At 40.4% G+C, this 68672-nt stretch overlaps 8 protein-coding genes and 1 long non-coding RNA gene across 9 annotated transcripts in view; 7 read left to right on the top strand and 2 right to left on the bottom strand.

Moving 5' to 3' along the window:
* The window catches only part of sowahab (sosondowah ankyrin repeat domain family member Ab), a 5273-nt gene extending 4976 nt beyond the window's left edge, over nt 1-297 (top strand). Inside the window, exon 1 of the mRNA XM_008420049.3 lies at nt 1-297. This exon is cut by the window's left edge and continues 4976 nt beyond it. The gene's annotated coding sequence lies outside the window, so the exon portion shown is untranslated.
* Nucleotides 298-887: 590 nt separating this feature from the next.
* On the top strand, nt 888-3912 carry gdf9 (growth differentiation factor 9). The gene is made up of 2 exons (XM_008420050.3): nt 888-1413; nt 2285-3912. Exons 1-2 carry the CDS (start codon nt 1047-1049, stop codon nt 3211-3213), a joined length of 1296 nt encoding a protein of 431 aa, XP_008418272.2. The 5' UTR covers nt 888-1046; the 3' UTR covers nt 3214-3912.
* Nucleotides 3913-5617: 1705 nt separating this feature from the next.
* On the top strand, nt 5618-7138 carry uqcrq (ubiquinol-cytochrome c reductase, complex III subunit VII). Its single transcript, XM_008420052.2, has 3 exons — nt 5618-5762; nt 6189-6360; nt 6973-7138. The coding sequence occupies exons 2-3, from the start codon at nt 6207-6209 to the stop codon at nt 7065-7067; spliced, it is 249 nt and encodes an 82-aa protein (XP_008418274.1). The 5' UTR covers nt 5618-5762; nt 6189-6206; the 3' UTR covers nt 7068-7138.
* A 1083-nt stretch (nt 7139-8221) lies between these two features.
* On the top strand, nt 8222-20053 carry hspa4b (heat shock protein 4b). Its single transcript, XM_008420053.3, has 19 exons — nt 8222-8542; nt 10513-10570; nt 10782-10922; nt 12180-12302; nt 12896-12995; nt 13116-13249; nt 14034-14278; nt 14367-14443; nt 14537-14688; nt 14790-14896; nt 14983-15116; nt 15454-15638; nt 17116-17211; nt 17476-17631; nt 17709-17834; nt 17950-18057; nt 18144-18263; nt 19255-19416; nt 19495-20053. Exons 1-19 carry the CDS (start codon nt 8436-8438, stop codon nt 19699-19701), a joined length of 2538 nt encoding a protein of 845 aa, XP_008418275.1. The 5' UTR covers nt 8222-8435; the 3' UTR covers nt 19702-20053.
* Nucleotides 20054-20989: 936 nt separating this feature from the next.
* gnpda1 (glucosamine-6-phosphate deaminase 1) lies at nt 20990-23857 on the top strand. Its single transcript, XM_008420054.3, has 7 exons — nt 20990-21131; nt 21408-21535; nt 22394-22495; nt 22583-22765; nt 22862-23046; nt 23172-23346; nt 23608-23857. The coding sequence occupies exons 2-7, from the start codon at nt 21412-21414 to the stop codon at nt 23664-23666; spliced, it is 828 nt and encodes a 275-aa protein (XP_008418276.1). The 5' UTR covers nt 20990-21131; nt 21408-21411; the 3' UTR covers nt 23667-23857.
* Nucleotides 23858-24141: 284 nt separating this feature from the next.
* ndfip1 (Nedd4 family interacting protein 1) lies at nt 24142-30675 on the top strand. Its single transcript, XM_008420055.3, has 8 exons — nt 24142-24346; nt 25764-25857; nt 27228-27367; nt 27454-27541; nt 28145-28269; nt 28361-28427; nt 28552-28660; nt 29382-30675. The coding sequence occupies exons 1-7, from the start codon at nt 24311-24313 to the stop codon at nt 28656-28658; spliced, it is 657 nt and encodes a 218-aa protein (XP_008418277.1). The 5' UTR covers nt 24142-24310; the 3' UTR covers nt 28659-28660; nt 29382-30675.
* Nucleotides 30676-31021: 346 nt separating this feature from the next.
* On the bottom strand, nt 31022-36058 carry fgf1a (fibroblast growth factor 1a). The gene is made up of 3 exons (XM_008420057.3): nt 35887-36058; nt 32347-32450; nt 31022-32263 (listed from the first exon to the last, which is right to left on the bottom strand). The coding sequence occupies exons 1-3, from the start codon at nt 36056-36058 to the stop codon at nt 32063-32065; spliced, it is 477 nt and encodes a 158-aa protein (XP_008418279.1). The 3' UTR covers nt 31022-32062.
* LOC103471209 (uncharacterized) lies at nt 35952-40313 on the top strand. The gene is made up of 2 exons (XR_534607.2): nt 35952-36084; nt 39975-40313. It is a non-coding gene; the product is annotated as an uncharacterized LOC103471209 (long non-coding RNA).
* Nucleotides 40314-40789: 476 nt separating this feature from the next.
* nr3c1 (nuclear receptor subfamily 3, group C, member 1 (glucocorticoid receptor)) lies at nt 40790-68400 on the bottom strand. Its single transcript, XM_008420058.3, has 9 exons — nt 67785-68400; nt 63777-64927; nt 49040-49200; nt 48806-48922; nt 48419-48700; nt 48151-48295; nt 46786-46916; nt 46277-46434; nt 40790-45494 (listed from the first exon to the last, which is right to left on the bottom strand). The coding sequence occupies exons 2-9, from the start codon at nt 64925-64927 to the stop codon at nt 45342-45344; spliced, it is 2298 nt and encodes a 765-aa protein (XP_008418280.2). The 5' UTR covers nt 67785-68400; the 3' UTR covers nt 40790-45341.
* Between the last annotated feature and the right edge of the window lie 272 nt (nt 68401-68672).

The following is a 68672-nucleotide window of genomic DNA, read 5'->3' as shown; positions in this document are numbered from 1 at the left end:
TCACAGTTTATCTTGACTGACAGTGACACAGCCTTTGGTCTCAGCAACAGAGTACACGTTTTAGACAACCAAAGTTTAGGAGACTATAAGGTTCTTAAATTATTTATTTTTAATGCTTTTGTGGAAAATACAATTCAATTTTGTTCAGTTTTGATTTGCATTCCGTGCTGCACAAGGAAACTACAACAAATTAGGAAAGGTATTCATGCCCTTTAAATTTTTCCATATTTTATTACAGTGATAAACTTTCTGTTTGGGTTTACTGTAATGTGATACATTAAAACTGTATATTTGTGATTATGGCTCTAAACTTATTTTACAGATTAAAATGCTGAAACTGTGCTGAAGCCCTTTTGATTACAGGAAAACATGGAAGCTAACCTAAAAGCTGATTCTATTTATACATTTTTTTTCCCCTTCAAAATAAAATGTGCAATCCAAACTGTATGAAAAGGCACTTCAATGAACTTTGATGTCACACTCAATGCACTGCCACCTGCTGGGAAGCTTGTGTAAATCTACCAAAGAAAGAATTGAACCCTATTGGCCAGGTAAATTAATAACATAAAAAAAACGGTGAAGTATTAATTTTATGTAATTGCGATTGTTCATCAGTCAAATAAAGTGGACGTATAGCTTTACTGGAAATATGTTTTCACTAGTGCTATAAATGTATATCCAGCATTGCTGGAAATAATGCCCATAATTTCCCTTTTTCTAGTAACAGTGAAAATTCCATTCATGTCTGTAACAATAATTCGTGCTAGAATAACCAGATCAACATGACGCGGTGGAAGGAGGAGTTTGCCATTCCAGAGAAAGGGCGTCTTTTTATGCTGAAGTTTTTAATTTGCTTGTACACGAATATGTCAAATCCCGCGGGCTCTCTTCTTCTTTTCCTTGAAAAAGGAAAAGCTTCTGATTGACGCAGGTGATGATTGGCAACACCTGCGCGCGCTGATCTGCGGCGACACCTGCTCCGCTTCCCTCGAGCTCTCTCCCCGCAGAGAGTCTCTCTTGCTTTCGTCTGACCGGTTTTCTTGTTTATGATGGGAAAACAAACGCTGATGTCAGCGGCTGTTGGTCGTCTCCGTGCTCTGTTGCTCCTGATTCTGGCGTCCTGCAGCCCCCCGCTGGTTAGCCCCTCCGATGCGCTGCACAACCTGAGCGCCCTGACCTACCCGTACAGCAGCATCCTCTCCCCGCTGCTCAAAGCCCTCTCGGAGCACGGAGGGACCAGGTGGAGCTTGGACGCGAGGACAAAGGTGAAACCCGAGCACAGATACGTGAAATATCTGACGGAGGTTTACAAGAAGTCAACCAGGATGCAGAGGAGCGTTGATGGAGATAAAGTTTACAACACCATCAGGCTGATCAAGCCCCAAGATGAATGTCCTGCACAAAGCAACAACGGTGAGCAGCGATGTCATGATTCTAGGTTTCAGGTTGGGGCATAAGATTTTTACAGTGATGGTTTGGGCCTGAAGACCTAAAGTGAAAACTCATTAGGATGATTGCTTAAAGAAAATGGTTTGAAATATTTGAGTAAATGTTCTCTAACATTTTTTATAATTAATACTATAGTATAAAATTATTTTCATATTTTGTCTTCCTCTCCAAACTTTTTCTCTTGTTCGTTCTTCTTTCCCTCCATGTGTTCTTACTGCTTTCTTTCATTGTCCTTCCTTTGTGCCCTTCATTGTTTAGTCCTTCATGTTAATTTCTTTCCTTGTCTCCTTTCTTCCCTCCCAAAATTTAATGTGACTGACTGAAAACTATGGAAAATTAAGCTTAAAAAGTATGAAAACAATCTGGAGGAACCATGTCGATATCTGCTGAGGCCTGGTGATGACTTATTCAAGTTTCTTGAACTGAGAAAGCGTCTAAAATGTCAGATACTGATCCCACACGGCTGTTTTTAGAGTTATCATTGCAGGGGTTCCATGCAAATACCAGTTCCACTTTGAAATGTACAGCTGTGGAAAAATTAAGGGACAACTTGAAATGATCTGATTTTACTTTTTATCGGTAAATGTTTGAGTAAAATGAACATTGCTCTATTATTCTATGAATTACTGACATGTCTCAGAAATTCCAAACAAAAATGTAGTATTTGTTTGTAGAAAATATATATATATAAAAAAAAAGATGCAGTGCTTTCAGACACACTACTATTTTGATCAAAGAAATCATAGTTTCTGGCTGTAATGTGATGAATACTTTTTCAAGACACTGTTGGTGAATCTAGTCTGGTGCAGTACCTGGATCTTGTCTTCTCTTTCAGAAACTTTTACACAGGATTTGTCCTACAGCCTTGATCAAGTAAGGAGAAAAGAGCAGCTCCTGAAGTCGTCCCTGCTGTACGGTTTCAACCTTAACAACCCGGCAGCTGTCAGCTCTGTGTGTTACCTGAGCATAAAGGAGCGTGAGCAGTCCAACCAGTGCCAGCTGTGTGCTGGGATCTCTCATACCCTGAACCTCACAGACGGCGCGCACAAGAGGCGGCGCAGGAACTGGGTGGAAGTGGATGTTACCTCGTTTCTTCAACCTGTGCAAAAGGGGAATGTCCACCTTCTTGTTAACATCTCCTGTTCTGAGGAGAAAAGAGCTGGGAGCAATGGTTTCAGATCTCCTTTTGGATTCACCCTGAGGTCTCCTTCTCTGATTCTATATCTCAATGACACAAGCAGAATCGCCCACCAGAGGTCGCTGGTGAGTTCCAGTGCAGATCTGTGGTCACCCACTGCGTTGGGCACGTTTCAGAAGCAAGTTTTCAAATCGGTACGAAGACACGGACAAAAGAGGAGGTGGAGGAGGTCGTCTCCGAAGAGCAAGCGTGGAGATAAAGGCTTAGACATGCAGCTGCCTGAGCTCAAATCCAGCTCTGAATTCCCAACCACAGACTGCGCCCTGTATGACTTCAGGGTGCGATTCAGTCAGCTCAAACTGGATCACTGGATTGTTTTCCCACCAAAGTACAACCCCAGGTACTGCAGAGGCATCTGCCCAAGAGCCATGGGCTTCTTCTACGGTTCCCCCGTCCACACCATGGTGCAAAACATCATCTACGAGAAGCTGGACTCCTCTGTCCCCAGACCATCGTGCGTTCCATCCCAGTACAGCCCCCTGAGCGTCATGATCTTTGAAGAAGACAGCTCTTACGCCTACAAGGAGTTTAAGGACATGATCGCTACCGGATGTACGTGTCGCTGAACCATCATGACTGCTCCGATGCTAGTTCTTCTGGACCATCTCCATTTATCTGCAACTGACCACTGTACATCGAAACTAACATAAAGCTGTAAAAAAAATAAAAAATTAAAATAAAAATAAAAATTTAACATTAAAATAAAATTTCAGAAGCAGGGGTGTTAAAGTAAAAGTGTTTTATCATCTGAGAGGGGACTGTGGTGTTTTGTTTTCCTTTTTGTAAAAATGTGGTGCAGATGCATCCTGCTCAAAATACAGTTAATATAGCTGAGTTGATCACTTGCAAAAAAGTGTCATTTTTTTTTATGTTTCTCTTTTGTTAATTTTGTGTGAGTTGTCTGTCTTTATTTAATTTAATACAGTGATTTTCTTTTAAGTAGTCCTCTTTTGAAAAAAAAAAAAAATCAACCACCCCCAGTAACTCTTTTTACATATACTTTTATTCCTGTGATTACTACAAGTCACTGTCCTCATAATTTGCAGAGTGAAAGTTGTCAGGGTTTCAGTGTATATTTATTGTCAAAAAGTGCCTTTGCAAACTGACTATGCTTGTATTTATACTGGTTAAATGTGACTAATATATCATGTCTATTTATGCAAACTAGATGAATTGACCGTCTGTGCTCGGTTTATGGAATATCCAAAAGGAGTGAAACGAGTTGATATACTCTGAAAAGTGGAAAATAAAAAAAAATGCATAGACCTCTCTGTCCGTGTCCATTAATCAAATGTTTTTATATCTGCTTGATTCTTGCTGGTACCTGCATCCAGAAAACTGGAAAATGAATTCATTTAGTCTGGCTAATGATGAAAGGATGTATGGAATTTCTTATGGAAACATTAGGAAATGTGATTATGGGTTACATTTTAAGCCTGAATGATGCCGTGTTTTGAGTAAATGTAGCTCTGTCTGCTACCGATGCTGGACACTGTACTCCTACCACCAAGTCTAAGGGTTCTGCAAGTGGCTCTTTGGACCCTGCATTATGGTTGATACCTTTGGCTTGAAAATTATAAAGAACAAATTGTCTTGCTTTTTGACACTTTCCATAAATGTTATTTTTTCTTAAAGTTAATGTAATACCTGTGGCTCTAAAGTTTTATTTAGTTGGGATGAGTGCAAAAGTTACTCTTTGGGTTGTAAAAGTTTGTAGATCCCCAAGCTAGGCATCTAGGTTACATCCCCCATGAAACTGTCAAATTCACTTGTACAGCTTTTGTGTTTTTCATGACCTTTTAGTCACCGTTTTTGACTGGTTGATGCTCTGATAATTGTATGATGTATCTATTTTCCTATTTGTGATGCCATCACTTATTCCTCTGCCAATCCTACATTTTCAAGCTTTTTGAAAGCCTTTAATTGTTGGTTTATAGAATGTATGTCTAGTAAATTGCATGCCTACCTGGTTAAGCATCCCCCTTGGTGCCTAATAGTTTTTAAGCTGTCAGTTTTTGCTTTTGTCAGTCTTTGCGTTGCATATTCTGCTATTCATCCATTGTCCTTGGCCAGTCTGAGATCCTGTTGTGGGTTCAGAGATCCAAGGGTTAAACTCTTGACGTTCATCTTCCCAACAACGGCCACCATCTCACACCAGTAAGGATTCAAAGACATTTGAAGGCTTTAAGAGGTATGTGGTTCATCTACCTTGTATTGAGTGAACCATAGGTCTGTCCATATAGGATTCACAAGTATAAATCTAAAATAATTTATTTATAAAATGTTTATTTTTTTTGCTGCTCGTTTTAGAAAGTGAAAGTCTCCTTTTATATTAATTATACATATTACTACTTGTAATATTTACTACTTGTCATTTGGATAATTGAGGCCCAGGCTCCACGTCTTGAAGTCGCCTCCAATATCGAGAACTGATTCAATGACTGTGGTGTTGCTACACTGGATTGGCCTGCAAACTGGCCTGAACTGCATCCTATAGAGAATCTACAGAGTACAGAAGGAAGAGGAGACGCCGGGGCCAATAATTTAGATGTCCTGAAGGGCAGTAAAAGAGCATCTTGGCTTACACTGCACCTCAGCAGAACCACAGTCCGATTTCCACCATGCCATGTGGCACTAATGTGATAATTACTGCAAACTGTTCCAATCAAGTGCATGCAACTTTCTGAAAATTTAACAAATATTTGGTTTTTCTCTACATTCTTTTTTTTTTCAGATGTAGCTATGTTTGTATCTTCTTATGCTCAATCAAAACTATTGCAACTAAAAGGTAAGGATTAAAAAAAATTTATGAAATCTATAACATTTCTGCCTGAACTGCAGAATATGGTCACATTCATGACTGAGATCCATGTCTGTTTACTTAAAAATACATTGAAAACCTTCATCTTAAGAAATTATAGTATATTTTCTTTTCTCCGCTCATGTTTTTAAGACTCCAGTAACTCAATTTGATCCATTGAGGTGAAGGAAACTCTTGCCTATGGAGACTCCAGTCCACTTGGTGGCGCCAATGCCCTCAGTGTTTTAAAGCGGTAGAAGAAGAAGACGTTGACCCGGAAAGTTTCTAGCTATCCGTCTGTGAGGAGGCCGAACGGTGCGTCTCAATGTCAACGTTTTAAAATCGTTTTTTTCTTAACTATGTTCTTTCCCTGTTAGGTTTTGAATATGAACGCTTTCATTAGACTAGGTCAATTTACTCTCCTATGATATGGCAGCTACATCCGCGTGAAGATTTCAAGTCTTCTAAAGATGTTTATACGTTAGCGGTTGGTGCTAATTGTTGTTGCTAACATTTAACTTGATATTCGTATTATACTTATTAAATAAGTGTTTAAGGATATATGTTCGTCAAGAATATTTACCTATTAAAGCTCTATTTATCACGTTTCAAAAAGAAAATGGCTTTAGTTTGCCACATTACCACGTAGTTTTCATGACACTGAGTTAGGTAATGGTCGGCCATCTGTAAAGTTTATAATGAGGTGTTTTTTAACCAACTAACAGCGCTTTGTGTTTTCAGATCAGCTCTCTGGTGAACATGGGCCGCCACTTTGGAGATTTGGCCAGGGTCAGACATGTGATCACGTACAGCCTGTCGCCCTTTGAGCAGAAGGCTTTCGCCAACTACTTCTCAAAGGGTATCCCCAACGTGTGGAGAAGATTCACAGCTTCTTTCTTTAAAGTTGCCCCCCGTGAGTTTACATGATTATGCCATATTTTGTTTTACTTTTTGCCACTGACTGCAGGTGAACGGTGTGTGTTGAATATGCCTTGTTGATATTTTACTTTTTTTTGTTTTTCATAGACTGATCAGTTTTATTCATAGCTGTATGTTAGTAATACCAATGTCACTCAATACAGTAGTACACACCCCCCAATTTGTATGCATTTGATTTTCCACATGCGATGGTGTGAATGGTTTTGCCAGAGAGGATGTAAAAGTGTGTGGATTTTTAAGCCAGAATTTATTTATTTTTTACACTGGATAATCAATCTAAGATTGATGGAATATACATTTTAAAGGGCTATTGTAATTTACAGCAAAGTGAGTCTAAAACAATATACCTTAATTTGAAGGAAGAAATATATTTTACCTGTTCCTGGTTCAATGTTGGCTTTAATTTTAAGTCTTTATAGGTCAATGGTCATTGCTATTCTGTGACAAAACATGTGTTGTGTATATTTTGTAAATTCTGGTCAGGTGTGATTTGCTGTCTCCATGTATAGTTTTTGCAGAAATTAACTGCCTGTGTAAAATTCAGTAAATAGGCTTAACCTTTGTTAATTTTTGCTTTCTTTTGCAGCCATGATCCTCACGTATCTGATCTACAGCTGGGGCAGCATGGCCCATGAGCAAGGCAAGAGAAAAAATCCTGCTGACTACGCCAATGACAAATGAACGTTTTCCATCTTCTGAAAAGCTGCTCTGTTAACTTTAACTCTGTGTAACCAATAAAAATGTTAAATGTTTGTGTGAAATCAGTTCTGTTTGGATAGTCTCCTCACTGTTTCACATTAGTTATGTTTTTGTGATATAACACAGAACATGATCACATGTCTGACCCTGGCTAAATCTCCAAAGTGGCGGCCCATGTTCACCAGAGAGCTGATCTGAAAACACAAAGCGCTGTTAGTTGGTTAAAAAACACCTCATTATAAACTTTACAGTTTATAATGATTGTATAAACTGTAATGTTTATACAGTTTATAACTTATTAATCTAATTGAAATATATCAGATTTTGTTTGTACAGACAAAAGGCATAGGGTTAAATTTTGGAAATATCTAGAATCACTTTTAGAGTTGATTCTTGAAGTAGTGGGACTTTCAGGTCTGGTGGTGTGTATAACATTTGATTTCTACTTTTGAGTTTTTTTCTTTTATCCTTAGAGACTAGATTCCTTATGAATATAATACAACATGCTATTACCTCCATTGTTTAAAAAGATTTTTTTTTTTTGACAAGATTTTTTTTCATTGTACAATAAAAGCAATAATTGAATTTAAAATAACTCCCTCAATTTTGAAATATTTATATTTTTCTTTAGAAACACATTTGGTACCTATTAATTGATGGATGTTTAAAATAAATTGTAAGCATTCAGACCCACCCATCCATCCATCCATTTTCTAACACCGTTGTCCCTCAGTGGGGTTGGGAGGGGTAGCATTCAGACCATTATGCCTTAAACGTAAAAAATCAACTGAAAATTCACATCAAACATAATAAAAAGGCAGACAATTTTAATACTTTATTAAAGATACATGCAGCTTAAAATAGACAAAAAGCCACAAACTGACACAAATCAAATAAGATATTAAGTTCATTTGAATAAAAAGTAAATATTATAAATTATTTAAAAAACAAAACAGTAAGCACAAACTATGAATACAGTATACTAACTTACGTTAAGTGGCAGAAGATAAAATGATCACTTTTTGAATTACTTCAAATTGAATCATTTGCCTCCCAAGTAGTAGTAACCTTTTTGGACTGTTGGTGGCGCACCCTTGCGGACTCTGGTACGTCTCTGCAGTGAAACGTCATTGGTCGACGAACTGTCAGAAAATTCCTGAACGCTCTCACGCAGATCCGCCGGGCGCACCGCATGCTGCTGCTGCTGCTTAGTTTCATGGAACAAGAGCAAGGGTGGATCTACATCTGTTAACTGAAAGCCACCAGAGCTGCTACTTTTACTATTAGCACTTGATTTTATTTGTAATTCCTCCTTATCACTCTGAACTGGTTTAGCTAGTTAGCGAAAATATGTCCGTTGTGGGTTTTGACGTCGGGTTTATGAACTGCTATGTAGCAGTAGCCAGAGCCGGAGGGATTGAAACTGTCGCTAATGAATACAGCGACCGGTGTACACCGTAAGTACAAGTATTTGTAAATTTATTTAAGGGTTGGTTTTAGTCATGCTGCTTAAATGTGTGTAAGTGCTAAACATAAATGAATTGGATATTTTTTTTAAGTTCATCATAACAATGTATGAAGCTAATGTTGCTACATGGCTAGTTAGCATGCTAACCGATTTCACAACAGGAAATGTTGAGGCATGTGAGTGCTAAAGCTAACGCTAGCTAATTCGAATGTATTGGCCTGTGAATAAACGGTCTTCTTTTTTACGTTTATTAAAATATTATCTATGCCTCTTAAAATAATGCGTATGTTCTTGATAAGAGATTGGTATGTAATTGACAGGCCCAATCAGGTGATGCAGGCATAAATAGCACATGATGAGAGGAGGCCGGTTGCATCCCTGTTAAAACCCGCGATCAGTCCCTTGTGTTTTTTATTCAGACCCGTCCAGTTTGAACTGAGACAATTACGAGTGAAAAAATTTTTTTGTAGGATTTGACTGCATATAATTAAATCATGAACATGAGTCGTTTAAGAAAAAACGACTGCACAATTGCAAGATACAACACACACAAGCCAATAAAGATTTAGAGTAATCTTGAAGCCTGGGTGTTTTGCCCAAATTCTCTTGCCTTCTTTAGTGGTAATTGTTTGGTTTGGGTTTTGTTACAGTCTGAATTTGTTTCAGCAATTTATTTTTTGTTCCGTTGTGTTGTAGTATAACTGCCTAGGACTAGACTAAGAAAATTAATGTAATTAATGTTTTTTTTATTATGAGAATATAGTCATATTATGAGAACAATGTGACAATAAGAATATAGTCATAGCAGCAGAATAAATACAATATTACCAGAAGAAAGTTGCAAAATTAGAAGGAAAAAAAACCCACTTTGGGCTTATCAAGAGCCGACTTGAGCAGCCTGGCAAGTCATTTGATTCTTTCTTTGAATTGGACACAGTTATTTGCACAATGGTTTTAAAGTCCTGCTGACAGTAATTTGATTCTGATGTGTTAAAAGATTAAATATTTCCTGGTTTGTAAAATCGATGCCAGAATGTCACTTCACAAGATGCTCAACATTCCTCATTTTAATGCCGTGGTAAAACTGCTTTTTCATGTTTTATCTTCTCATAAAATCCCTGCTTTATTCTCCTAATATAACTTTATTTTGAATCGTTTTGAATAACAAAATATTCTTAGCCTGGCCCTACTAGTCCATCATATAAATCTGCTACAATACATCATATTTTTTTTTATTTTATGGTTCCCATTTAAATACTTGTTTGGTGAAACTATTTGAAGATGATCTTTCTTGACTGGGCACTGGCCGGTGTGAGATTCTCACTATGAAAGCTTTGGAGGGGAAAAGCAATGGTGGTATTATTAATTGAAAAATATTTTTTATTTAAAACAAAGGCATTGTATTATTCCACTGCTGCTAAAATAAGGCATTAGGAATGCTCTGTTTTTATTTAATGTTATTTATATTTATATATATATATAATTTATTTATTTATTTATTTTTTTTACCAGTTATTTGATTCTGGTACAAAGAGTTGAGCAGAAATACAGAATAAATATATGTCAAGTAAAATAGTTGCTTTCAAGTATTTGATGCACATGTACTCTTTCCCCTGTTCTTTATTGTCTGCTCTTGGATCCAATGTGTTTGAAAAGAATAATTTACAAATTGCTGAATTTGTAAAACAACAAGATGGAGGGGGCAGTACTGCGTTACTCTTTACTCCGTAATTCCAGAAAAATAACTCGGGGGTGGGGGAACTCTGGCTTTCTCTTCTATCTCTTTACCAGGACTTCACATCATAGTAATGGCATCATAGAAGTTTTTTTTTTTTTTTTGTAGCAAGTTTACCCAGTACAACTTTCAAAATTTTGTAAATAGCCAGCCCATGCCTAGTATTTTTAACATAAAAATAAAAGTTTTTAGGGGAAATTAAATGTCTTCTTTTTCCATTGTAGAGCATGTGTTTCATTTGGACCCCGGAATCGATCTATCGGTGCAGCTGCGAAAAGTCAGGTATGTTTTACTAAACTCGTGAGCCACTCGGCACAACCGTTTTGTCCAAGTGACAAAAAGGTTAGTTTTTCTATAGGGGACTGAGGACGATACTGGACATGGTACAGTAGACATGCTATCCAGCACAGACAAAGGATTACCATAAAGCTAAAAATGTCCCAGCTCGGTATTTTCTGAGGGCTAACGGCAGGTTACTGTTTCTGTGTGACAGGTCGTCACAAACTGCAAGAATACAGTCCAAGGATTCAAGAGGTTTCACGGCAGAGCTTTTTCAGACCCGTATGTGCAGTCCCTCAAAAATAGCTTGGTCTATGACATTGCACAAATGCCGTCAGGAACAACAGGCATCAAGGTAAGAGAAAACCTAGAGGCAGCCACGTCTACTTTTATTTCTTTTTCTTTTTCAAATCCCACTTCACAGTCTTGAGTTTTCTGCAGTATCAGCACATTTTGTTTTCAAAGTAGCAAATCATGAGGGACAAATATTTCACAGAATGATTGTGAGACGTTCTGGTCTTTTCCAAATTTAGTTAATTTTCATGAAGTGAATAATTGTGAGCAGATGCCTATTTATTGAGCCTCAGCTGCAGTGGCAGTAGAAAGTATTTACACTCCTATTAGTCAAAAATGAAACCGTAGTAAATAATTTCAAAGCTTTTCTGTCCTTTTCCTGTGACTTGTAGACGTTCTAAACTCTGACTATTTCATTTCACAAGTGTTTTCCTTCAGGTCAATTATTACATACATATAAATATTTTTTTAGTGATGTGATTTTTTTTGTGCCAAGATTAGCACAATTATGACAAAGTTCAAGTTTGTTTTCATTAGACACATTCTTACACAGAATTTTGGGAAAATCTCGGCCCAGATGTTTTCTCTGGAAGAAAATGCTTCTCTTTTTGCTCTCTTTTTTATAAGATTTTCACAGAATACAGGAGATTATTGTCACATGTAGAACAGGTCACAGCGTTAAAGAAAAAAAGTGGTGAAAAGGTGATTTTTCTTCTGTCTGACCAATGCGTTTATGCAATTGATTCATTTGGGTTTTGTTGGGCTGCATGATTTCAGGAAACTGGGATACTGATGCTGAAAACTGTGAACAACCCACAGTTTGCTGACTCATTTGTTTCTTTATCATTAAACCCTGTCCTGACCACTCTTTCACTCTCACCACTAAAAATATGCACCATGTGTGGACATTAAGGGCTGTTTGAAGCTTGACAGTTAAAATATAGTGTCCCACCAGAGATCGCATGTAAGCATTCCTTTGTGACGAGGATCTCATAGACAGTAAATATTTCTATAATGCCTGACATGATAAGAAATGCTTTCATCATCTCTTATTTACTGCACCTGTACTGTGTGGAGTTGTTACACATTAGTGCCATAACAGGCTCACCTTTGCTCAGCTCACAGTGGCGCGTTGTGTAAACATTATTGCTGTAAAAACCAAAAACTAAAGAGTGCCTTTGGACAAATCGATTACTGTTTTAATTTGTTTTGTTTTTTTTGTTTTTTTTTCATGGCACATCTTCTGGATTCATTCACTCTTTACTTTAATCAGAGTTGCATAAAGAAATCTCATGCGGTTGTGCTTCTGTTACCACAGGTGATGTACATGGAGGAGGAGAAGGTGTTCAGCATTGAGCAGGTCACTGCCATGCTGCTGACCAAGCTGAAGGAGACGGCTGAGGGTGCACTGAAGAAGCCCGTGGCAGACTGCGTTGTCTCTGTAAGTTTCCACTGACACACCCATTACTCCACTTCAGCTCTTCCACTTGATTTGACTTGTCTGGGGGTTTTCACTTTTACCACAGTCTGGTCTGTTGTCCTGTGTTTTGTTTGGGTCTTAGTGGTAAGCTCTCATGAGAAGTTGTAGATTAGTTATGTCAACAGTGAATTATTTCTCCTTAGTATGAATGAATGAATAAATTGAAATATTTTATTAACTGCAAAGGGAAATAAAGTATCTCTATTATAATGTATTCTTCATTGAATGCAGCATTACTATTTTCGTCCTGAAAATCACTTCATATTTAAAACTAATCCCAAAAAACATAAAAACAGAGCAACAATAAAGTTCTTGGAGCTGATCTGTGATGAAGGAAATATGATTTTAGAGCACCCGTTCATCCAAAATTACCTCAAAGAAATTAAGTCTAATTATAATCAGATGTTTCTTGGATGTTGAATTATAGGGATTCACACTTGACTGGTTGATAGAAGCCAGTCTGTAGGCTGTTATTAGTAAAACATAATGCAAATGTTAGATTTTGTTAATTTACCAGCATTATGCAACTTTAAATGCTCTTCTGTTGTGTTTAGGTTCCCTGCTACTACACCGATGCTGAGAGGAGATCGGTGATGGATGCAGCTCAAATTGCTGGGCTAAACTGCCTGAGGCTTATGAATGAAACCACTGCAGGTTCGTAATAAGACTTTAGGTCAGGTAGTTATCTCCTGTATTAGTAGAGTTGATCCGCTATTATAATTTGAGCCTTTATTCTCTGTAATTTACCTAGCTTTTTTTTTTTTATTTCTACAGTTGCATTGGCGTATGGGATTTATAAACAGGATCTCCCTGCTCCTGAGGAGAAAGCCAGGAATGTTGTGTTCGTGGAACTGGGCCACTCTGGATATCAGACATCAGTGTGCGCTTTTAACAAGGGCAAGCTCAAGGTACGAATTCTACAAAACACCCAATGTGACTTCCTTATATTTAGCTCTCTTTTAGACATGCAATGTAAATTAGTCGACCATAATCAGATCCGCCGTCACTCTTAACTGGAAGATTGGCTGCTTAAAGAAATCTTTTCTTTTACCTGTCAGTGAATGTACCACACAATCCCAGGTCACACCGAGGATGCCACTCTTTAGTTTGGAAGCTGATGCTGAATAACAAAGTTTTTAGTTTCTGCGAGGTATTTAATATGAAGTCGCACCAAGATGTGTGACTCTTTAAAAAGAACCTGTATTGTTGAGACATATCAACTGGTCAAGCTGTGAGCGAGTGAGAGAGATCAAGACTTTCAGCACAATGGAGAACAGTAGAGTTGCTCTATTTATTGTTTTGACCTTAAAACCCTTTTATATAATGGACCATGCTGGATCCATAATTCACATCAATTACACAAAGACTGGTGCATATCTAATGCTTGGCAAAATGACTTTCAATGTTATATTTCAATGCCAACTTTGTAATAAATGTCTTTTTTAATATACTAATAAAAACCTGTTTTGCAGCAACTACTCTCATACAGAGTGAGATGTTGCATCTCCTAATATGAATAATTAATGGCCTCTAACCACCGGAAGACTAGAAAGAACTCATTTCAATGCTGTTCTGACATCATCTTACATTACTATTTATATTGACACGTTGCAAAAACCAAACCTGTGAAATTCTGATCCGTTCTTCACTGCCTGCTTCATTTATTCTAACAAATATCTCACCGCCTCTCAGGTCCTCGCCACAGCCTGCGATCAGCTGCTGGGCGGAAAGGACTTCGACGAAGTCTTGGTGAAGCATTTCTGCGAAGAATTTGGGAAGAAGTACAAACTGGATGTGAAGACCAAGCCCAGGGCTCTGGTCCGGCTCTACCAGGAGTGTGAGAAGCTGAAGAAGCTGATGAGCGCCAACTCCTCTGACCTGCCCTTGAACATCGAGTGCTTCATGAACGACATCGACGTATCGGCACACATGAACAGGTAAAACCAACAACGGACGCTTCCTCCTGCTTGTGTTCATTGTTCGTGTCTTCACCGCTTACGTAATGTTCCCGTTTTCTTGCCTAAGGGGTCAGTTTGAAGAGATGTGTGTTGATATTTTGGCCCGAGTTGAACCTCCTCTGCATAGCCTGTTGGAACAAGCCAGTGAGTGAAATTTCACCGACTTTTAACTCCCTTGCTGACCTGCCTGGCTGGCTTCAGTGAGTTTGAAACTGTTTCCTTCTTTTCTTTGATAAGAGCTGAAAAAGGAAGACATCTATGCAGTAGAGATAGTCGGTGGAGCGTCCAGAATTCCCGCCGTCAAAGAGAGGATCAGCAAATTCTTCGGGAAGGAGTTGAGCACCACCCTGAATGCTGATGAAGCAGTGGCCAGAGGATGCGCCCTGCAGGTACATTAAGCCCAGCATTCACAGCTGGTCTCGACCCGTTTTTGTCTGAGAGCAGTGTGTCACCAGAGAAACTAATGAGGTAACCTTTATATTCCCCACAGTGTGCAATACTGTCTCCTGCCTTCAAAGTCAGGGAATTTTCCATCACAGACGTCGTCTCTTATCCGATCTCTCTGAAGTGGCATTCGGCTGCAGAGGAAGGTCTAAGGTTAGATAAAAACCAGTAGTATCAACCAGAGTTGATTTCTTCTGCTTGAGTTTTCTGTTTAACGTATTTTTAATTTGTTATTGCAGTGATTGTGAGGTGTTTCCTAAGAACCACGCAGCACCGTTCTCCAAAGTACTCACCTTCTACCGGAAGGAGCCTTTTTCCTTGGAGGCCTATTACAGCAGTCCTAATGAGCTGCCATATCCTGATCCTACCATTGGTGAGAAACCCAGACTTTTGAAAGACTCTGAGACCAAGTCCTACATTCTATCATGTAGACTGAAAGTTTTCCCAAACTCCCTATCAAATTGTCTAAAAGTTTTCTTTGTTCATTCCTTATTTCCTTGTGTAAGTTCATTTAGTTCTTCGTTGTGTCGTTTTCTTCACTCATTTAATCAATTCTTCAATTTTTTTCAGTCATGGATTTCTGAAAATTCCATATTTAAAACCTGATTGTTGTAGTAATATTTTCCATGGAAACATTAAAAATTGTAGGAACATTATATTTCCTATTTTTTAATCAAGCGTGAAAACTCTTATCTTATTTTCTTTTCCAGGCCAATTTGTGATCCAGAAGGTTGTCCCACAGGCATCAGGTGAGAGCTCAAAGGTGAAGGTCAAGGTCCGGGTGAACATCCACGGCATCTTCAGCGTCTCCAGCGCCTCCCTGGTCGAAGTGCAGAAGTCTGATGAGACAGAGGAGCCCATGGAAACTGAGCAGGCGTCCGACAAAGATGGAGAGGTACTGCAATCAAAGAACTGGTATTGCTCAGAAGTAGTTAAAATTTTCTTTAGATCTTGAGGCCACTCTTGTCACACCAAGTATCCAAAATAATTCACATCCTTGTCTGTATTCAGTGGAAAAACCTTAATTAGCTATAACAGCAGCCAATGTCGTAACGGATGGCTTTGTATGGGTTTAATGCCTCTTTTGTCTTATTCGGGATAAAGGCTACACCATTGTGGCAAAAGCACAATGACTTCAAAACAGAAGCCCAAAAGTTGTCTTCTTTCCCCAGATGGGATTTTGCAGAGGTCAGGCAGGCTTGTGTGCCTCAAGGCTCTCCCGTTCTTCAGCCAAAGTGTTGAAATTTACTCTTGATGTAGTCACGTGACGAAAATTGCGCCATTGTTTCCGGAGGGTGGAACCTTCCTCTCCATCTCTCAACATCGGGCCCGGGTCGAACTATTTCGACAGACCTCTGGGTGAAGTGTTGTGTTTTATGCAGAGATGCATAAAACACAACAGAAGCAATTTTGATATTTGACTTCAACTAGTCCGCTTCCTCTATCCTGTCTTTGTAGGTGATGTGAATACTTTGAGGAACGTTTATCAGACACGGCAAGGAATTGTGTACATTTTTATGATTCTTCACTGAATAACTTCAAAGATTGTCAGATGGCTAAAACTCCTAGATGGAAATTACAGCCTCGTTGTTCACAAAAAAAGGCAGTGTGCAAAAAAAGTGTGGTGCTAGTTCTGTGACAGTTTAATTTAACAAAACAGGTAATGGAGACCCCGGTGGGAATGATGTAGTCTAAAACGGGAGAGATGTGGCCCGGTGGTCTGCTCCATTGTATAAAAACTGTGTGTGAATACCAACGCCCCGTGACCACGGGTCAAATAGAACGACTGAAGAAAGGAAACTTGAATTTTCCCATAGACTCTTACAATTTGAACTGAATAAAAACAAAAAAAATCTCTTTTTGTTATCATTGCATCATATTTTGATAAACAGTTATATCCTTTTCAGTGAGAAGATTAAATTGTAATAGCAAGTTTAGTTGATTAATTAAAAGTAAATCTGCCAGATTTATAAACATTTGAGCGTCTTAAAATTAAACGGTTTATTGTCATTTGAAACCTTAAACATTGCCATCAGCAGGGGGGAACATTGAGCTTGCAAGATCCTCAACAAATGAACCATTTTCCATGACATGTTTTGAGCTTCAGAATGTTTGGGTAATATTCATGTGGGAATTTGAAACGTTTAGCCATATTTTACATGACTAACTCTCAGACTGAGCAGCAGGTCTATAAAAGGGGGGTCAAATTAAAAACATGCGTTTTTAGAAAGTGGCTTTTTGGTGCCCTGAATTAATGAGGCACTGACTGGACGAAGGGCCCAACATTAAGCTTAATATGAAAACGTTGACTCATTTCATCTTTGCCGTGCCGCCTTCTTTTGAGCCTTGATGTTGCATGTTTGTGTCTTCAGACTAAGATGCAGACTGATCAGGAAACCCAGTCGGCCCAGGGCGATGCTCAGAAACAGACAGACGACAAGACGCCAAATGAGAGCGAAGAAATGGAGGTAAGATGCTCTTTTTTATGCAATGCAAATTTATTAAAACATGTGACTTTTGCATCCACCACTTTGTTTGTATTTTAGAAGATGAAATGATGCATAAGAGCCTCGTATTTAAAGATCTATCAGTTTTTTTCATCATGTTTCTAGTTTTTCTATATTAATTTTTACAAACACCTAATTAGCCTGTAAATATCTGCGGGATTATGTGATGTTTTAAATCTACTTTCTTCTTCTTTCTCTCTCCCTCTCTTTTTTTTTTTTTTTTAGACAAGCACAGAAGAGAACAAAGGTGAGAAAAAGTCAGACCAGCCACCACAAGCCAAAAAGGCCAAAGTCAAAACAAAAGTGCTGGAGCTTCCCATTGAGAACAGCCCACAGTGGCAGCTAGCAAACGACATGCTCAACCTGTTTGTGGAGAACGAGGTAACTACATCTCCAGCTGCTAGACGGGAGAACGCAGCCACGTTCCGCTGTTAAATCTGGTGGTTCCGTCTTGGCAGGGCAAGATGATCATGCAAGACAAGTTGGAGAAGGAGAGGAACGACGCAAAGAATTACGTGGAGGAGTACGTGTACGACATGAGGGACAAGCTGCACGGCATACTGGAGAAGTTTGTCAGCGAGTCTGTGAGTAAATCACCTCCACTTTTTCCCCCACAGCAGAGCACAATTTGTTTCAGGAAGTGATTTATTGCCCTACAAAGACTCTTAGTGATTTTTTTATTTTTTATTATTTGTTTAGGACCGAGACGCTTTGTCATTAAAGCTGGAGGACACTGAAAACTGGCTTTATGAAGACGGAGAGGACCAACCCAAACAAGTTTACATTGACAAGCTCGCAGAGCTGAAGGTAATTACGATTAGGTTAGCGTCCCGTCCACATCGATGGTCTTGTTGAAATATATTTATCGTTTTAAACTGATTTGTTTTCTGCAGACACTTGGGCAGCCCATCATGGACCGCTTTATGGAGGCTGAAGAGAGACCCAAAGCTTTTGAGGAGTTGGGGAAACAAATTCAGATGTACATGAAATTTGTGGAGGCCTTCAAAATGAAGGTAATACCAGAAGGATTTTTTAAGACGTTTTATTTCTTTTCTCTTCTCTGCTTTTCATTATTAATCTGTTTCAACTTGGAAAGTCTTAAAGAGGACATTAAATTACTACTACTCAAGATTGACACTACTTTTAAACTAAACCGTAGGCTTTTTATGCAAATAGCTTTAACAAATTTTCTAAAGATAAAAATAATACAATAAAGTTAAGTTTTTATACAATACCATTTAAAACATATGGTGTTTGCAATGTGAGATCAATGAGTATGCACCCTCTAGTTGCCTTTTGCGTTTTATTTTTTATTTTATCTAAAAGTTGAGACAAAACAAAAGCCTATTAATGCTCAGCTTTAAATTTTTGGAGGCAGCTGAGAAAGAAAAACTCACAACATATTTACTTTTGAGTTTTACAGGCATTTTTGTTTTTTATTTATTTTTATTTTACTTTAACTGTTAGGTCCTCACTGCATTTTAAGTTTGTAAGGTGTTCCGTTTCTTTAAGAAACTTCAGTCTGTTTCATTTGCCTTTTAATCTGAACGTCTGTGTTCAGTGAAAAACGCAACTGTCGACAATTTTTTTTACTTCATTGTGAGCATTTAGGAGCTTAAAAATTACTTATTTTTTGCTGGTTTTGTTGTTTGTCGCCTCATCAGTAGCTCCTGGATGTTGTCTTTTCCGCTCATTCTGCCCCGCTCTTGTTGCTGCAGTACACAAAACACTTTACAAACTTGCACGTCTGTCTGACACGCTTGTTTGAAAACTGTTTCTCGCATAAGGCCACACAATGAGAGCAGCTACAAAAAAAAGTCTGAAGGAAAACGAGCTTTACTCTTAGAAAAAGATTAACGAATAGAAAAAGATACGTTTTATGAATGTGACAACTAAATATGCAAATGTGTCTGAATTATTACAGCAAGTATCAGTGATTATAATGAATAGTGACGGCTCTAATTATTTGGAGACTGCGAGTAACTTCATTCTTCATTCTTCCAGGAGGAGCTGTACGACCACTTAGATGAGGCAGACGTCACCAAAGTGGACAAACTGAACAACGAAGCAATGATCTGGATGAACAGCTCCATGAACCAGCAAAGCAAGCAGAGCCTAGCTGTAGATCCCATTGTTAAAGTGAAAGACATTAAAGCAAAAACAAGGGTGAGTCTTTGCTGTGCCCCTTTCTTATATTCATGAGAGAATCCATCCTCTCTCTGACACCCGTCTTTTGGTTTGTAGGAGCTGTTCTCCGCTTGTAACCCGGTTGTGACCAAGCCCAAACCAAAGGTGGAGGTCCCCAAGGAGGAAACGCCTGCAGAGCAGAACGGTCCAGTCGACGGCCAGGAGAAGGCCCAGGAGGAAACCACAGACAAGGGAGCAGCTGAGAACACAGGCAACCCAACCTCAGAACCTACAGAGACCAAGCCTGACATGGACCTCGACTAAAAAAGCCCAAACGCCTCCTGAAGCTACGCTGAACAGGGGCCTGTTGAGTCAGACTGAGATGCGGCCTGGCGGCGTTTATCAGAGCTGGTGACGTGTTTCAGGAACTGCACTTGGACAGTGAAAAAGCAGGCAGGGCGGTGAGCACACCGAGCCCAGCTCATGGTGGCACATCTATCTGACATAGCATGCCCTCTCTTCTTCTGGATGACCTAAATCAAAAGCCAGCTGCAATTACTCTGTTTGACAATGAGCGCTGTACACATGATGGTATTTATTTCTGTTGTGTGCTCTGTAACTGTTCTGGTCTGTGTCACAACCTGGTTTTAATAAAGTGGTTGAAATTCTCTCACAACATTAGCCCCGTCGTGCTTAAGACAGAAAAGATTGAAAAATGTTCTGATTTTGGCATGATGGCAAGATAATTATCGTTTCTGATGAGAAATGCATGTCATTGTGGCATAGGTGGGTGGAAGATACCTCCCATCTTTAATCTGACAATTTATGATGAACATCAGGTGCACTCTTATAAACATTAAGACCAAACTAAAGATTAAAGAGTAAGAATGTGAACTAATGCATATATTGCAATTGGTCTTTGCACCCAGAGGTGGATACTGCACCCAAACATTTGTACTCATTATGTTCCTCTCAAATGTAAAAACTAGCCATCCAAGAAATTACTCAAAAGTAAAGTTTTTGGTATAATCATTTAATATTTAAAAATTACATCATCAGATGGACCAAAATTTTATATGTAATTTTTTGAATTTTAAAGGACAAAATGAAAATACATCATATAACACTACAAAATAAAATCAGGTTAAAGAAACGTTATTCCAAATCGAATTCTTTTAACAGAAAACTTCAAAATCGCAGATGTGTCTGGGGAAATTTTGACTAAAATAAGCTTGCTGTTCATGTAGTGAAGTTACACTACATAGAGTACCCAGAAATGTTACTTTTGTAAAGTTACTCAAGTAAAAAAGTACAGAAGAAATTCTACAAGTATTTTTTTTTTCCCCCAAAAAAAGTTACTCAAGTAAATGTAACTTAGTCACTCCTCAACTATTCAATGGTGATGATGCAAAACAACAATCTGACTGAGGTTGAGCTCATCTTAAAAAGAAGAAAGCCTGAAATGTCAAGTCTGTAAAGCAAAGCTACTACCTCATTCAATCCCAGAACTTGTGGAGTGTGACAACTTTGCAACAAGGTGCTGTGTAGAGAGAGGGAATGGCTTTTTGGTCCGTTTTACACAATCATTCAAATCATTTTATAAAAGTGCCAAAAAAGTGACACATTTCAAATTACGACGCTTCAGCTTTAAGAGGCTGTTGGTTTTGGAGTACGCAGCGCCGACGCTCACGCGGAGGAGGTCATATGACCCGCCCGCATTCTGCTGTTGTTCCGACTGACAGCTGAAGACAGAGGTAATGTGGACTATTTTTAACTCTAATAACTAATTTATGTCTGGAAGTTAACACAGATTTGTGTAAACGAATGCGATACAGTCGTCGCGATACTCCCCCCTCCCCACCCTCCCCACCCCACTCTTAAAGAGATACACAGTGATACATGAAGCGGTACTGCTGAATGACTGGGGTTATCTTGATGAGTCTAAAGTCTGATTTAGGAGTGTTTGCAGCACTACTTCGCTGCTGGAGTTCTCGTCTTAAAGGCGAAATTATCGCTGTTTTCTCCTGCAGGACGATGAAGCTGATCATCCTAAATGACTACGACCAGGCAAGCGAGTGGGCTGCAAAGTACATCAGAAACAAGATTTTACACTTCCAACCTGGACCCAACAAGTTCTTCACATTAGGACTCCCCACAGGTAAGCGGAAACAGAAAGCGTCCATGTTCTGGTCATTTCTTTTCTTATTAAAATCCCGATATGAAGCACTGAATCAGCCAGCGTGCCTTAGTTGCCCTTTTTTTTTCTCTTTTTAAAAAAAAACCAACCCACATCTGCTGACTCGGAGTCAAATAAAGGGATTTAGTTGGTCTTTATCAAAAAGCGAAGATGGCAAAAAAAAGAAGGAAAGAGAAAAGAAGAGAAATCCTTTGCAATTTGTATTTTCCATTGGACAAAAGATCCAGTTAACACCCACTTATATGATGGCTTCAGTAGGATAGGGTGATGCAAAGATAATTCAGCAGCACTGAAAATAGGTCAAAGCAATAATTTTAAAAAGTATTAAAGCATCTGTTTTATATCTGATGGGGTTACACATTAATGCTCAGAATAGGGTGACTATTGTATTGAAAGGAGATGTGATTTTCCCTGCTGACAGTTTTGAAACAATTTAATGTAAAAATTTTCCAAATTTTTATCAACCACAAACTCATTGGGTTTTATTGGGAGATTTTGGTGGTAGAAGGAGAAGAAATTATGATAAAAAATAGTGGTCCCCATATATTTAGGATATACAGTATAGTTCCCCGGTGGACAAAGACTTAGGATCAACAATGGTTTTCCTGACCTCTTCTTCTACAGAAAACTGTTTGTTGGAAAGCATCACAACTTTTAAAGATTTAAATATATGGACCTCCTCTCCTCTCCTCTCCTCTCCTCTCCTCTCCTCTCCTCTCCTCTCCTCTCCTCTCCTCTCCTCTCCTCTCCTCTCCTCTCCTCTCCTCTCCTCTCCTCTCCTCTCCTCTCCTCTCCTCTCCTCTCCTCTCCTCTCCTCAGGAAGCACTCCTTTAGGATGTTACAAGAAGATGATCGAATACTACAAAAACGGAGAAATCTCCTTCGAGTTTGTGAAAACCTTCAACATGGACGAATACGTTGGTAAGCGCTGATCTCCGTTTATCTGCAGCTTCGAGGACTTCTCTGTGTGATTTTCGTTGAGGACATTTTCATGAACCCGTGTTGCAGGACTTCCCAGAAATCACCCTGAGAGCTATCACTCCTTCATGTGGAACAACTTCTTCAAGCACATCGACATAAGAGCAGAAAACGCTCACATTCTTGATGGAAACGCAGCTGACCTTCAAGCAGAGTGCAGCTCCTTTGAGGAAAAGATCAAAGAGGCCGGAGGGATCGAGTTGTTTGTTGGAGGTCAGCCTTGATAGCAAAACACTTTAATCCCTTGTTTAAATGGCGTTATGGTTGAAGAAAGATGAAACTAAAATAAATCCTGACATTTTGTTGCAGGGATTGGACCTGATGGCCACATTGCCTTCAATGAGCCTGGGTCAAGTTTGGTTTCCAGAACCAGAGTGAAGACGCTGGCAAAGGACACAATCATGGCTAACGCTCGATTCTTTGATGGAGATCTCTCTAAAGTTCCCACCATGGCCCTGACAGTGGGAGTGGGCACCGTCATGGACGCAAAAGAGGTTAAATTTCAACAACGCATATATTCGTCATGCCGTTTGGGGTCTTCCTGATGATCAGTGACTGAATTCTGCGGTTTCAAACCGTGTATTGATTTCTTAATGAGTCACATTTTCTTTCCGGTCAGGTCATGATCCTTATCACTGGAGCACACAAGGCATTTGCTTTGTACAAAGCAATAGAAGAAGGTGTCAATCACATGTGGACAGTGTCGGCCTTCCAGCAGCATCCGCAGACTGTTTTCGTATGTGACGAAGATGCTACCCTGGAGCTGCGGGTTAAGACTGTCAAGTACTTCAAAGGTACGCCAAAAGCACGTTGCATATTTCGCTTGTCATGCATAAATGGTTTGTATTTAGATTAGCACAAATCATGAAATTGGTTGCATTGAAAAAAAGAAACTCACTATGACTCTGGATGAACTTTAGACATCCAGATACTTTGTGTTGATCTATAACGTAAAATTCCAGAAAATACAGATTTTAGTTGTAATGTTACTAAATGTTTTCAAAGATTTTATCACAAAATCTGCTGAATTTTGCTTGTTTTTTTTTTTTTTCCAGGGATGATGCATGTGCACAACAGGCTAGTGGAAACACTTCCAAACCAACAGAAGAAGTGAAGATACCTCTTATATGGAACAAAATATAAAAATACACTCCAATCATTCCTCCTACAATTTTAACTCCAGCTGGAGAAGAGGATGGATATCCAACTCTTCTATTTTTAATGGCGCAGTGCAGGCTGTGAGGTTTTAAATGATTGTCAGCTTCGTGTCATTTTTGTTCTTTGTAATAAAATGCGTGATTTATATATCTTGTGTGGCTTGGTTGATTTTCCCAGCTCCACTTAGATCACATGACTAAATGACGCCTTTCGGTGTTCCTCGTCCATATTTGTGTGGAGTTTGCTAAATTTGCTCAAAATGCAAGTTCGCTCTTGAGTTAGGTTTTTCCTTGCAAGAACATTATAGCATTTTTTGTTTAAAAATATATGTGTGTCTTTTAAATACTATTTAGCTTTTTTCTGTAATAATTGTTACGAATCGTATTTTAGGGATATGTGGAGAACTACAGTTACCGACAGTCCTTGAACGCAGCTTCAAAACCGATCTCGGCTCAGAGAAAGAAGGAAGGAGATGGCCGACTAGTAGAAGGAAATATCATATTTCTGCTTCTCTGTCGGCAATATTAGTTTTATTCAAGGTTAATTTTCACAGTCTGAAACCGGAGGGGGACGTTAAAAACATTTAGCCCCTGTTCCACGATGGCAGAACAAAACAGCAACGTCAGATATCAGGAGGTAGGTAACAGGTTGCTGGCTCGCTGAAACGCTGCTAACAGCTAGCTGTCAGTAAGCGAAACAAGGAGCTCAAGCTACCGAGCGTTTGTTTACGGGCGGAGGCCCCATGTGTAGAAAAATAATTTAACCTTGTTTTAAACAAAACTACACCCAGTCAGGCTCGGGTAATATGACTGTTACTGTCAAATAAAGGTAGCATGTTTGTTTTAAGCTAATCTGTTAGAACGTTAGCTGCCTGAAAACTAGTTTAGTCCTGATTGTAACGTTAACTTCAGGAAAACCTCATAACAGTGGTATAGAAATGCGACTATGAAGCTAATCTGAAGATAAAAGCTTATCACTAAAATGTAGAAGTTGTAAGTCTAAGAAATTAATCATTTTAGATCTAAATACAATGTGAATCTTGGTTAAAAAAAAAAAAACTAATGCAAAGAAGACATGACATCCTGTGGAGTTGCGTACTGCGTGTATGCTTTAAAAATAGGCCGGCCTGAAGCATAAACGATCTAAGCCTTCAGGCCAGGAGAGAGCACTTGCATATTATGCAAAATATAAGAATGTAAACAATAACAAACCCAGTAATTTCATCTGATAGAGCCCTCAAAATTCTATAAATTAACATTGATACGTTTATTTTCGGATCCTTTTGAAATAATTGATAATGTATGTCATTCAATAGCACCAAACTAATGTTATGTAGTAAGTGCGTAAGTAAATAGTTATGATAGAATAGACTTCTATGGTTGGGTAAACATTGAGAGAGAAAAAAAAAAAAACATGAGTCATGCATTAATCGGCTGAATTATGACATCAAACTGTACCTGAAGACATCTGCAAACACCTAAAGTTAACAGCAGTGTTGGGATTATTACTTTTATTTACTTAATATTTAAAATGTTTGTTGAGTCCCTGCACTTTGCATTCACAACTATACAGTCCATTGCTGAAAGTTTGTGCTATTGCAGTTTTAACAATTACAATAAACACCACACAATATCGCTACCAAATTCTCAGTCCTTGTAGCTCCACACTAATTGGTATATTAAATAAATATAATTACGAGTGTGCATTTGTTTTTTGGCAACGGTATTCTACTAAGAGAAAGTGTTTCAAGTTTAAATTACTTTTTGTTTTGCAATTTTCCTTAAGATGAAGGAACCAGAAAGTGATCCTGACTAATAAACATTTGTCCTTTGCTGCTTAAAGTAAACACATCTTCTCTGGATAGCTACAATGTTCAGTAAGATAAGCAATCCCATTTACATTAAATATCACATTACAGACAGCAATAGTGAAGATGTTTTGTTTTTTTTCTCTTTCCTTCAGAATTTCTACATAATTGTTTTTCATCCAGCATCGTAGTGTGTTTTGTTCAGACAAAAAGCTGTATTGTTGTTGTGTGCTTTTATTTCAACAGCTGGTGAATGAGGAGGAGCCCGCCCAGTCCTCCCAGGAGAGCTCTGGACAGGATGCACCACCTCCCTACAGCAGCGTTGCTGCAGCCGATGCAGGTTAGGAAAGTCTCTGCTTCACCTCCACCTGTCAGGCGACACCCTTTTTTTTATTGACTCAGTCCTATTGATAACAATGTATGACAACTCGCCGTCTAAAGTGAAAGTGCTTATCTTTAAAAGCAAACGTCGTTAATCTTTAAAATGAATCTTTTTCTAAGAGCAGTTGCTCTCGCAAAGTGTATAAAACCCAACTACATCTGGAAAGTCAAGAGTATTTTACTGAAGCCGTTCTGTGACCAGCAATCAATAGTTTAAATAAAACAAATTCCATAAAGTTAGTAAATACTACTACTATGGTCCTAGTATTAAAATGCATATGACTGGAGAAGGTTCTCCTTGGCCGTAGATTATGTATTACCTAAGGATGGTGTAGGCTGAGTGGAGCTGGTGTCATGTTTCTAATCTCGCGTCTTTAGAGGTTGTAGGTCAACCCGCGTGTTGCGTAAGTGGGCGCAGCCTGGAGCTCTTCCTGGACGAGTTCATTGATCTGAACTGGAGTTGTTAGTGTTTGAAAGGAGCACTCCTGGATGAGAGCCAGCCGACCCAGATAAAAGTCTTGGCTTTTATGGGGGGGAGAGCGCGAGCTGTAATGGACATGTCTGCCGCTAATGCCGTGCTTCCTGCTGTAACTCATCCCACCCAGGTCAGGGTTTCGAATTCTCAGCTGCTGCTTTCGTTTTTAGAGGGAAGCGAAAGAAGATGTCTTCTGCACGTGTCAGCAGCCGGTCCTTAACCACAGCGCGGTAATAATCAGTAGTTCTTGGCTTTCGTTTGTCCCCGAAAGCAGATTTATATTTAAATCATTTAAAATTGCCATCGAGACTGTTGGTGTACGCAGTGCGTGGCACCTCAGGTCTGAGCTTTCACAATCATTTAACCGCTGGTTTGAAAGTATCTCCACCATGACCTTAAATCTTGTCAAATTAACGTCCTATCCAAGACATAATGTTCCAAAACTTTCAGGATGTGAGCGCTGATATGCCTGCATTTACGTCTCAAAGTTCCCCTCATGCTTATTTTCTGCAAGAGATTCAAGATACAAGATTAATTTGCCTGGTACTTATTGAAAATGTACAGTCTTTTCTCACCAGCCTCTGATTGTACGTGTAGCAGTTTAACACTGAAGGATTAGTAATTTCTAATTTCTGCTTCTACATCCGTCTGAAGTACGTAAAAACAAGACAACTAGCACAGAGCGCACAGCTGGTCTAAAAATGGGAGGCAGAATGGGAGGATCGACTAACATCCATCATAACAGGCAGAAATTGCAGAAAGCAAAAAAAAAAACTTGCAAAGTCATAATTTTTTTTCTCTTCCTGTAAGCTTCACGCTGATCAAAAAGCCCTCTTCACGCGTTCCATCCGCAGCTTTCTTTGAATACAAGGAAGATGGAGGGAGATTTCCCAACCCTCCGTCGTACAACGTCGCCACCACTTTACCCTCCTACGACGAGGCCGAGCGAAGCAAGGCCGAGGCCGCCGTGCCCCTGGTCACCGGAAGGGTCTCGGTACGTCTCCTCCTCTCTCTGCCGTGTCGGGAGGCAGCAGAAGTAAGCAGGGAGTCACTGGAACGCATGTCCCGCTGTCGTTGCAGGAAGACGACTTTGTGGCCAGAGATGACTTCGAAGACGCCGACCAGCTGCGGATAGGAAACGACGGCATCTTCATGCTCACTTTCTTCAGTAAGACGCGGTCTAGATCTTTGAAGTGTTTGCTGGTAAACCGGTGTAGAGAGAGAGAGTGAGAGGAGGCGTTGTACGTCTAGATCAGAGATCTTCAGGCCGAGATGCAGCAGAACAGTTTGAGTCTTTGTGTTTTGAGCTTTGTGAAGTTTCTCTGATTTTTACTTTTTTTTTTTTTTTTTGGGTGGATAGATGCCTTTGCTTAATGAATGAAATCTTTATTTGAAGTGAGCATGTTGTATTTATTTATGTTATGTGTTAAAATTGGTTTGACTAGAAAAATCTGCAAGAGAGCAAATATGTTTTCACAGTATTTTGTATAATTGTTACCAAGTTCAACATGCTAAACCTCCAACCACATGAAGTAGGAACCTTACAATCAATCACTCAGAGCTAATTATTTATTTATTTTGATTAGCGAGTGTGCATCATTCCAGATTTGGTCAGTTATCAAATTTAATTGCCTTTTTTTTTTTTCTCTGTTTGTTTTCACTGCTACACCGTATGACGTTCCCCGTTCCTCGTTCGTTCCTTTCTGTATTCAAACATGTGGACAAACGTTTCTCCCGCTTGACGTCATTTGGAACATTTTTCTGTCGCCAGTGGCATTCCTCTTCAACTGGATCGGCTTCTTTCTGTCGTTCTGTTTGACCACGTCTGCGGCCGGTCGATACGGAGCCATTTCCGGCTTCGGCCTGTCCCTCATCAAATGGGTTCTCATCGTCAGGGTGAGAGCGCGTTTCCGTCTCTACGCTCCTACCGTTCAGGGCGCATCACGCTTGCAGCTCCTTTACACCGCATCTCTTTCTGTTCCTGCAGTTTTCCACTTATTTCCCGGGATACTTCGACGGACAGTACTGGTTGTGGTGGGTGTTCCTGGCTCTGGGTGAGTGAGAGGCGTTTTGTGTATTCGTAAAAGTCATTTTATTCTAGCTAAAACAAACTTTATTTGCTTCTTTTATGATTGTACATCTGAGATTGTCTGTCATGTCATCATTTATGGATTTCAGGTTTCATGCTGTTCATCAGAGGCTTCGTTAACTACTCCAGAGTGCGCAAACTGGTTGATCCCACTTACGCCAACCTGCCCAGAACAAGAGTGCTTTTCATCTATTAGAGGCGAGTGCATTTAGCTTAGCTGAGATGATCGTTTACTCTGGTTGCTAGAGTTACAGGCACACCTGGTAAATGTGTTAAAAAACCCATAAAATAAATATTTTTTTATGACAGGAACATCATTTTAAATACTGAAAGTTTCTGTTATTTTCTTCTCTATAAAATCATTGGTGCCACGATTCTTATCAGTCCGTCTATTTGTAGTTTTTACACTCTTGTACTCAATGGATTAGCGTCCATAGTCCAGCTTTTCTCCAGTATTTATGTTGTTAGACTGAGGCTGACTTTATCTTTTTCTGTGTGGATCCTCCTAAGAGACCGGTTTAAAAACCATTTTTAGTCGTCACGTTTTGGCGTGCGAAGATGTCGACGGATTAAACCAAACGGTTCTAGATAAAGTCCCAGTAGAGTTAAACTCTACATCTCCCCCAAAACGCATCTCAGGATTTATTACACATTTGTTTTCCCCCCACTTCACTTTCCAAAGTCAAATCAAAGGTGAGATGTTTCAGTGTGAAATTCCTTTACTGTGACGACCTTCTTCCCCTTTTTTATTTTTTTTTTATTTTTATTTTTTTAAGGTTGTTTTCTTTTACACATTCACCAGAGTAGCCAATAAATGTGTTGGCCAAACTAAATGCGGCCACGTCTGCAACTCAACATCTGGTGCAGAAACGGATAATTTGATCTTTGCCGGGCCTTTTCCTCTCTTCACGTCGAGCAGATGGAAGGCGGCGAGAGGAGACGAAGCAAAACGACGTTCGAGAGTCGCACGAAGAGAGACTTGACCGGAAATCAGCCAGACGAGTTCTAGACGAAGACAACCTCAAGATGGTAACATATTCAGGAAATATATAAAACATGTGTTTTTCTTTTGTTTAGACATTTCATTAATGGAACATGGTAAGCAGTAATAGTCCCTTTAGCTATTCATTAGTGGCTAATGTTAAGTGCTATTTACATCTGTTGTAATGTAAGAGTATTTTGCCTTATATGATTTGATGGTAGCATAAGAGCATGCATCTGCCGCCAGGTTATTAATTAGAGCCGGGCTCATGTTGGCCAACGGGTTTTCTAATTCGCGCAGCACTGTAGTTTGACCACAGCATGCAGCACACTCTGTAACATTCACTTCATCGGTCTAATATCCAGTTAGACGTTTGCATTTCAATCAGCTATTGGCTTTAAGCGGTGCTGTTCCTTCTTCAACCGCTAGGGGGCGGCCGATGTCTTCACATTTCCAGACGTTTTCAGTGAGAGATAAACAAGAGAGCCTGCTTGTAATTTGCAATCCAAACATACCAGATCGACCTCTGTTTGTCAAGAGGTTTCGTTTAATAATTACTGCGGGTGAAAGCAGGTGAAACGATCCAAACCTGGAAGAAGAATTCAACTTACTGAGATGCTCTTGAAAAGAAATCCAGCCTCTTGTTTTCGTCTCACCCAGACTAGCGTCTAAATCTCTGAGCTGCTGCAGTGGCGCTGCTGAATTTTGGTGTTTGTCTGAGAAGGTCTCATTTAAATGCTGCAGTCTGACCTGCAGATGACTCCGCTGTGAGTCAGGGAGAATCTCTGCTGGAGGAAAAGCTCAGAGATTTAAAAAAGCTGTCTGGATTTCAGCTGTTAATGATCAAGTTTGAACAGCTGCATCACAATAATGAGCACAAAAATAGCTGAAGTTCCTCCTCCAGGTGGGATTTTTGCTTTAAGATTTAATTGACAGATGTGTTTTTTTTTTTCCTTTCAATTTTCTTCACACTGCGTTAGAAGTTGGTATCAATTAAATCAAGAACGTTGCTTTTCAGCTGCACTTATAGAAGTGTTAGCAGTAAAACCCAGACGATGTTATTCCCAGACCACACTGAAACAGTTTGAATCATTAACTTCATACTTCTGCCATGGCTTTGATTACAGCCCAGTTATGCTTGTTTCTATGTGATGTAGAGCTAAACTTTGGGGTCATGTTATGTAACTGTACAGAAATCATGTAGTGTTAAATAAATGTCACTTTCAATGGGTCCTCTGGGTCGTCTGTTTTTATTTTTTTTCCTAATTTTCACCCATTTATACAACTTTTCTCAAAGTATAAAGCTTCAAGTCAAGAAAGACGTGAAGCTCTATAGAGTCTTTTTTTTATCAGCAGAAACTTAAGTGTCACTAAATCACTGAACCTATAACATTTTGAATTTACAAGAATAGTTTTATATACCTGTAAACGTCAAGAGTTCTGGTTCTTGCTCATAAATTCACAGGGGAAGTTAAGAGAAACTCAGCAGGAACCTGGTTAGTGATAAAGTTTCTCTGGTTCTTCCTGTCCACATACAGGCACATCTCTTAAGAACCACACTATTACTCAAAAGGTGATTCATTTCATTAGATTTATTGCACATGGATAAAATTCAAGTATTAGTTTCTGTTTGCTCTGATTATCAGCTTGCATGTAATGCAAATCAAAATATCACAGAAGAGCATTCTCTGCTTCAGAAGTTGCTGAACAGAATGAATCAAATTTTATTTGAATAGCACATTTCAGCAATAAGGCAAGTTCAAAGTGCTTTACATCATAAAAACACAAAAATCAACAATTGAAACATTCCATTTTTCCAAGTGTCGTCATTAAACATCAAAAATGTTGGTTAGTGTTTCATTTATTATGGTGAAAAAAGGAACTCTGAACAGAGTCTAGATTCAAAGAAACTCGTCTGTTTTACAAGTTTCGGGAAGTTTGTTCTAGATTAGTGGTGCATAGAAGCTGAATCCTGCTTCTCCATGTTTGGAGATGCAGAGCAGAGCCAGAAGCCCTGAGTGGTCTGGTTGATGCAACAACTACAGCAGACCTTTAATGCGTTGCGGTGCTAAGGACTGATGCGGTCGTCGTTCATGACTCTGATCTGGTGGCTCTTGAGGCGCTGACTCACATCTTATGTGAGTCAGCGCCTCACATAAGATGTGAGACATTATTAAAAGGAAGTGGTTATCCCTTCTAATGGCTTTGGTTATTCCTGTTTTTTTTTCTCCCACACTTTTTGCTTCCACTCAACTTTCCACCAAAATGTTTCGATACAACTAGGAACAGTTAGCTTTATTTGGAATAATGCTTTGTAGTTTATGCCCTTGTGGAGGGAGTCTAAGACTTTCTGCTGGATAATTGCCAAGTCAGCAGTCTTCCCTCTGAGCATACTAGGCCATCAAATAAAACACTTCTTAAAAGTCCACTTATAATCTGTCTTATCTGATATTCAAAGTCTGGAGAAATCAGGATTGTGTTTCAGTTAGCTGAGTTAAATAGCTGCTAAGTAAAGGCTGCGCAGACGTGTTAGTTGACAGGAAGGATACAACTCTAGAGGTAAACTACTCATGCATCAGAGCTCAACATTCCTCACATCCCGTCACTAGAGAGGCTCACTAATCCCAGGAATCCTCCAGCTGTCTTGGGATGAAGAAGATGGCCTTCTGTCCGATGTGGGTTCTTGGGCCCAGCTTAGTCCTGCCGTTCTTCTTGAGGCCGACGTACCAGCTGCTGTCCTGGTATTTCTGAGACTTGTACGTGTTGTAGTGGTTCTCCTCCAGGTTCTCCAGGAAGCGGCACTCGTCGGTTACTGTGGACTGACGGAGACGGAAGGTTGAAGGAACGACGCGTGAAGCTGAATGGATCTCCAGAACGTTAGAAGTAGCTGTTGGACACTCACCGAGCCGTACAGACGGCCTTCTGCGCTCATGGCCAGGTATCGCTCTGCCGCCTTTCCCAGGATGACGACGACGCCTCTGCCCACGGCTACGAGCTTTAGCACAGCTGACGGGAAAGACGGGTGAGAAATCAGACTAGATGCAAACCTTTTACAGAGGCTCTCGAATCTACAGGAGCTCTGCTGCAGCTGGTTTCATCCAGGAAGCTGCTGCTGCTGCTGCTGCTATTTTATAAGCCAAATAAATAACGTATCTGTCAGATTTAACCTTTGATCCCCACCGTAGAGCTTCAGAGACGGATGTGATCAGTTAATCGTATTTATGTAAGCATTTAGGAGAGTGTTTTCATTTTCAGCTGGCCTCGATGTGCTTTTGATGAGAAAAAAAATAAATAAATGTGGACATACTCTGAGAAAAGGAAACGCATGTTGATTCCTGTTTGTTTGTGTTGGTTTGACAACAGGGAAACGTTTCCTGCAGATCAGATCCATGCAGACATCTTCACGCTCGCAGCTGGGAGCAATTCACAGCGAGCGCTTCACTTTCTCCACGTCGCGTCACAGCCTCCAAAACTCCGAAAACAAATTAAGAGTTCTCTCCCCTCAAGCCTTACGCACAACACCCCATGTTGAGAAAGAGGAAAGGTTTTCCATCCATTTTCTTGCACCCTTTTTCCCTCAGTGGGGTCGGGAGGGGTGCTGGTGCCCATCTCCAGCCAACATTTCGGGCGAGAGGCGGGGTACACCCTGGACAGGTCGCCAGTCTGTCGCAGGGCAACACAGAGACACACAGGACACACAACCATGCACACACACACACTCACACCTAGGGGCAATTTGGAGAGGCCAATTAACCTGACAGTCATGTTTTTGGACTGTGGGAGGAAACCGGAGTACCCGGAGAAAACCCACGCATGCACAGGGAGAACATGCAAACTCCATGCAAAAAGACCCCAGACTGGGAATCGAACCCAGAACCTTCTTGCTGCAAGGCAACAGCTCTACCAACTGCGCCACTGTGCAGCCCTGAGGAAAGGTTTTAATTTAGAAAATAAGAAAACTCCCACAGAATGATACTTGCATAATTAAAGCATTTTTTGGTATTAATTTACCATCTCAGGTCTTCTTGAATAAATGTTTGGATGTGTCGGGGGTTTTTTTGTTCTTGCCTGTTCCTCTCATCTACCCACCGCCCCGCCCCGTCTCTGCAACATCATGCTGCCGCATCACATCATGCTTGCTTCACTATGGGGGATGATTGCAGCTAAAGGAGGAGGTGAGCAGTGCCTGATTTCCAGACCTGGTGTTTGGGATTTAGGCCAGTTCAGTTTTATTCATCCCAAAAAGAAAGTTGGAAGGACCGACTGCCACAACTTGCTTACAGCTCATTTTCTGAGAAGCAGAGTTGATATTCAACGGCAACATATTCCTCGGATGGTTCAATCAGTCGTCGTCGAGCGCTGCTAATCCACCTCGTTTGCTTTTGCCACTCCCCTTTAAATCTGTCTGGATGTACAGTTCGAAAGCTGGTCAGAGAGAGACCTTGAAGCGGAGAGTATAATCATCCCCCCAAATACGGTCGGTGGAAGAGATGGTTAGAACTTCTCTCGCTGTTTTTTTGGTCCTGCCCTGCATCCACAAAAGTCTCCTTGTCAGGCCCTGATTATTAGATTTTTATTTGAAAAAGAAAATTCAAAACCACACACCACTTTCCTTCCAGTTCTCCATGACGCAGCACTGTCTGTCAGTCTGCTCCATAAAGTAAAACTTACAAAAAAAAAATCCAGTAACATCTGAGGTTGAAATGTAACAAAATGTGAAGTTTAAGAGCTCTGAGCTCTTTTGCCAGGCAGTGCACCTCACATTACACAGCATTCCTTCTGTCATTTGAAACATTTCTTCTTTTTTTTTCTTTTTTTTTCAGTTTCACTTGTGAACTTCAGATAAAGCAACTACTGTAAAGAGGCAGATCAGGTTCCCTCCTCAATAAATGAGAGAGACACATTATACTTTCAAATGTCTCTTTGCAGTAGATGTAATTTGAGTGCATTTATTCAGTGACAACATAAAAAAAAGAACAATCTTAAACTAAAACTCCCTCAGCACAATTACTGGTACCTCAAAGAACCTATTTATAGATAAATGTGAAGCTATCCTTTATTTTAGGTCTTATTTTTTTTCTCTTAATGATCAGAGCATGTGATCAATGAGTAAAGCTATGATTTATTGGGTACAACAGCAATGCAAAACATTTCTTTTAACCATTTTCTTTGGTGAGGTCCCATATTTATCTAACCTCTGGGGACAGTGAGCAGGTTGGTTAGAAAATCTGTGAGATCAGCAGCACAAAGTAGCACAATGGTATCACAAAGTTTCCATAACAGCCTTTAGAAACTATAGTAGCTACTCGCCAACTGATTATATGGGAGTGATCCCAGAAAAACAAAACAATAAAACCCCCAAAACATTTTATGTTCAGCCATCAGCAACGAACTTGTGGAGCTTCCTAAACGCAGAGAAACTCTCCACATGGGTCTGTTGTGAAACAATGGATGAAAAAGTGACTCGTCCTCTGTTAAGCATGGTGGAGGTTATATGATGCTGTGGGACTGTTCCTCTTCCAAAGGTCTTAAGAACCTTACGGCACATTTTAAAAAACATAATCCTTTTCTACGACGGAGTTACAAATGGGTTGTCACTGAGTATTTTCTAAGTCTTTCTAATCAACACATGAATGTTTTTCCAGCGTCTCTTTGCAGAAAAATGGTCGAAAGTGGACTAGGATGGTAACTTCTTACATTTACTCTGTTGCCTTTACATGAGTCAGGTTTTTGGGGAAAAGACGACTTTTAGCAGTATTTTCACTAAGCTGTACTTTTTAACTTTTTGAGTACTTTCATTACTAGAGTAAAATGTCTGGCTACTCATCCCACTGAGAGTAACTTCACTGAACGAAGCTTAGTTTTAACCAAGAATTCACCAGTCATAGACACACACCTGAAGCTTCTGTTAAAATTTTATACTGAAAGAATTTGATTTAGAATTTTTTTTTTTTTTTTTTTTTTTTGCAATTATATGAATTACTTTCATGTTTGGTCTTTAAAATACCGACATTGTTTACATAACATTGTCTGATGACGTAATTTTGAAATATTAAAAGATTACTCTTTTGACGATTTACTACTTGAATCACCAAATACTTTTCTTTTTTTTTCTTTTTTTTTTTTTACTCTTACCCGAGTAAGTTCATAAAATTCCTCGCTCCTTTTCACTGTTACTTGAGTAAAACCATGTTGAAGTAACGCTACTCTTACTTGAGTACACATGTTTGGGGTACTGCACCCACCTCTGAACAAAACCGCCAGACCTCCCTCAAGCTGTGTGCTTGTGACTTTAGAGAAGATCACAATCATTTCCGAGCTTCACTGGTTCGTGGGCCGGTGCTGCAGTTTGATGCGCCACCGGAGGAAACGAAGGCATCATGTTTGCAGGCCTGACCTGGATGGGAAATGCGCAGTGTGCTGCGGCGGCGGCCTCACTCACTGTGATCGTCCCGCTCATCCCGCTCGCCCCGCACCGTCCCATCGGCCAGGATCTGGAGGTGGTATCCGCCGTTCATGCAGTACAGCCGCGTCGGCCGCCGGTAGTCGCGCAGCGTGGGGCCGCCGTCAAAAGCTCGCTCTTCGGCCGCGACCGCGTCTTCATCCGCCATCATCCTCAGGGGACAGCGGGGCTCAGCAGGTGGGTCACAGGTGGGGGGTGGGGGGGTTTGGGGGATGGTCTGTGCCCTGCGGTGGTCTACTGTTGGTGTCGTCGAGAACGAGCGAGGCGCGCCCCCGATTCCTGCCTCAACCTGCACCTTCCGTCATGAATCAACTGAGGTTAAAAACCTGCGTGAAGCTGACACCCCACCCACGTCAAAAAATCCAGCAAATAGTCTGAATGGTTAGTGCTCCCTTTGTGCAGGTTTGTGCCGTTAAAATTTTCGTTTGTGCAGTTTTGGTTTCTGAGATATTAAACATTATTTTTTAGGTCATCTAGAGTTCACCATCCCCCCATATCGCTCCAAAACAAACCAAAGTGGGCTAGTTCGTTAGTGCTCCGTTTGTGCAGGTTTGTGCAGTTAAAATTTTCGTTTGTGCAGTTTTGGTTTCTGAGATATTAAAAGTTATAATTTTGGCCGATGACGTCACCATCCCCCCATATCGCTCCAAAACAAACCAAAGTGGGCTAGTTCGTTAGTGCTACGTTTGTGCAGGTTTGTGCAGTTAAAATTTTCGTTTGTGCAGTTTTGGTTTCTGAGATATTAAAAGTTATAATTTTGGCCGATGACGTCATCATCCCCCATATCGCTCCAAAACAAACCAAAGTGGGCTAGTTCGTTAGTGCTCTGTTTGTGCAGGTTTGTGCCGTTAAAATTTTCGTTTGTGCAGTTTTGGTTTCTGAGATATTAAACATTATTTTTAGGTCATCTAGAGTTCACCATCCCCCATATGCTCCAAAACAAACCAAAGTGGGCTAGTTCGTTAGTGCTCCGTTGTGCAGGTTTGTGCCGTTAAAATTTTCGTTTGTGCAGCTTTCATCTTTGAGATATTAAAAGTTATAATTTTGGCCGATGACGTCACCATCCCCCATATGCTCCAAAACAAACCAAAGTGGGCTAATTCGTTAGTGCTCTGTTTGTGCAGGTTTGTGCCGTTAAATTTTCGTTTGTGCAGTTTTCGTCTTTGAGATATTAAAAGTTATAATTTTGGCCGATGACGTCATCATCCCCCCATATCCTCCAAAAAAAAACAAAATGGGCTAGTACGTTAGTGCACTGTTTGTGCAGGTTGTGCCGTTAAAATTTCGTTTGTGCAGTTTTGGTTTCTGAGATATTAAACATTATTTTTTAGGTCATCTAGAGTTCACCATCCCCCCATATGCTCCAAAACAAACCAAAGTGGGCTAATTCGTTAGTGCTCTGTTTGTGCAGGTTTGTGCCGTTAAAATTTTCGTTTGTGCAGCTTTCGTCTTTGAGATATTAAAAGTTATAATTTGGCCGATGACGTCACCATCCCCCATATCGCTCCAAAACAAACCAAAGTGTGGGCTACTTCTTGTAATTCTTCAGATTCTCAGCTGTTGTACAATGTGTACATTTTGTTTTGAACTTCAATAAAGACTTAGAACAAGAAAAAATGTGTCTCATTTCAAGAAATGTTTTAAGATAGCAATGTTTTTTCACGAACGTAGCGCACAATAATTGAATCCTGCTAATAAAGGACATGCAGCCTGACCCTAACGTAATGTGTATAACCTGTTCAACTGTGCTTTGATTTCGGAGGTGGTCTGAAGAATTATATTCACATTGTTGATGTACTGTCTGCTGATTATGCAGCAAACGTGTAAAAAAATTACATGAGCCTATAAAGGCCAATTTGCTAGTTGAGCATTAATTTGATTTTACCTTGTTAAAAAATCAAAATCGGGGTTGAAAAAATTCCAAAAATGACTTATTCAAAACGATTTGAGACCGCTAGAATATTAACGAGAGGTTGAAATTACACTTGCTCTGCAAAACAAGATGGGAGGGGGGGGGAGGGCAGGAGGCTCACTACAGTGTGGGTGGAGCCAATCCCAGTTGTGTGAGAACTATGTCAAAGTTCGCAAAACATGTCTCCTTGAAGCCCATACACATTTAATTTAAGAAATTGGATGAAATGAAAGTCGTTGCATTGAAACTATATTTACTAAATATTAAGTACATTACTTGGATGAACTTTGAAATAATGACACATTTCCGTTTTACTCGGCAAAATCTTTGCTCAAGCAACTAGCAAATTGGCCTTTATAGGCTCATGTAATTTTTTTACACGTTTGCTGCATAATCAGCAGACAGTACATCAACAATGTGAATATAATTCTTCAGACCACCTCCGAAATCAAAGCACAGTTGAACAGGTTATACACATTACGTTAGGGTCAGGCTGCATGTCCTTTATTAGCAGGATTCAATTATTGTGCGCTACGTTCGTGAAAAAACATTGCTATCTTAAAACATTTCTTGAAATGAGACACATTTTTTCTTGTTCTAAGTCTTTATTGAAGTTCAAACAAAATGTACACATTGTACAACAGCTGAGAATCTGAAGAATTACAAGAAGTAGCCCACACTTTGGTTTGTTTTGGAGCGATATGGGGGGATGGTGACGTCATCGGCCAAAATTATAACTTTTAATATCTCAAAGACGAAAGCTGCACAAACGAAAATTTTAACGGCACAAACCTGCACAAACGGAGCACTAACGAACTAGCCCACTTTGGTTTGTTTTGGAGCATATGGGGTGATGGTGAACTCTAGATGACCTAAAAAATAATGTTTAATATCTCAGAAACCAAAACTGCACAAACGAAAATTTTAACGGCACAAACCTGCACAAACAGAGCACTAACGAACTAGCCCACTTTGGTTTGTTTTGGAGCATATGGGGGGATGATGACGTCATCGGCCAAAATTATAACTTTTAATATCTCAGAAACCAAAACTGCACAAACGAAAATTTTAACTGCACAAACCTGCACAAAGGGAGCACTAACGAACTAGCCCACTTTGGTTTGTTTTGGAGCGATATGGGGGGATGGTGAACTCTAGATGACCTAAAAAATAATGTTTAATATCTCAGAAACCAAAACTGCACAAACGAAAATTTTAACGGCACAAACCTGCACAAACGGAGCACTAACCATTCAGACTATTTGCTGGATTTTTTGACGTGGGTGGGGTGTCAGCTTCACGCAGGTGGATTACAACTCCCTAAAATGGTTCATAACTGTAGCACCTGTGTAAACATGTTGCATTTTATTTTAATGCTCCAGTTTTATTTCGATATAACGTTCTACAGCAGTAAAAGACACAGTTTCATATTATTCTGTTGGCTGGATGCAAAATATGCCAGTTGCATATTATAGTTGTTTAATCCAGACGTTTTCATCAGAATCAGTGAGTTTCAAAGGACATTGGTTTCTTTCATTACTTCTCATCATTTTGCCACTTCGGTGTAAGGTTTATTCTTTATTTTCACAATTATGTTTGTTGTGGTTAGCTGCTGAGTGTGCTATTTAAATAAAATTGATGATTACAAAACACGTTTATCAGTCGTACGTTTCCAGGACTAAAGCAACAGTCTTTTCAAAGGACTCTAAAAAGTAATACAGGTGGAATTCGATCACAAGAGACTGAAAAACTAGAAGAATAGAATAAATTAAGAAACAAAAGGAATCAAAATTGCATGAAATGACAACTAATTTCCTCCTCGCATTAAATCGCCAGGCCTGATTGTTATGGGCCTCTATGAGTCAAATAACAATCAAATCTGGTTTCAGATATTTTTTTTTCCAAGTTTCACAACCTAAATGTTTCTTCGTTCTGCCACTGAAGTGCGTTTTATCATGACTGTATGCGACAGACCACCGAAAGGCTAAAATGGAATAAAAACCAGGGTTTAATGATTGTTCAACCCCTTCACTCTGATACCTCCAAATAAGATGTTTTGCTCAAGCAGCTCAAGCTCACCGATTTGACGGAGAGCGGTGTTTGAACGTCAGTTTTCATGTCTTAACCACAGACTCTCAATTGTGTTTTTATCTAGACTTTGACTGGGCCATTCTGACAGTGGAGAAAAACTTGGATCTAAGCCTGTGTGGATCATATCTCTGGCAGTACGGGGCTCCTGTCCAGCTGGAATGGGGGGAATCTCCTCCCCAGTCCAGGTCTTACAGCTCCACCATCGACTTCCCACGAACTGTGACCTCCCCAGAGCATGATGCTGCCACCACATTTCACAGCAGGGATGTCGCGCATGGTCACTTATATTTTGAGAGATTAAATTACATAAAACGGGATCAGTTGGACAAATATATTTGCTGTTCTTTATTATTATTTTTTATTTAAAAGAGGTTTAATAAACACAGGAATGCCAAACTTTTCACATTTTTGTTGGAAATTCATGAATTGTTTTCCTTCCACTTCGCAATAACCCGCTGCTTAATTTCAGTCTGAAAGCTAAATTCTGTGGTTCACACGGCAAGAAAGGATACTTTCTTTAATCAAAGACGTTTGGTAAAACATTATGCCGAGTATTCCGCCAATCAGCTGCTAGTTTACGTATTTAAAAAACGGGACGTGATTCTCACTGGCTCTCCCTCATCAGGTGTGGGCGCCTTTAAAGTGCTTCTGCTTTGCATCTTGGCGAGGTTCATTTTCAGGGCATCTCAACAGTAAATAAACCAGGTGTCAGATGGAGAAAAAAAAAATTTATTGGATGAACAAGTGCTGTTACCAAAAAAAAAAAAAAAAAAAAGGGGGTGAGGTGGGGCTTACAACGAGCTTACCATGTCCAATGTTCAGAACGGGGCTGACGTCAGCATACAGACGCTTTTACTGGAGAAGTACCACACAAACACGTACGGTTTGACCTTTAATCGATGGAGGAGAAAGATCAACAAGAGTCACGCTACAGAGGAGAAATAATACAGAGGGGGTAGGTACTGAAAAAACCATCTGAAGACAAATACACCACATGTTCTTTACAATGGATTATATGTACATATTAAACTTGTTTTAGGCAAAACAAACAAACAAACAAAAAAAAAAAGCTCTTTTTTTTTTCTGAGAAAACATACACCAGTGAAACGTGATCCGCCCTTTGTTAGTCTCATAGTTTCTGTCTGCATATGTTTTATACAAAATAGACTTTCAAACAATATTTGGGTAGTGCAATTTCTTAGATTCAAGCTGGTCGATTACTTTCACAAACAGTTTGTGTATGAAAAAAGCCCAAGTCCTATCCTATTCACAGTATCACACAATTTGACCAAAGACTTGTTTAAAAAAAAAAAAAAAGAAAAAAGAAAAAAATGGGGTTGTGGGACCCGCTGAAGAGAGCTGTACATTTGTCATCTGAGAGCTCTGGAGTTTACACTGACATTATGTGTAATCTGTCGCCTTTGGTCACCTTGTACTCTAACATTAAATAGGCCGTTTGTGTGAGTGATTACAATTTCCTGAATATTTTCCCCCAAAAAAGAAAATCTGGCCTGCAGAGATAAAAGTTAGAAGTGAGATCCCCTGTATGAAAGTAGCTTATACTGTGTTAAACAGGATGGAAAAAAAAAAAAAGTAACAAAGGTGAAGGTGATAAGATTATCTGTCTTTTCTATTGCATATTCAGTTGTGCACAAAAATGTAAACAGGATACATTTTTGGGCAAGATGAGGCAAGTGTGCGATTTCTTATATATATATATATATTTATATATATATATATGTATATATATATTTATATGTATATACATATATCTATTTCTTTCTCTCTATATATATATACTTGGAAAGATGAAGAGCAGCAGCAGAGTTTTGGATACACTGAATGTGAAAGTAACCCTCAAAACAGGTAGGTAGCAAGGATGGTTTTCATCTATTCTGGTTAAACCTCAGAGGAAAACAGAACATTTTGTTAAAAGTCTACAGACGGTATGAGCGGCGGAGGCAGATTCCTTACAACTTTGCACATCTGTCAACTGAATTTTTAACAATAAAACGTCAAAAAAAACAAAAAAACAAAACACAGAAGTAGCCACGCGTGCGTGAAGCTGTCGGATGCTTTTGGTTCTTCACGTCGGAGCAGAAAGTGGACATCAATGCAAGTGTGAATCAGATCATCTGTTTTTAAAAACCTGAGCTCTGGAGCAGAGTAAAACATATATAGGTTGCTTTTTTATGTATTTGGGATAAACATTGAAAAACAGTTCACTTTGCCATGTTTTATATCTATATATATATATATGTATGTTTATATATATAAAAGTGAGCAGTATGTATATATATATTTATATGTAAATATATATATACATATATATATATACCGTAAAGTCTTTGAGACTTTACGGTATTTTGTATTTACTGCGAGCGATCACTTGACATATTTTGTTTCTTTCTGACAGCTCACGACATATCATCTACAGATAACAGTTCATATCTAATTTATTAATAACTCTCTAAATATCACATTCATAGTAAAAATCTTAAAGTAAAAGACAGATCGGGAGTCAGGAGACACACAGACGACAAGCTGCGCAGATTAGAAGAGAGACGTTGCAACGCATCAATCTGAAACACCGACAGACAGTTCCCCCCTTTTACTGCGTGGGACTGAAGGTCAGGCAGCTCTGGACTTCTTACTCCTTTCACCAGCTAAGTGTGTTTACGCTTTAATGCTTGGATTTGTCTGAGAATTAAAAAAAAGAAAAAAAAAAAGAACAATAAGAATACTGACCGACTTTTAGCATCCCTGAAAATAGACAAAAACAGGAGTTTGGCACTGGAAAAGAAATAAAACAGGAAAAAAAAAAACAGTTCCCAGAGAATAAAAAGAATCAGTTCTGCCTGCCTCTGCAGTCAGTAATGGGACTCTTTTTCACTGCGATGTGGTAACTGATGCAAAGTGCTGTAAAAAAAAAAGAAACGCAGCAGGGGGAAAGGGGCGGGGCGTCGAGGCACGGCTACGTAGCAGACAGTCCGAACACATGCAAAGGGTGCGGCACACATACACGCAAACTTTAGGTCAAGTCGGGCTGCAGAGGCAGCACAGGGGGCTTTTTATCAGTTATCAGCATCTGTTCACGTGATCGACCAAACGCCTGACCAAAAGTGCCGTTTTATTCATTAAGCCATTACTTATTCTGTTGAAAAGGATTTCATTGATTTCTGGGGGGAAACCGTCGTATTTGTGTTCTTGCTAAGACCTGAGATTAATACACATCATGTCTCTACAGTAATGCGGATTTCAGGATGTATATTAGACACAGAAGCAGCACGGTACTGGAAGCCCTTTGCGCTACATGCTGCTCGGAGTCTTTGAGACTTTACGGTATTTTGTATTTACTGCGAGCGATGGAACACCAGAGCGGATGGCACAGAAAACCTATTTTATCATTTCAAAGCAACGTTTAGCGGTACAATAATCTGCACACCTGTGACTGGGAAGGTTTATCCATTACCTTGATTCCAAATTGTCATTATATCTGCATCGCATTCAAATTCACATTTTATTATAAGTGCAGTGCTTAATGTAGAATTTTCTTGACAACAAAAAGACGATTTATTTATATAACTATATCAAATCAGGCATAATGACAGCTCGAGTATTAATTGATTATATCGATCTCTGAATATTAATGTGTTTTTTATTTACAATAAGTAGCTCTCTAGCCTGCTATTGTGCCACACAGAGAAGGACGATCGGCCGGTGGAGACCAGACGTCTCATCTCAGTAAAGAGACGGTCGATACCAGAGGTAAGAGCTTTCTTCCTCTCAGACGGAGTTCACTTTTTAACGTTCTTAACTTGGGCTTGTAGCAGAGACATGACAGTAGTACCAATCTATATCTTTGCAAAAAAACAAAACAAAACAGTTTTCGCCCCCAAAAATGAAACTATTCCTTAAAGAAAACGAAACGTATGCAGTTTCAAGAATAAAAGGTACCCTTTAGCCAATTCTTACAAAGAGCAAAGTTTGTACTGCAGAGGAAGAGTCTTCAGAGGAATTACGACTATTTATACCAAAACGATTGATAAAAAAAAAGAGAGAGAGAGAAAGGGTGGAGGACGGTTATTTTCTATTTGCTTTCAGCAGTAATAAATCTACAGATATTAGTACTTCCGAATATCAAAAACGACAAGCTTGCAAGCACAACAACACATGCCCTTTCACTTGTGATTGAGAAACACACGTATCCATCACATATTTTTCTAAAGATTAGACTACCGGGGGGCGGGGCAAGATTAAAAAACACTCCACACTTTTCCATCTTTAAAGTCTTTCTCGAAAGACCGATATACAACACCGAGCCCGTCTTCACAGTCTTTTTAAAGCCTTTCGCCGAGCGCCAAGCGCTCGCGACGCACCGACAGCGCCGGTGCGCGTCGGGACCGCGGGGAAGGGAAGCAGGCTAAATATCATTTCTTAGCGAGAACAACGACACTTCTACGCACAGAGGATGGAGCGAGCTGCCATTTGTAAAGATAAACAGCCACTAGAAAAAGAGAAAAGCTGCAACTGCGTGTAATATATAAAAAAGTACAATCAACTTATAATGAAGGTAGATGATGAGAGAGGTTCACGTAGAGCAGGAAAAAAATGGCTTAGATGATATTCGAAGCAAAAAAGGCACATCTTTTTCCCTTTTTGTAGTTGACATGTAAACCTGGAAGAGGTCTGCTTGTGGGAGGACTCCATTAGCTAACAGGCCCACACAACTTTATATGTTATAATCAAAGCAAATAAAATATGCTTTTGAAAAAAATCACTAGAAAACTGTTGTTTTTTTTTTTTGTTGGTTTTGTTTTTCGCTGTCGTCGTTGTATCTGTGCGACTGAAAAACCATTTTTGTTACAACCTCCTATAAAAACTAAAAGTGGAACATAAACAGCCTACGTAATAAGAGCGTGTTATTCCGATTTGCTGCCCCCTTGGGCAACGGTGACCTGGAAAAGTGTATAAACTGTTACTTTGAAAATGTAGAAAATACTATCAGAACCTTTACATAGATATTTTGTTGTATCTATTTCAGATATCGCTCTGAATTTCAAGGTAAGACACCTGAGACAACATGAATGTTAGCCTATTTCTCTTTGCTGTTAGCTTCACAAACATTTCCTATTCGTTATTAGACACTACATCTTAGCCTACTCAACACAGCGAAACGTCTTGTGCTCGCGGTCTGGTTCCTACACAAACATTGCTTCCCCCGCGGCCCCCCTCCTCCTCCCCACCAGACCCATCAGCACAGAGATGCTGCTAGAAAACACCGCTCCCTACTGGTGTAAAGTCCTTTTCGTTTGTTGCTCTTGTCCGACGGGGGAGTGGGGGAGGAGGGCGAAGGGGCGGGGGAGGTTTTGTCGGGCTGGTGAGGTGACGTGGTGGGAGTTTAAGGCATTGTTGCTGCTACGGGAAACAGTCACTTCTGGTGGAAGAGGAGAGGTTTGACGCTTCCGGCCTTGAATTTTGGTAGCTGATTGCTGATGATCTCGGCCAGCATCTCGGGGAACTCCACGCTCAGGAATTTATTCACGAAGGTGTAGAAGCAGAAGCTGAGCAGTCCGCTGCCCATCTGTGGACACACGACAAGAGGCCGTCAACCAATCGCGGGTCACACTGGACGCACGCGGAAGCAAGCGTTTTTGCACATGCGTCGGAACTGCTTTCGACGTTTTGTCATGCTAAAGGCGCAAACTTCAGTGTATTTTCTGGGATTTCAGGTAAGAGGGCAGCACAAAGTAGCGCATTATCGTGGTGAGAAAGAAAATATACACGGTTTCTAATATTGTATCTTACAAATAAAATTAGCTTTTTACTCTGATATCCCCAAATAAAATCAAGCCTCAATTTGTAAGTCACCCAATTGGTAATTCCTAAAACTAAAAATAGATAATTTAAATAAAAAACATTGGAATTGATTGTTGTAGCTTAACAAAAACAATAATATGATATTAACAGTTGTACTGGGTAAACCTTCAATCTGTTCAGTCATTACTTCTTTAAGTTTTCCTTTTACAGGCATTTTGGAATGAAGCCTAAAACATAAAGGAGATTGTTTAAAGTCAATATTCCCTAATATCGATGAAAAAGTCCTACTTCCACTGGAAGATTATTTCATGTCACAATATAAGTGGAATAATCAGCCAGTGAGAGCAGTAATTTCTTCCTAAACCCAGAAATTATTTACTAAAACTGATTTTAGAAAGATTTTCCGTCCTTGAACAAAGGCTGAATAATTAAAAACAGCTGACGCAGGGGTAAAATCTCTGTCATCAAACAGCACTTGCTGATTTTCTCTACAGCTGATGTGAATCCAAATATTCTGTGTGCGTGTGTGTGTGTTGCATGCCGTACCTCGTGCATGGAGTCCAACAACTTGGTGAGCTGGTAGAAACGCTGCCAGTTCTGGCTGGAGTTCTCCTCGCGCTTCACTATGGCTTTTCCCAGCTCTTTGATGTACGACATGCGGATCTCGTCGAACACCGCCTGGCTCTTCAGGCCGTCCTTGGGCACTGCGGGAGAGGGGACACTCAAGGTCAACGCCTGACGCAGGAAAATATTCAAATCAAACCACGTTTGGTGTAGTTCCAGTTTTACTAGACGAGACGAGTTAAAAAGAAAGACGAAACCTTTTCTAGTCAGAAAACTGAAGGAATGTATTGACGTAGTTTATGTTGAATCAAAAAAAAATAATAATTCAAAATCAATTTTTCATCGCAATTTTACATGACGTGCTTGTTTCATTACGAAAAATTAAACATGCTGAAGTTTGTGCTCATACGATTTCAAAGTGTTAAAAAGGGTATAAATGATAAGTGTGCTTTGTATTATTGTTTGCATTTATTCTCAGCGAAACGTCTGACCTGTGCTGAGCAGCAGCAGGACCTTCATGCACAGGTACTCCTCGTGGGAAACCTGCAGCCGGACGAACTCGCTGGAAATCTTCAGCATCTGCTCAAACTGCTCGGCCATGTAGGGCAGCTTCATCCGCTCCCTGGTGGGTTCGAACACAAACGGGCAAAAACGCACAAACGTCACTCGTGTGATTGATCCAGGGGGCTCGGTGGCCCCATCAGACCTGAATCTGGGTGATTCTTCAGTAAATTAAAACTTAAAAGGAAACGGGGAATAACAAGAAAATAACAAAATCAGATATTAACAATAAGCACTGCAACTTTCGTGTATTGTAAAAAAAATTAAAAATAAATAAAGGACGGCCCTTTAATGCAGCCTTTACTCAGAAAGCACCAACTAAGTGCTTTCTGAGTGTTTCAACATGGAGAGACGCAACAGAAAGCTGCATGGACCAAAACAATAACATGACGCCTAAATGTCATTTTTAGAGTCACACTAAAAAGCTACATTTATTTAGTTCCTTGAATGACTCAATCATAAAAATAAATAATAGAAAAAAACTGTGAATCGATGCTTCGCTTATGTTATATAACCGAGCAAAACACGAGGCAACGTGTTAAAAGTCAAACATTTGTAATAAAAAAAGAGAAGTGCGCAGCGTCTACAGGCCAGGTTCCTGCTACTGTTAGATGAGTTTCTGCCTCAACAAAAAGTGAATATAATACCGAGCCTTTGGCACATCTACGTCACAAATAGACCCGCTTAACAGAGTCCGTCAGAACTGACTTCGTATACGGATGCGTTTCTAGTATTTGAAACGGCTTTAAGCGTGGATGTAATCAGGGTTTGTTACCGAAGCGACATCATCCTGCATCGTCGTGCATAAACTGGAAGCCACAAGTTAATTGGATCGACTTGACATGACGGCCTGAACTAGAGCCACCCACAGGCAGAACCGTGTGGTGGCTCTGAGGATCTCCACACACGGATTTAAAACATTCCCCAGAGGACATTTAGTTAAGGTTTACCAACACCAACAGCAAATTTTTTCCATCGTAACTTAAGTGAATTTTTAACATTTCCAGGTTAGATGATGTGTGAGGAGACGACTTACTGCATGCAAATTGATTCCATGTCAGTGAAATGTTTTGCTAAGAAGACACTGTTGGACTCAGGAAGGTAAAAAAAAATATTTTTTTTCAGAGATTCCTGAACCTCGACAGAATAAACCAAAGTCCTCAACTTGTTGCTACAAATATCCTGACAACTCAACTCTGGACAGGTGAATGATTAGCTTGTTTAAAAAAAGCACTCACCTCCCTCCAGCTCTCATCATTAGCATTTAAAACACCAAGTAAGTGTGCAGCGCTTACTCATTGATGACGAGGTCTGGTGCGAAGCAGAGCATGTTGCCGTCGCACTGCTGGTAAGACCTCCAGCCCAGGCTGAACGACATGAGGAAGAGCCAGGAGCACTGCAGCAGGGTCATCTGATCATCCAGGTGCAGGTTTCTGAAACCTGGCGAGACGGGGGAAAAAAAAAACCGCACCGTTAACCCGGGATCAGCCTCGACATTAAAAGTTCCTAGCAGCAAATTTGACGCGTGCCAGTGCCGTTTCAAGTCAAACCGCATCAGACAACCTGGCAGAGCCTTGGCCCACTTCACGGCGGAGATGACCTGCCGCCCGCCCAGCCTGTTCAGCGTGGTCATGAGGCGCGTGGACGTGTCGGGGAGTGTGCCGTCGTAGCCGGCGTAGATGGTGTCCGGCTCGATGGCCTTCAGCAGGGACAGCATGGTGGGGACAAGCTGGGGCATGCACTTGGGCACCAGCGAGCGAGCCTCGACCAGCGGCGAGGGCATCATCTCCGGCGGGTTGCTGCTCTGGTTGCCCTTTAAGCGATTCAGCTTCTTCGTTTTGCGAGCTTTCGGACAGAAAACGGTGGAGAAAGACGCAGAAAGACGTCAAGTTACGCATTAAAAAACGAGAATGTACGACCTGCTTCGGAGGCTGCTTGGTTTGGCGGTACCTTCCAGGTTCATGCCTGCCATCAGGCATTTGCGGAAGCGGCAGGCCGGGCAGTTCTTTCGCCTGATTTTGTCAATGATGCAGTCGTTCCTCCCTGCACACAGGTAGTTATGCTGGCCTGAGGAACACAAAAAAAACAACCTGTTAAACATATTTATATGTCAACGGCAACAGTGTTTCGGTCAACAGGTGCAGCAAACACAAATGCCAATAATCATCAGCGTCGTCGTCGTACCTTCCACTGCTCTCTTGAAGAAGACCTTGCAGCTGCCGCAGGTGAGGACTCCATAATGGCACCCGGAGGCCTCATCAGAGCACACCAGACAGATTTTATGAGTCCCGCTCTTTCCCTGGGTCGTGGATGTCGGAGTGCCCCCTTCCTGTCTGGAGATGGAACTGAAACGTGAGAAGGGAAACAAAGACGAAGAGATTTAGCGGCTGAAAATAGAGACCTCAAAGGAAACTTCGTTCAGTCTCCACTTGCAGCTCTAAACGCTTCAATAATAATGAAAAAAAAAAAAGACAAACTTTTACTTGCAGAGAAAGTCCCATTATGCTTTTTTTGTTTATTTAACTGTAATATATTAAGGTTTGTGGTACCATTTAAATCCAGCGGTTTCTATAAACCAGCCTGCCCTCCTTTGATCGAACCACAAGCATTTCCAGCTCCGGTCCACTCTGGTTTTGGGGGATGCATTCTTCCAAGCCACCACTAGGAGATGTCAGGCTTTGCTGCAACCATGCGCCAAATGTCAACACCCCTTTCAAGCCCAGTGGCCACAGCAAAAACAACCACACACCGAAAGGATATGGAGTCTCTGACATACAATACTGTGCATGTCTGGGTGGGTGTGCATGCTGCCTCAGTGAACCGGTTTAAATGATAAATGTCTCTAAGCAGAGGCTCTACACACCAACAAACGTCTGCAGGGTTTGAATCGGGGACGTTTTATTCACTTAGTCATACAAAAAGAAGGTATGAAGCAGGAAAACATCAAGACAGAAAGAATAAAAAAACTTGCTAAGCTTCACCGACAACACACAGCGGTCAATAGGTCTTCTGCGATACATGTGCAAAAAACATTGTTTACTCAGCTCACCAAACAATATCTGGCTGCGCTATGTACACTTCAAATTTCATTAAACCAAGAGCAACACTGTAATAAATTGGATGAATAATTCAACATGGTCAACATTTAAAAAGGTGCCGCTGTATAAGTTGCACTTTCAAACATTTTATTTTGTGAGTAAATGTGTCCCAGCTTGATATATAAAAGTATTTTTTTCTAGTCATCACTGAAATGGGTCCAGCTTCAAATTCTCTCAATTCCTCCTCTCTTCAGACTATTTTAGTAGATTTCAGTACATTATTCACAACTTACTCCTTCCGTACACGTCACGTAAACTTTGCTTTTATTCCGTTGTCTTTTCTTTTACTTATTTAAACTGATCTTTTATCAAACATTTACAAAAAGGCAACTGGAAACATATTGCATAATTTAAGTTATGTCACCACTTCAAACTAACATTTTTCTACATGTGTTTGTGATACAAAGAGTACAGTTTTCCCAAACAAAGCAGGTTGCCGGCCTTTACCGTGATGTTTAACAACGAGAGGACAGACAGAGAGGAAGACTGTCTTGGGTGCTGCAGCTTCTGGTCTGAAGTTATCTGCTCAGACAAAGTTCAAGTCTCAGACAGTCATGAACTCCAAAAGCAGAGCAGAGCTTAATATTACGCATTTTTGCAAGTTAAAAAGAGAAAAAAAAACAGTTAAGAAAATGGACATGTTGAAAATTATTCATGCTCTTTGCAATAATCACTCTAAAAAATCATTACTAGCATTATAACTCTGTGCATGTCTTCACTGTTCACTTTATCTTTGAGCTCCAAGGTTTTGACGTCAGGAAGCCTCCTTGCCATCACCCTAATGTTTAGATATTCTATTAGATTCAAGAGTTCCCAGCTGTTGCTGAAATTACAGATTAAACATATTTGACGTCTTGTTTTTAATTATTCGGTACATTTTTAAGCACAACCTCGCAAACATCTTGATTTTTATTTTTTTCAAAGCACTCCTTTTTCCCTTTTAATTAAAATATGTTTATATTTCTAAAACATATTCTGCAATTGAATATTTGAGATGTTGAGAGTCATAACATTATACATTTTTAGGTGGAATAAAAATCAACTATGCTGAATTAGCTGCAAAGATATTAAACAGAATTTCAATTTATTAAAACATTTACAGCCTAAAACGTTGCCCTGCGGTTTTTATCTACGCAAAACTAAAACAGACAACAGAAGCAGCTAATAACTAAACTCAAATACACGTCCAGCGTATCAAAACAAAGAGAGGCACTGAAAAGGACTGCAGCGCCAAGAATTCAGGGAAGCCCAGCTCACTTTGGTGGGTTGTAATTCAAGAGGTTACGGCTGAACGGAGGCTGGAGAATTAACCGTAAAGCCTCTTTTGTTTTTCCAGTCGGAGAAGTTAGTTCTCGATCCACTTTCGCCCTGGACTTGTTGCCCGTCGAAATTGTTGATACGCGAGCGCAGAGACGGATTAGGTAGCAGCAAGCTGGCGCATCGTCTGGGCCGACAGCGAAGGCGGTTATCAAGAGACAAATCAACATCTGTGTGCAGGGGGAGCCGTAGACGGCAAGCTGTGAGCACAGGCTGGCACAAACCCACCTCTGTTGGGTCAGCCTGAACAAAGTGGTCAGTGGGAGCAAAACCATGACGGAGGGAGGGGTCAGCCACGCGAATACATTAGCTATAATCTACGACTTTATCGTCGCGTGGAACTGAATTAATTAACTGCTTACGATCAAAGAGAAAAACCACAAGCACATTCAAGGCCCTTTTTAGCTTTTAGCCGCTCTGGCCAGTGATCCGCTTCACAGAGATGAAGATAACGACGGTGGACGAAATAAAGGGGGAACCAGTTTGTCCTCTCAGTCAGCGAGGTGGTGTCGGCTTTGCTGCAGGGCTTTCAGATCCTATTACCTCACTCACAACACGCTCAAAACAACAACAACAACAACAACGACGAGTGCGCGCTAAATGAAGTCACCGCCGTCCAGCGCGCGAGCGGACCTCAAATTAAGCAGCTTACGTTGCAACTATACCATCAGACACAGAACTACAAATCTGTCTGTTTGGACCGTCGGAGGCAAACCGCTTGAAGCTGCAGAGCTCTGTGGTGAGACCAAATTTCCTCTTTCAGAAACCATCTGTATGAGTTAATGCTCGCTGTCAACAGGAAGCTCTCGCATTCCCCGAGAGTTTACTATCGGCCAGAAGATTACAGCCGCTCCGAGACGGGCGTCGATTTTGTCAAGATTACCACACAGAAACGCGGCTTCTGCTGTTTACAGCAGGGAGATCGATCACAGGTTTATATGGGGGGGAAAAGGTTCGCCAACAATAATCCCAGCGTCCCAGTGCCCTGCTTACCAGTTCATGGTCACCTTTTTAGCCCCAAGGGTCACTAGTAAACGCAAAACACGTTTTGTTCCTTCACTCATTCATGCCTGAAGCTGTCTCCGGATTCTTAGAACCACAAACTTGGACGTGCGATTGAATTTTGAGAAAAAATTCCACAACTTTATTTTGATGAGAATAAAGTAGTGGTAAACTGGTAACAAAAAAAAAAAAAAAAAAAAAAGCTTCACATTTTTAATATTTTCTAAGAAATCTAAATCTAAAAAGTGTGGAGTGCATTTACCTTCCTCCGCTCTGAGGTAATCTGTAGAACCACATTTCGCTACATCAGCAGAAAACAGCAAAGATGCTGAAACACTGAATTATTTTAAATCCCACCTGTTCAGAGCTGCCTAGTAATAAGGGGAACGTTGTTCAGCATTCTTGAGGTGTATTTACTCGATGATTTTTCATCGTGGCATTACAACATAATGTTTGCTCCTTTAAAAAAAAGCACTATGAACTGCATTGTTGCTGAAATGTGCTCTACAAATAAACTTGACCTCAGAGTTTTGGGGTATGTCTCTACATGTTTCCCCGTCTTGGGAGAAAATATTGCCAGTTTTTCTTTGTAAAATGTCTCAAGCTCAAACATAAGCCTGCACACAAATAAATGCCACACATTTTGAATGTTTATTAGTAAATTATTTCGAAAACCATGTACAGTCCTTCCCTCCGCGTCACAATCATACAAAACTTTGTTGTTCCATCACATAGCAATCCACTGAAGATGTGAGAAAACTGCAACCTAACTTGTCCAATGCTCTCGCTTTCAACCGTACATGTTTTAAGTACAACGGCTTTCTACGCGAAGGCGACCCAACCGTCTCTCCATCATGCCTCTATGAGCAAACGGAGGAAGGCAGGGAACGAGCTCAAGGAAGTGCTTCTTTCCCGAGGTCAGACCAACCAAAATAGTACGGCAGGAACTGGTCTGCACGCTCTGAATCATTCTCACACGCAGAACAACAACACAGCTGCAGGGAGGGCAAAAGGAGACAGTCTGACTGTGTTCCGCTCCGAAAACATCTGCAGCGTGCGCTCGCAAACGCTAAAAAGAAATGCGACGGCGCACGCTTTGCATGCGAGGACCTCAATGTGCCACCTGGCAAACGTAAATAGTGTAAAAAGTGTTCACCTTTGTGAGCCTCTTAAGATGTCAAATGTTTTATGGCCGTCTTGGCCAACGACACACGGGGGCATTAGGAGGGGAAGCATGTGACACTCCGACACTCCAAAGAGCCGTTGTGTTTAGACACTTCATGCAGTAGTTATGCATAGGCCACTATTAATATATCCCTCAACTCTATTGTGTGAGAGCAAGGCTGCATGCAAGTCATATTTGTCAGCATCTACTAGTTTGAAGGGAGCTGGGTGAGGCTGAATGAAGTTGTGTCATTTCTCTGTTTGTTTTCTCAGCACACGACGGTGATGAACTGACTGGAAATGATTAAACCTGCGGTGAAAACAATTAAACTGCTACTGAACTTTGCACGTGTTTATTCTATATATATATATATATATATATATATATATATATATATATATATATATATAAAACCTAATGACTATTTAAGTAATTTACTACTGGCATGTTCTGCTGATTTTTTAGTGAACCGCTTAAGTCTTTTTTATACAAGAAATACATTAAAATATGCAAATAAACAAATAATTCAATCTGCTGTAAAAGAAGAAGGAAAAAAAAACATTTTATTGTCCAAAATGCAATAACACAGCATTCCTTTAGTGTTTGCTTGAACATTGTAGAAGAACATAGTTTCTGCAAATTTCCTTCTTTTTTTTGAGAGATTACTAAATTAGTTGCCAAATCAATTCGTCACAATTAATCATTTCAGTTCTAATAAAAATAACAACACAACTTAACAAAGTCATGCTATTCCTACCGTAAAAGAAGAAGAAATGTGTGAAATGTTACAATATTTAAAGTTTTTTTTTTCTTTTTGCTTTTAAAGTGACAGGGCCAGAGACTAATGAACTGGTATTCACAAATGAGAATGTGGGTGATAAATAATCACCTTTCATCCACAGCAGCCCTGCTGTATTTACAACCTTGTTTCGATTACCTAATTATTATTATTTTTTTGTTGTTGCCCAAAGCAGCAGCTACTGCTTTGGCTTCAGAACCACAGGAGGAAACCGAACATGATGAAGCGAAAGAAAAACAACCCCAAAGGATCCGAGTTTCCACATTAGTTTCCTAAAGGGAGCCGTTAGTAACAGTGTAGATGGGAACCTGCTTCCTGGTCTGTAAAATGAATTGAAGGCTGTCTGCTGAGTGGAAACCTATCGTCCTTAGCTCCCCTCTTTCCCAAGTTTCACTTTGCTGACTCATCAATGACAGGGAAAAAAAAAAAAAAAAAAAAAACAAGGAAGAGAGGCAAAACCATCAGACAGTTTTCTGCCTCTCCCAAACCTCGACACAGCAACAAATTTCCAGAGTCCTGCTTATGCTCAACCAGAACAAGAAGTAAACAGAAAAATGAAAGCGGCGGCTGCACGGGCATGCAGCGCCAGTGTGAAAGCAGCTGGAATGGCTGGCATTTGATCCGGTGCATTCACTCGGCGCCAGATGTGGGGAGGCGGGAAGGAAAGTAGGTCAGAAGAGCGAGAGCTTCGTGCAGACGTGCAGTCGCCTCTGCCATCGGCGGCCCTAATGACACGCCCACACGTGCACACCTACACATGAATGCACGAAGACAACAAGCGTGCATCTCGCGCACACAAACACACACCTAAACACGCAGGCTGAAGCATGGAGGTGATTTACAGCAGCTCAGAGTTTCTGCTGACAGACAAGCTCCCTGCCCTTAGTTGCAGGGAGTGAAGATGGACAGACACAAAGTGGCCGTCACAGAGATCCAGTGTGTTCAGTTTTCACTAACAAGAGTTGGCTTATGTCAGAGGTCCGGAGGGGGGCTGACAGAGTCCGACTTAACTGGTTAAAATGCACAAAGAACATTGAAGCATCCAGCTCAGCGTTTCTGTTTGTTGATTCAACAGGACTTTGACGTTGAATCAGCAGCAGCGAGCAACTATTAGCTCATACCTTTATTCATTCATGTGCGGTTTAACGTTATGATGCTGCAAGTGAAATGGAGTTTTAGCAACAAGAAAGTGTTCAGTGCAAGAAAGCACGCACAAAGAGGCCTGAAATAGCAGCGTTTTGCAGACGGGTGACTTATGAAGCATTCGAATATTTACTAGAAGAGCCGTTCAAAGGGAGGTATTGATGTGGCTCAGGGGAAGCGCTGGAAAAATCAAATAAGCTGAGTGGACCTGAACCAGTTCTGAGCGTACTACAGCAGCAGTAAAACGTTAGGAGAGGGGAGAGACGGACAGAGAGGAGACGAGGGGGTGTGACGCGGCAACATTTGCTCCTCTGACCACGCGATCAGCAGATAGCGAAAGCCGAGAACCGCCGACACTCTCACGCACCATGCGGGCTTTATATGAAAACACACAGCTATTTATAAAACCCCTACGGACCAGAAACGGCTCAATCAAGCTGGACGGCATCGGAGCGCTGCTTAAATCACCAGAACTGCTTCATTCACAGATTTTTCTACAACGCCAACGTTCATTCAAAGACAAAAATAATTACCGGATAATTACCAGCTCTACTACAGTATTGGGCTCTGTTAGTCGTTACGAAGCATGCGTGTTCAAGTTACTGCAAAGTCCTGGAAACGCCACAGCTGTGGAAAAACAGCCGCCGGGCCAACAAGCATACCCACATAGAAATTACAGCAACAAAAACGGTTTTTAAGATATATTTTTTGTTGTTGTTTGTTTGTTTGTTTTAAAAACTTAAGTAACTTCTTCGTGTTCATGCAGGGGTTTTATTGATTAAAGAAAGTCAATAACAGAAGTTGAGACAAAGCGCAATATGGTCGCTGGGGTGTAATCCACTTTATTATGCTTCCCCCCACCGCCCACCTCTTTGAAGCTTTATTAAACAGTGAGTCAGTCAGTTTCTCAGAGCATACCCAGTATTCCCGTGTGAGAAACACCCTGGAGTTCTCCCACCACAGTGAGATCTCTGACTTGTCCAGGCACCTCGTCAGGCGGCCTAATTCCAGACGGCAGCAGGATCTCACTTACTGCGACTCTCTGCTTCTGCATTGCTGCCTTTCAGCAGACCCTTCCCAAACCATCTGCTGTTTTCTGTCAGTGGTTTTGTTAAATAAAAAGGGAACGTCTGAATTCATAGAAGGCCCCGTTAGACACACCTGATCAGTAATGTGATCAAAAAAGTGCAGTTGCAGGGGGGTAAAGCGATATTGTTTCCAAAAAATACATCATAAAAAAAAAAATATTTATAGAAGCAGAAGCTAAATTAAAAATAAATAATAGGTGATAATATTATTTAAGTCTAATTTTTTCATTTTCGTCACTCATCCCATCAGTACAGGAGACAGACGGTGTTATTCCATGTAATTAATAAAACGATCAACAGAGGGAGGAATAAACTGAATCCATGACCCTGCTACTGAAGGGCATGACGGAAAATGCTGAGGATACATTTACGGTTTATAGATCAATAGACATAAGTACAAAGTCATGACCCTGTTTGATGCAATCACTGAACTCATATTAAATGTTGATCTTTTTAAATGGCTTAAAGAAGCTTTTGGACAACATTCTTCTCTGTAGCATTAAAAAGATCGGAGTTTTTAAATGCTGAGGAACTGGGCTGGGAAACATGGGATAATGTTGAGAACAAATACTTCTAATTTTGAATTACAGGTGATTAAATGCAGTCCAAGTCTTTTAGTCCTCCGGTTTAACACCAGCAGTTAGCTAAAGAACAGATGCTAACTTGGGCTGTTTTCACAGCGAATATAATATTAGGCTTGGTTCAATTTGGAACCAAAATTCCAACATTTGTTACATTTTCAGCTGGTGCGGTTTGATTTCATACTGTACTGAGTCAAATGAACCAAACCCTTTGAAAAACCTGTTCCCCTCCTCGTCTGTGGCGGCATTTCACCAAGAACCATCAAAAAAAAATGACACAGAGCCAACTTCCTTCTTCGATTTTAGCTATTTTAAGAGTTCTCTTTTGTCTTTAGCAAAAGACCGCAAGACATTTTTCCCGCTAGCTCTAGAAACGCGTGTGTGTTTTGGTTGTATGTACTCAGAATGCCCTGCACTTTGTCCGCCTTCTGCCTTTGAAGCGGTCTCCGGTCCGCTTGTCGTTCATACATGCATCCGCATTGCACCAGAGTTCACTTCGACCCGACACCTAAATTTTAAGGAGAACTTTTTTTAGTCTGTATCAAAGCTTGATTATGCATTCACACCTCCCCGAACCGAACATTCGAGGCAAACAAACCAGTTTGGTTAAGCGAACTAAACAGGGCTGGTGTGAATGCACTCTGCTTTCATAACTTTACCAGACAACGTCCAGCTAACGTACTCATAGCCCTTTTGAAAAGCAACCATTATTTAATTTTGTGTATCTGTAATGATGTATTTGTTAGCACATAAAGTCTAACCAATACTTTTAAAGCAATATTTTACAGAAAAAAATCCTCCAGACTAATTCAAGATGGGGTCTTGTATTAACAAGTAGATGCAGTTGGCGCTGTTTATCTTTTAAGACTGCTGTAGGCTTGAACAATGCATAATAATATAACTTTTACAATAGCAGACAAGCCTCAAGTTGGTTCAGGTAGGTAGGGAATATGCTTTAGTTACTTGATCTTGCGTAAAAAACCTGAGGCGACAAGCATTGTGAAGTGAAAACTCTTGTGAATTGCACTGAATGAGTTACCACACTAACGCACTATACAGGCTGCCTATTCATGTAGCAGTAATACAGAGGTTGTTGTCCTAATTACGCCAATAAAAACAGCCGAACACATAAAACACAAGATCCAGCTACTGCTTCATGAAAGTCAATGAAACCACGAGCAGCTCGGCCAAAACTACACCATTTAGCTACAGCTACCCCACCATCAGGACGTCGCATCCTTACAGATGAGCTTGTTCTTTGTTAAGTTTTAACCAGCTGTTCTCTGCTTCATTAACAATTTACCATGTTGTTTCAGCTCCACTTAAATATTTAGAGGTATTGGCCCCAAAACTGAACTGATGCTGGAAATACAAGATGAACGAAAAACTCTTGAATAAGGTCGGCCACAAGGATGCGCATGAAAAACACGCAGTGGCTGTCTAACGCAAAAACAAAGCTTTGGTGAAAGAAATTGGTTGCATGGTGACACCCTTTAACACGTTGTAGACGCACATTATGATTCATTTTCAGCTTCATTTGTTAGGGGTATGTCTGGGTCCTGCAGCCTGACTTGGTGACATATCCCCACTGCAAGGTTCTCCAAATATCCCAAGTAATGAAGACATTTCTACACACAACTATTATCAGGTGACTCCTCAGAGTTTGTGTTAGTTTTACCTCTGGATTCAACTAAGCCATTGCAAAACCTTAATTTTCTTCTTAAGTCAATCTGTTGTTGAGATGGTTTCATATTTTCATTCCCCAGTGGTTTCTGTAAGCCAAAGTCCCTCTTTATCCTCAGGTTACTTTGCAGACGCATGAACGTTTGGCGTGAAAAGCTACTGCTATTTCGACCTACAGATTATTCTACCCACCGAGACAAAACGTCTAGTTTCGGAGCCTGGTTCTAACTGTAACCCGGTTTCCCCAAAAGGTTCCTGGTGCAGAGGTTTTTGTTTTTGAAGAAAAGGTTTCAGTCAAAAAAAAAAAGCAGAGATTACAGCAGATTTCGTTCTATCAAGACAATTAGCATTTTTAACCTGTTACAACTACCTAGTGATCAGTCCTCCCTGTCGAGTTAATGTCTCAAATTTTCTCCAATTATTGATGAAGTGCATGCTACGCAATTCTTTTGCACTTTGTACAGCGAGTTTATTTGGATTCTTCGTAAACTTTGTAACACCCACATTAAGTTGCAAACGTTTGCAAATAATTCTTCATTTTTTGAGGCTCAAAAAGGTGGTATTGTAACAGAGGCGTGTAAAGTTTGTGTAAAGCTTTGCATGCTGCTGCAACAGGATACCGAGGCAACACCATGCTGCTTTTGTCTGCATGTGCAGGAAGCCAGCTTTATAAGAGCTCAGCAATATAAAACACTTAATTAATAAAAAAAAAAGAAGAAAAAGCCCGTAAGACTTCCTGAAGACTCATGGTAGTGATCAAGCCTGAATTTACAGACCAAATAGCCCGCAGCGCTTTGTCTCTTTAATAAATATTCAAAACAGGTCTGCAGGGGCTGGGTAGGAAATGCCTTCCCCACAAACAACGGTTAGCAAACACAGGCCTAATAAAGAGCAGGGATCTTGCAGAGGACTTCGGTTTCGGCGTGTTTTCGCAGTTCCTCGCAGGTATTTCTTTTCACAACAACTCAGATTCAATCAGGTCACCTCACATAGTCGAACCAGTTAGCCCCTGATCAGGGTGTGTATTCCACCAAAAATGGTAACAAAGGTGACATTTCCCAGAGCAAATGATTCTTTATTATGTGTAAATAAGGGCTTTGTAAGTCATACCGCTAAATGACTTACAAACAAACAAAAAAATAAATATGAGAGAAATAATTGTTTACTGTGGTAACTTTGAGTCACTCCTTCGCAGAGTTACCATGTCAGAGTCTGAGGTTACAGCAGGTCGGTTATTCAGTACCAAGCAAGGACATATTTAGTAGGAAGAAGGTGCAGCACTGCTTGTGAAACTGAAGAGGAAAACCTGACAGAAACTCCCTGACGACCCTCAAGCCATTCCAGCCTTCGAGCCTCAGGATGAAGGAAAAACATCCCAATAAAAACAAACTTCCCCTCATTCCACACACATAAAACGCTGAACTTGGGCCCTGATATGTTTGACAGGGCAAACAGCGACATGCCCACCGTTAATTCAGCCTCACACCACACACAGGCGTAAGCCTAAGCTTGAACACAAACACACACCTACTCAGAACACAAAGACAGGGCGGTCTGAGCTGCACGTTAGGAGAAGATGAGGTGTATCTTATGTCTCTCTGCCCATCTGTTCCTGGTCACCTTGCAATCATACAGATGTCGGCGAGGAGTGAAGGTGGAACCGAGAATAAGCAAAGCAAACCACAATGTTAACACGAGGCCCTTTGGCGTGCAAACGCTAAGTTGATCGCTCCCTGTCAGATACTAAACCAGACAGGCGTGAATGTGAGAGCGACACAAACACGAGAACTGGTCGTTTCCACATGATGCCTCCCTCCTAACACTTTAAAGGGCAACTAAGTAATAAAGCTATGAAAGATGCATTGTTTGAGGGGGTTTGGGGGGTGTACATACTGACTATATGAAAAAACTGCAGCAGAAAAGTCAATGTGACGCTTTTGAAACAAGTACAGGAACAATGAGACGCTTTCATCCTTCAATACATCCAAAGAATTTTAATCTTATATTACGTGCATGAGTGATCTCTGAAGGTCATAATTTGTTCTTTCTACTTGTTAAACCAAGTGTGGCCATTGCACATGCTTTTGTGATGACACATGGATCAAATCTGTAGAAATCCTCAAGAAAAACAAAGAAAGAGAGAGAGAAAAAAAAGATTTCTTTTAGCTTGCAACTAATAATAAATTACTGCGACAACAGATGACCGTGTAGTGGAACAGGGACACACCATAAACAAGCAGACGTCCCTTTAGGCTCCTGCAAAAGTTAACAAAGTCACTCAGATCAAAGTAGGACTCCCCCTTTAAAAAAGCTCATCTTTCCCCTGATTGCTTGTAAGGAACCTCTCACCAAGCAAGTTCAGTCGGTTCATTATCTTATTTACGCAGGTTCTTTTCTCTGTGACGACGACAGCTTTATCTGTCATCAAGCTGAAACTCCAAAACCCAACCTGATATTTGCAGACCTTCAAAATAAACACCGCAAGCTTTTACATTACATTCAAGAAATGTTACAAAACAAACAATTTCTAGTAGGGATGCGCAGAATTTAGAGGTCTATTTTCTATCTCCAGGTTTCCTAAAAAAAAAAAAAGAAGAAAAAAAATCTCTTTAAAGTTATAGTGAGTTTGAATTGTCATAGCAATGTCAGTGTGCGCAATATTATTACCGCAAAGGATTGCTTGGATGAAATATTTGGCAGGATATTTTACAATAGCATAATACCTTCACATTTCTATATGTATTTGGTTAGCTAAATATACTAACTTCTCTTAAAGTTATGTACTGCGGCTCAATGTGCTAACGGCGGAGAAATAACTTGCCTGCAGGAAAACTGCTTATCCGCTGTCATCAGTTAGCCATGCTAGATAGCCTTAGCATTTGTGTCAGGCTACTTTACATCACACTGATACTGAAAGTAAGTTTCCCTCAGTAACATTATCAGCACTGAAAATTGTTGTCGCTGCAGCACGGTGGTGCTTCGGCAAGGTGCATTAGCTGACTGGAATAAGGACTCTTCTGAGTTGGATGAATTACTGTCACCAATTTATTTTTTTATTATTTCCTCTTCAGTTTACCACCCCAAATTTATTCCAAACATCTGTTTTTAAGTGATATTTGACTGGAAATTAAGCCATTCACTAACAGAATATAATTTTTCTTTTGCACAGATATATTATAGCACAAGCACATTTTAATTCTTGTTCGTTTCTCTGACTTAAGAAGTTTTTTTTGTTTTTTTTTAAGATAGAGAAAGAATATAAGATAAATGGACAAACAAATAACATGCATTTGATAATCACATTGTGAGTCTGGTTATTCAGTGTTGTCTGGGCTGAACTATAAATAGCATCACTACCATCACAACTAACATTTGTTTTAAACGCTTCTATTTTTGTACGAGCTTCTTATAGCGGGAGGAACTATTTCACTTCTTTCATTTTGAAGCAGCACAAAGACTACAACAGCAACAAGCAATTATGACACATAAACCATTTCACTGCACAGGGGTTATGTAAGCCGAGCAAAAAAACAATCAGCAGCCAACGGTTACAAAGCATGACAACACCCGTCTAGAAGCAAGCAACGAATCTTTCCAGGTTCGTCATCCGTCTTTCTATAAAAATTAGGAGAATGAAAAGGCAAACCTTTAAAAGCTGGCATCATGCATTTCAGGACAAAACGATTATTGAAATACTGCAAGAATCTTCTCTTATCAAAAGTAGCGGCGGGTTTAGAAATCAGAGTAAAAGAAGTCAGAACAACTTCGCAGATGAGGGCTAACTGTGGATGAAGTTTGACTTGACAGCTAAATGTTTCTTAAGCCACCTTCTTGCAGCTTTATTAAGAATGTATCAAGTTATTTCACTTCCACTCAAATATTTAGTGGTACCAACCCCAACATAAGCTCGACTGTCCCGGTCAGGAAGGGGCTGATTACCACTAACCGGTTTTTAAAATCTCCAAGTTAAAATTTGCCATCGTACCGCTCCCACAGATTGTGCCGAGAACGTTTCAGAGACCAGAGATTTCTCCGGCCGTAAGCAGCATTGAGAGACGCAGAGCTACCTATCCACCCAGGATACTGCTGCGCACTGCCAGTCAGCTGGCTGAAAGAAAGCTGCTAGACTTTTCCCATGCTCACAACAGAAAAGTTACGTTGTTTCCAACAGGGCTACTATCGACAACAGTCTGACTAAAACTGGATTAATCAACCCGTTTCAAATATGCTCCTTAATAAGCACTTAAAAGCTACACCTAAGTTTTACAAGTTATTGTTTTGACTTTTGCTGAAGCCTTTGTGTCACTATCAATGTCTAGTGATCAATAGGTGCCTTATTTTAGCAGCACTTTGTCCTCTTATGGTTGTGTTTTTCAGCTCTGGCATGACTCCAGTCATTTCACATCTATAATTCACCTCAATTCAACTCCTTAAAGCACAGCAAGCCTCACAACATCTGAAATCCCTGCCTGGTTTAAGGCCAAACTCTCCTTATATGCACATTTTGATGTCAAAGGAGCTGGAGCTAAGACAAACATTTTGATTTCAATTACTTAAAACAAACCACAAGAAGCTACTTTTGTTTTTTTGTTGTTGTTTTTTTTTTCTTCAAAATTTTGCAAAAAAAGGCTAAGTATAATGTATTTATTGTCAATCCATATTACAGGTCAGAGCTAAAGCATAAAGAACAAAAACGTTTCCTCCAAAAACTAATTAAAACAGAGAAGTCAACAGAAAAAACAATGAATGAATCATTTTTCAAATGTAAGACCATGAAGGTAATTTAAGACCTTGTATGGAAAGATGATTTAAGAGTTTGCATAAGCTCTTTATTATACAGCGACATACTCATACAGGTCCATTCTTTGACACAACTGGGCCTCATTTTAGTCACCATCATCTAAAGTGACTAAAATGAATTTTAGTTCTTCTATGAGAAGAACTAAAATTTCTGTATGTACTGTAATGACTTGCTGTTAAACACTAACTTGATCACTATTTTATCTTCTAAAGGCTATGCAGGATTAAATCAAACATTTATTTACCTGGCAAAGCTGGAGGAGAAGGAGGGAGAGGTTGAGAAAACCTCACTGGCCCTGCGGATTGCTGAGCTGTCGCCCTGGTTCCGGTGCCAGGCTCCACTGATGGTCGTTACTGGGAGGAACAAGCCAGACACGGGTTTCTGGTCCTTCTCCTGCAGAGCGTCGCTGTTTCTGGCGTTGATTCCAAAGTGGAAGCTCTGGCCTCCCGACGTGCTCACCCCACAGATAGAGATGGGGCTCGAGCCGCTCATTTGACAGTACCCTGAAGACGTCTTCTCCTTCTTAATCACGCCCGGTGTGCAGAGCTGAATGAAGCCGGTATCTTTTTCTTTCTTCACCACGGCGGGAAAAGTGGTTGTAGGGGTCAAAGAAGGAGACTTGGACTTGGACTCAAGTGGGCTTGACGCCTTGCTACTGTTGCAGGCACTGGCCCTGGTGGTGCCGACACTCTCGACCACGGAGGGTTTCACGTCCCTCTCGGTTGCCCCGTCTGCGAGCAAAGAATCGTCTGCCAGCGTGGACAAGAAGGCATCATCGTCCCCCACGTAAAAATCGGAGGGGGATGCGGTGAGGTCAAACTCTTGAAGGAGATCCAGACTGGTTTCGTTGAACAGTTTCTGGTTCATGTCCACGTCTTTGCCGATGTGGTCAAAGGCGTGGTCCAGATCGTTGGGGTCCTGCTCGCCTTTATCCATGGAGAAATCCTCCGTTTTCACAGCAAATAGGTTGGGATCCGACCCCCCGATGAGGGAGTCCATGGAGGACTGGGTAATGTCTGCCATGCTGGCATCCAACTGGGGCAGGACCTGATGCCCAAAGGTATTGAAAGTCTGCGTCTGGAACAACTGCAGCTCTTCAGGCCTCTGATCTTTGGTCAGGCCCCTGGTTTCTGAACTGTCAACCGAGGAACCGATCGTGGCAGGGGCTGAGGCAAGCTCCTCTGGAAGTGGGCTGTTGCTGAGGCCGTTGGTCACCTGTCCAGGCTGCATTAATGGGCTGGATGGAAGAACAACAGAAGGAGGAGAGGTGATGGACATGGCACTGTGAGGAGCCACCTTTAGAAGACCTCCCTCCTCAGGGCTTTCAGTGTAGACCAGTTTGCTTAGATGGTCATTTCTTCTGTACGCTATCTTCTTCACTCCACCTTGATCCATCTTTTGATTTGAGGAAGAAAAGACATTGTTAGAATCCCACTTCAGAGTAATTTGTGAATTTAACTATCCAGATAGCTGGAAAATATACAAACAATATAACTCTAGATATGATAACATCAATCTCACAGAGATTCTACAAAACAATGGCAAGCTATGAACATCAAAATCGGCTCAGAAATCTAGTTTTCTGAAATGAATCTGTAAGCTCCTTCTGTTTGCTATCTGAGAAAAAATAAAATTAAAAAAATCAAAGGCAAAGCCTGAAGGCTTAGATGCCTTGCTGGACTCAAAAGTATGGTCTGTCAGCTAATTTAAGGGTAACAGGAACATGTGTGGACATGCCAAGAATAAACAAACAGGTTCCTACAGACAGATTGTGTTGTTTGCTGAAGGTTTGGATATGATTCAAACTGTATTATACAATCAACTATGCGGCCTGCAAGGGCACAGATTTTACATAGGTCAGCATTTTTGCAAGGCTTTATAATTCTCTAAGATAACTCATCTATCTTCAAAATATGATATTTTTTAAGTTGCTTTTGGTCACAGGCATCAAGATATGCTGGGGTTTTTCACAGAGATGCCAGGGAAACTATATTTATTCGCCGTCTATACAGAACATGAAGCAATACAGCTTTCCCCTCCCTCACATGTTGCTGTCAATTGTTGGTCAGCTTGTGTTAAAAAACATTCCTACATTTCTCCCACGCCGCCCCTGTTTAAAAATATTTCTTATCACTAAAACAAGGACAGGCAGGCACGGTGTGGAAACTAAAGGAGCAACATGCGTCGTTCGTATTAAGGTGACGCCGTTGTAGAAGGTGAGAAACTAAAATTGGCAGGTCCCATAAGCAGCTGCCTGCAGGCTGGGAACCCGAGCAGATAGCCTGAGTGAGTGAACAGCTATATTGGTTTGTTACACTGTTACTACTATATAAAAAGCAGAATAATAATAATAAATTAAAAAAACAGGTGATAATCTGCATAATAAGCATGGTTACCTGAAAATATATTTTGATGGGATGGGCTTTTATTCTACGTTCAGGTTTAACTCTCTCTTTTACAAAGTCACATGAAACTAAATGGTTTATTTAGGTAGCATTAATATGACTGTAATAATAACCCGTGAGTAAGTTTTCTTTGCTAAAAGTAAAAATAAATAGATTACAATAATCATTTTTGTTTAAAATTTTAGTATCAATGACAGGATGCCATAAATCAATGATGTTTTTACCTACCAGGTAGGAGTAGGACGGTAATAAACATTAAAATCTCTCCAGTTATCAGATTTCCCAATATTTCCATAGTTTTGAGAGTAAAAAAATAAAAATAAAAAAAATCAGCAACTAAAGTTTAACAAAAGCATTTGTGGATAGGCTGCAGAGCAAGGTCTCCCAAAAACTGTCTCTACTGTGTTTTCAAGCGACTTAAGCAGTTTGCAGGGATCTTGTTATTCACTCTGTGGGCGTAACCTTTGAGCAATGCATATCAGATCTTGTACATTTTATCTGTGGCAGAAGTCAGGACCCCCCATTCTGGGTCATGGGGGTCTTGAGGTGATTAGGATATTTCTTAAACTGGAAAAAAAAGTGATGTGGTTGATGTATTGATAAACTAAAAAATATGAGAGTTCTTAATTTTGATTCATTAAAAAAAAATGTTTATGTGTATTTATTTTTATGCCTTTGTGGACCATGCGTCTGTTAAATAAATCAATCATCAACCAATAGGGAAAAAAAGCAATAGGATCAGTAATTGACTTGATGATCACTAATCAAAACCAATAACGAGGAAATAGGTTAATTCCAATCTAGTACAAATTTGTTACAGCATCTTTTAGAATATTTTAAATATTTATTACAAGAGTCACAAAGAGACTAAAAATAGCGCATGCAGTAATGCATGAGCTGTTTGTTTTATTTTGCCCTTGGCTTATTAGCTTTGCTTAGACACTTTATAGAGCCGCATTCTGGGTCATAAACCATTGTTAATTATGTTATAGGCCAGAGACCTATTGGTTAGCCATCATCTGCTTCATTACGTTCATTACAGTTTTGCGTATATACTGTACTAGCAGCTCGTTGGCTAATTTGCATTTCCTGGCTGTGCAGGAGCCTCGTAGTAAACAATGTGCATTACCGTGTAGTGACATTTCTTGGTAGTTCTCATGTTTTTACCTTTTATAGTTTCGAATTTCTTTCACCTCTTAAGACGGAATTGGGCTCCGTTTCATTTATTTGCACCTATAAAACCTTTAATTTCCCCCACCCCAACTACAAAACGTTATCTATGTAAACATCAACTCTGCGCCAGATCCCATCTCTTTGTAAATGCATTTCCTCCAAACAACTTTCCAGCAGGAGCTGTTAATCACACCAAGCACTGGAGCAAGGCCCGGGGCCTCTGGATCCTTTTGGACCCTCATCCCACTATGCATATTCAGCGGTCCTTACAACAGCATGACTGAATGGCTGGGTGAACAGCGGAGACACCCCCCTCCCATGGCGTTTGACAGTTAGCTTAGGCTATTTGACGTTAGTTTGCAAAAATAATTACAAACGCTCAGACACCTATCCTCATGCATTACACACTAACCATAACAAACCTAAACAATAAGGATTCAGCTACCAATTTAACGCAAAGATAATTAAATGTCACCGAAATCCGAGATGAGCTACTGTTAGCATTTTGCGAACTGCTAGCATGCTAGGCTGCAGAGTGGCTAAGAGTTAAAGTGGCTACATTTCGAGGGGCTAAAGGCTACCACAGGCATTGTAAGTGCATGTCTAGCTATTATTAAGTTATGTTAGTGTATTTAATCGTATGCAATAAATATAATAAAAACTATCATATTTACCCTTGATATGACAGGCTGCTAATAAGAGTCCACAGGTCATCAGTCAACATTGTTTTGGTTGAAAGTGGCAGTTCACAACACGCTGACTGATTCTGTTACTCCCCACTCGTCGTATCGTCGCTACATGACTACACCAAACAGCAGCACTCGTGAATCTGGGTGTGTTCTGTCTGCTTTTCAGTTTCCCGGGTCCGATTTTGCAGTGAGTAGTCATGCAAAAATGTCACACTGCCTGAGCTGCGCTGCTAGCCGCTGGGAAAGTAGGTGCTAACCTCCAGGAAAAACATACAAAATGGAGATCAAGGCAAGGCAGCTCCAGCGCTGACCAGCTTTCAGGGAGCAGCTCCGCCACCTGCTGGTCGGGGACTAGAACTGCGCGAGAAAGATCGATTCAGGGTCAGAGCTACAAATGGAAATCAGAGATAATAACCCAAGCAAAAAACACCAAACACAGCGATAATGGACAGAAACGGAACAATAATGCCAAAACGAACCGATTAATAATAGCATATCTCCAAGCAGCACTCCACAAGCAGACAACAACAGCAAAATTAGAACTCAAAACACAAAACTAGCTTTTTGTTGTTTGGCAATACCCAAAGACTGACACCCTATGAACAGCTCATAAATGCATCCATACCTCAAAACCTTTTTGCAAAGTTAAAATGACAAATTTAATATTAGGATTGTAGCACACATATATAACTACACAGAGTAGAGCATAATTGTCAGCCTTCAATACTTGAATTACATCTGCAAGTTTATTGGGATGTGTCTCTAACCGGCTTTGTATATCTGCAGACTGAAACGTTTGCCAGGTCTTCTTTGTGAAGCTGATTGCCAGTTAGAATTAGGCCAAGGCTTTGACTGGGCCATTCTCACACATGA

The sequence above is a fragment of the Poecilia reticulata genome, chromosome 10 (assembly GCF_904066995.2).
Source record: "Poecilia reticulata chromosome 10, P_reticulata-male-v2, whole genome shotgun sequence".
Classification (NCBI taxonomy): Eukaryota; Metazoa; Chordata; class Actinopteri; order Cyprinodontiformes; family Poeciliidae; genus Poecilia; species Poecilia reticulata.
Note: the sequence above shows the minus strand (reverse complement) of the source record. Positions and strands in the feature narration are given on the sequence as shown.

What these genes read in the sequence shown, in the direction of transcription:
- gdf9 (XM_008420050.3), top strand. Translation starts at nt 1,047, where the DNA reads ATGATGGGAAAACAAACGCTGATGTCAGCGGCTGTTGGTCGTCTCCGT. An exon ending in TCCTGCACAAAGCAACAACG is followed by an intron (nt 1,414 to 2,284) that starts GTGAGCAGCGAT and finishes CTTCTCTTTCAG; the next exon opens with AAACTTTTACACAGGATTTG.
- uqcrq (XM_008420052.2), top strand. Translation starts at nt 6,207, where the DNA reads ATGGGCCGCCACTTTGGAGATTTGGCCAGGGTCAGACATGTGATCACG. An exon ending in TTTCTTTAAAGTTGCCCCCC is followed by an intron (nt 6,361 to 6,972) that starts GTGAGTTTACAT and finishes TTTCTTTTGCAG; the next exon opens with CCATGATCCTCACGTATCTG.
- hspa4b (XM_008420053.3), top strand. Translation starts at nt 8,436, where the DNA reads ATGTCCGTTGTGGGTTTTGACGTCGGGTTTATGAACTGCTATGTAGCA. An exon ending in ATGAGAGCGAAGAAATGGAG is followed by an intron (nt 17,212 to 17,475) that starts GTAAGATGCTCT and finishes TTTTTTTTTTAG; the next exon opens with ACAAGCACAGAAGAGAACAA. An exon ending in TGGAGGCCTTCAAAATGAAG is followed by an intron (nt 18,264 to 19,254) that starts GTAATACCAGAA and finishes TCATTCTTCCAG; the next exon opens with GAGGAGCTGTACGACCACTT.
- gnpda1 (XM_008420054.3), top strand. Translation starts at nt 21,412, where the DNA reads ATGAAGCTGATCATCCTAAATGACTACGACCAGGCAAGCGAGTGGGCT. An exon ending in CACATTAGGACTCCCCACAG is followed by an intron (nt 21,536 to 22,393) that starts GTAAGCGGAAAC and finishes TCCTCTCCTCAG; the next exon opens with GAAGCACTCCTTTAGGATGT. An exon ending in GATCGAGTTGTTTGTTGGAG is followed by an intron (nt 22,766 to 22,861) that starts GTCAGCCTTGAT and finishes ATTTTGTTGCAG; the next exon opens with GGATTGGACCTGATGGCCAC.
- ndfip1 (XM_008420055.3), top strand. Translation starts at nt 24,311, where the DNA reads ATGGCAGAACAAAACAGCAACGTCAGATATCAGGAG. An exon ending in GCAACGTCAGATATCAGGAG is followed by an intron (nt 24,347 to 25,763) that starts GTAGGTAACAGG and finishes TTATTTCAACAG; the next exon opens with CTGGTGAATGAGGAGGAGCC. An exon ending in TGGTCACCGGAAGGGTCTCG is followed by an intron (nt 27,368 to 27,453) that starts GTACGTCTCCTC and finishes CTGTCGTTGCAG; the next exon opens with GAAGACGACTTTGTGGCCAG.
- fgf1a (XM_008420057.3), bottom strand. Translation starts at nt 36,058, where the DNA reads ATGATGGCGGATGAAGACGCGGTCGCGGCCGAAGAGCGAGCTTTTGAC. An exon ending in GGATGAGCGGGACGATCACA is followed by an intron (nt 32,451 to 35,886) that starts GTGAGTGAGGCC and finishes CTTTCCCGTCAG; the next exon opens with CTGTGCTAAAGCTCGTAGCC. An exon ending in AAGGCCGTCTGTACGGCTCG is followed by an intron (nt 32,264 to 32,346) that starts GTGAGTGTCCAA and finishes CGTCTCCGTCAG; the next exon opens with TCCACAGTAACCGACGAGTG.
- nr3c1 (XM_008420058.3), bottom strand. Translation starts at nt 64,927, where the DNA reads ATGGATCAAGGTGGAGTGAAGAAGATAGCGTACAGAAGAAATGACCAT. An exon ending in GGCAGGCATGAACCTGGAAG is followed by an intron (nt 48,701 to 48,805) that starts GTACCGCCAAAC and finishes TCTGTCCGAAAG; the next exon opens with CTCGCAAAACGAAGAAGCTG. An exon ending in GTGGGCCAAGGCTCTGCCAG is followed by an intron (nt 48,296 to 48,418) that starts GTTGTCTGATGC and finishes CCGTCTCGCCAG; the next exon opens with GTTTCAGAAACCTGCACCTG.